The 53,717-nt window shown below is 41.8% G+C and overlaps 6 protein-coding genes across 6 annotated transcripts; 2 read left to right on the forward strand and 4 right to left on the reverse strand.

Moving 5' to 3' along the window:
* Positions 1-422: 422 nt before the first annotated feature.
* On the reverse strand, positions 423-4,648 carry LOC129598188 (uncharacterized). The gene is made up of 3 exons (XM_055496005.1): positions 4,253-4,648; positions 3,755-4,184; positions 423-992 (listed from the first exon to the last, which is right to left on the reverse strand). The coding sequence occupies exons 1-3, from the start codon at positions 4,380-4,382 to the stop codon at positions 602-604; spliced, it is 951 nt and encodes a 316-aa protein (XP_055351980.1). The 5' UTR covers positions 4,383-4,648; the 3' UTR covers positions 423-601.
* Positions 4,649-14,298: 9,650 nt separating this feature from the next.
* LOC129588545 (P2X purinoceptor 4-like) lies at positions 14,299-18,262 on the reverse strand. Its single transcript, XM_055482863.1, has 11 exons — positions 18,224-18,262; positions 17,965-18,026; positions 17,759-17,851; positions 17,367-17,580; positions 16,715-16,896; positions 16,544-16,624; positions 15,772-15,907; positions 15,559-15,689; positions 14,954-15,113; positions 14,781-14,888; positions 14,299-14,725 (listed from the first exon to the last, which is right to left on the reverse strand). The coding sequence occupies exons 1-11, from the start codon at positions 18,224-18,226 to the stop codon at positions 14,468-14,470; spliced, it is 1,428 nt and encodes a 475-aa protein (XP_055338838.1). The 5' UTR covers positions 18,227-18,262; the 3' UTR covers positions 14,299-14,467.
* A 4,173-nt stretch (positions 18,263-22,435) lies between these two features.
* LOC129588627 (P2X purinoceptor 4-like) lies at positions 22,436-29,519 on the reverse strand. The gene is made up of 11 exons (XM_055482982.1): positions 29,265-29,519; positions 29,047-29,139; positions 28,279-28,429; positions 27,117-27,188; positions 26,313-26,488; positions 25,371-25,451; positions 25,144-25,285; positions 23,871-24,001; positions 23,626-23,785; positions 22,935-23,030; positions 22,436-22,860 (listed from the first exon to the last, which is right to left on the reverse strand). Exons 1-11 carry the CDS (start codon positions 29,345-29,347, stop codon positions 22,675-22,677), a joined length of 1,371 nt encoding a protein of 456 aa, XP_055338957.1. The 5' UTR covers positions 29,348-29,519; the 3' UTR covers positions 22,436-22,674.
* Positions 29,520-30,081: 562 nt separating this feature from the next.
* Positions 30,082-35,753, reverse strand: LOC129581436 (atrial natriuretic peptide receptor 1-like). The gene is made up of 21 exons (XM_055472501.1): positions 35,492-35,753; positions 35,083-35,140; positions 34,710-35,026; positions 34,596-34,639; positions 34,496-34,534; positions 34,346-34,426; positions 34,116-34,259; positions 33,993-34,043; positions 33,704-33,880; positions 33,498-33,630; positions 33,357-33,441; positions 33,194-33,281; positions 32,938-33,009; positions 32,696-32,854; positions 32,435-32,605; positions 31,798-32,378; positions 31,005-31,224; positions 30,707-30,851; positions 30,577-30,625; positions 30,370-30,511; positions 30,082-30,135 (listed from the first exon to the last, which is right to left on the reverse strand). Exons 1-21 carry the CDS (start codon positions 35,751-35,753, stop codon positions 30,082-30,084), a joined length of 3,072 nt encoding a protein of 1,023 aa, XP_055328476.1.
* Positions 35,754-37,570: 1,817 nt separating this feature from the next.
* On the forward strand, positions 37,571-43,281 carry LOC129597654 (uncharacterized). Its single transcript, XM_055495329.1, has 14 exons — positions 37,571-37,777; positions 38,489-38,701; positions 38,764-39,012; positions 39,191-39,379; positions 39,447-39,530; positions 39,619-39,669; positions 39,839-39,979; positions 40,107-40,370; positions 40,450-40,690; positions 41,241-41,641; positions 41,863-42,291; positions 42,352-42,717; positions 42,783-42,947; positions 43,011-43,281. Exons 1-14 carry the CDS (start codon positions 37,604-37,606, stop codon positions 43,158-43,160), a joined length of 3,117 nt encoding a protein of 1,038 aa, XP_055351304.1. The 5' UTR covers positions 37,571-37,603; the 3' UTR covers positions 43,161-43,281.
* A 1,596-nt stretch (positions 43,282-44,877) lies between these two features.
* Positions 44,878-50,373, forward strand: LOC129580636 (uncharacterized). Its single transcript, XM_055471254.1, has 6 exons — positions 44,878-45,132; positions 45,291-45,479; positions 46,146-46,430; positions 46,898-47,050; positions 48,569-48,845; positions 49,699-50,373. The coding sequence occupies exons 1-6, from the start codon at positions 44,989-44,991 to the stop codon at positions 50,097-50,099; spliced, it is 1,449 nt and encodes a 482-aa protein (XP_055327229.1). The 5' UTR covers positions 44,878-44,988; the 3' UTR covers positions 50,100-50,373.
* Positions 50,374-53,717: the final 3,344 nt, after the last annotated feature.

Genomic DNA, 53,717 nt, shown 5'->3' on the forward strand with positions numbered 1-53,717 from the left:
GGAAACCGATCGTATGTTTGGATTATCGTGTTCCGATTGGCTCACTAGTTTCTGCTCCGATAGATTCTATCTAAAACATTTCCTGCCCTATGCTTCGCATTCGAACTCCTATACACACCTGAATGTTGCGAAATACCGATTCGATGATTTCCCAAAGATTCGACGGAAATATTCTCTGAGACTAGGTCGCAACTGGCAATTTTGCAGGCTTGACCGAATCTCGGAAGGCGATTTAGAAAAAGTGCAGCGAACTGAATAAAGCAAGTAATGATTTTCATGACCGTACTGTAACTGCGCGAGTTTAACGGACAGAAAATTCGCCTCGACGACCGCAGAATTTAATGGTCGTTACGCTGCCGCGGACACGGTGCACGCCCGTCATTTCGAGAAATGGAAGACCAGCCGGGATCATGACTCATGTTTATTCATTAGTGTAAAAGACCTGATCATGACAAGCATAGGTACCCACTGCAGACATCTGTTGATGCTCGCGAATATTAACAAAGAGGAACTAAGATTTAAAGGAGGGATTTACCCTACAAAAAGGTAGAAATTACTCATGAATCATGATGGTGGAGCCGCTAGTCCCGCTACTGTATAATTATGCGGCATGAAGGTATGCCGACTGTACAACCCACTCGTCAAAGATGTCATTGATCTTGAACCAGCACTGATAGCGCCCTGCGTCTTGACTCTGGACGGACTCGAGGGACAACGTGGAGTGGCACAAACAGTCCTCTGGCACGTTGCTGGTAACGTTGATTCCCGATTTCATGCGTACATCATGCTGGAATGCCGGTACTCCCGGAGCGAAGATTAGGCCTTGGTCGTTTCTCCACATAAATCGAGTTTCGAAAGCCATGCGCTCGGATGGCATGGTGTTGAACTTGACGGCACATCGAAATTCGGCTTTCTCGCCTACCTTGGCCGTGACATTCATCATGGGCGGGTTGAAGACCTCCTGGGGCAGCAGACGCGGACTAATCAGGTACCTGTAATACAGTTGCACAAGCAGGGTCAGTTTCGACTATTATGTTATTCGACGCACAAGAGCAGATTTTTCAGGCAACCCAATTCGAAAAATAAAAATTCTCAAAGAGAAGCCGATTTTCTTATGTGAATAACAATTTCGCAAAGCCAAACACTGCCAATAAAATAGCGCTGAAACACTTAGACTACTGAATTTATTCAATGCAACGCCAACAGGCAATAATGATTCGAAATTTTTAATGTTTTCAGTACTGCAGTCTGTAGGTGTGTAATTGTAAAGCACTTCGCATAATATCTGCAAACCGGAAGGATCCACTCACTGTAGTGCACTGCAACGGACTAGAAAACTTCGTCCAGTCCGATCCAAACTTAAAAAAATTTATCCGAACCCAGTCCGACTCCGAAGTTAAGAATCGTACTCCGACCAGTCCGATCCGTAAATTTTTTTGCCAATCCGAACCCACTCCGATCCACTCCGAAAAATTTTCCAAACGAATTTTATTACACATCTTTACTGTATATTACAAAAACTTGTTACGGCCATTTTGACGGTAGTAGAGGACTTTAGACTTCACAGTTAGTTTTTTCTTGGGCGTAAAATAGTTTACGTTACGGTTTTATAAAACCATTTTTTGGTAAATTTAAACTTTTTCTTTAACACTACAGTGTACAGTGAAACTCCTCGCCTGATATAAACCGGATCCCACCCTAATCTTTACCCCTTACTAAGCTTCAAGACCATAGTTCTTTAACAAACCTGATAACTTTAATTACCTTAACAAACCTGCAGTTCCACCTTTTAAGCGTTAAGTAACCGAAAGGCCCGAGTGCTTTACCTGCCCTTTTAAGCCTTTGGTCACCGAAGGCAACGCGTGCGGTACCCGCCCTTTTAAGCCTTTGGTCACCGAAAGCCACGCGTGCGGTATTCGCCTTTTTGAGCCATAGGTCACCGAAAGCCACGCGTGCGGTACCCGCCTTATTGAGCCTTTGGTCACCGAAGGCCAGGCGTGTGGTACCCGTCCTGTTAAGCCTTTGGTAACCGAAGGCAACGCGTGTGGTACCCGCCCTGTTAAGCCTTTGGTCACCGAAAGCCACGCGTGCGGTACTCGCCTTTTTGAGCCTTTGGTAACCGAAGGCAACGCGTGTGGTACCCGTCCTGCTAAGCCTTTGGTTACCGAGCGGCACGCGTGCGGTACCCGTCCTGTGAAGCCTTTGGTCACCGAAGGCAACGCGTGCGGTACCCGCCTTTTTGAGCCTTTGGTCACCGAAGGCCACGCGTGTGGTACCCGCCCTGTTAAGTCTTTGGTCACCGAAGGCCACGCGTGCGGTACCCGCCTTTTTGAGCCTTTGGTCACCGAAGGCCACGCGTGCGGTACTCGCCGTTTTGAGCCTTTGGCCACCGAAGGCAACGCGTGTGGTACCCGCTCTTTTAAACCTTTGGTAATCGAAGGTTAGGCATTATTTGTCCACGCTTTTAAGCGTTTTATAACAGAAGAATTTCGGTTTAACCCGTTTCTAGATACAATAACTGTATTCCATTTTCAATAAGACTTACTTAGCATATGAAACCTTTTCACTTTGATTCGTTTAGCAAAGAGCCCACCCGACAAGAACCGCCTTTGCACCTTTATCACCACCACCATTATCACAGAGTCGCTATGTGAGTGAAATTAAAATAAATTATTTTAATTTCACTCACATTTATCAGTATCACAATTATCAGTATCACAATTATCAGTATCACATTTATCAGTATCACAATTTCACTCACAATTATCAGTATCACCCCAATTACTAGAGGTGCAAGTATAAGAAATGGAAAGCCGGTGCATAGTTAACGTTAAATTGTCTGAGCCGTAAAACACATTTTTGAGAGCGTAATCGAAGTACTTATACAAAATATTTGGTGGAAGCGCAACGAGTAACAAATTAATAAAAAAAAAGGTGAAGGAGAATCATCAACGGTTAACAAAAGAGAACCAACAACAGTTAACAACTACCCTAAACAAAAGTAGATACTTTGGTATTGAATATTGTAACGCAAGTGGAAGCCTCGCGCGAAGCTGACGAAGTTTTTTGTTTTCAAAATGTGTAAAATTCAATAAAAATTAATTAATATTATTTATTTATTTACGGATAATTCGGAGTCTTGATTGCATCCGAATCCGATCCGGTCAGATGCACATAAACTCCGAAACCACTCCGAATCCGAATTTTTGAAAGTGGAATCCGTCCAATCCGATCCGAAAGTCGGAGTGGATTCGGAGCGGTTCGGATTTACCAGTCCGTTGCAGGGCTCTAGGATCCAGTCAGCATGCCATCGAATAGCAGTATTTTAACTGATTATATCTGCCTGCTGCTCTGTCAGCCTCTGTGGAATAAGCCAGTCAACATTTGGGTTACTAGAAACTGTCGAATTTTTATACTTGCAAGTTTTTCGCTGACCGATTCCGACTAATATCATATACCGCTGACCGGTGGTTAGCTGATTAGCTTTCCGTCAACGAAATTAATAATCATTCGTTGGCAGCCATGCAGCAAAACATTTCGGTGTTGCGCCGCCTACGAATTCGTGGACACACTAATTTTTGGTCATACTTCTGTCGATTAAAGAGTACCTGTAGACTTTAGTGCAAGGCAGCATTGTGACGATAAGCAATTAGTAAAACGAAAGTTCCAAATTTGGACGTCGGAACATCTCTTTCAACTGAACTCGTAAATTTACTACGCTTACAGAAACAGAAGCAACACAGATGCTACATACCGGTTGGTTACCGTTAGTACTCCGTAAACCCTGTGCAGACATTCGTACGTGCCGGACAAATGGCTCGCGAAGTTATACAGCTGAATGAAGTACGTGGGCAGGAAAGGATCTTCAGCCAGCAAGGCGAGACCGGAATCGAAGACGTTGTTGGGAGGGGAAACATTGCAGCGGCATACATACAACCGCTGCATCACCTCTTCTAATCGGCCACTTTCAGGCGATAGCTGTCGACCGTTGTAGCGGATTAGTGGAAGCTCTACTGTCCGGATGTCGCCGCACGGAAGTGTCACGTTTACTCCTTCCGGCTCCCGCACGACAGTAAACCCGACCGGCAGAATGGACAGATGGGACGGCTGGCCAGAAGTTGGTATCTCCAGATGAACCACTCCGTCCTGGCTGCGCTGCAACGCTTCATCCATCAGCCGCAGCGCTGCAGAAAAGAAAATTATGAAGCCTGTATGTCACGCTGCTACTGAAAATGTGAGAAAAATACCGCACCATTGATACTCGTAACGGATGCTTGGTTACTGACTGGCCATTGGGGAACCGACCAAGCACTGACATGGAAGTGAAAAGGATCGATCTCGGCACTAAGCGCTATGAACAGTAAGCGGTAAATGCAATGCATTATGATAAAGAATTTAACCACATCCAGGAAGGCTGCAGTGAAGTTAAAAGTTACTTTAGTTTTCGATTAAAAAGCATTTATCCAGAAACATGCCGGGGCACACTGACTGAGTGCGGCACCAGCTACTGTTTTTTACTTGTCGGCACCTATTGAAAAGTAGATAAAGTCGAACAGCAATCAGTTGAATCAAATATACCGTGCTCAAAGCGCATTTTATACCATAGTAATCAGATCGAAAAGTTCTGGAGCAGAGTTTATACCGTGGTGACAAGATCGAACATGAGTAAGATTAGCCCCGATACGCTGTGATAGTGGATAAAGTAGCAAGGGAAGGCTGCATGCAACACAGTTAAGTTATTTAACTCAGATTGGAATTCGACAGCTGTTTACTCTGCGTTGCGTAGCAAATGGCCGGCGCAAAAGACACCGCCGTTTGCTATTGTTTTACTCCTGTCTTGTATAAAGTGGTACAAAGGCATACCTGACAGAAATTGCCAGAATGTGCTTATTGAGTTATAATTAATTCCATTCACTGGCGTACCGTATGATTATACTACATTGGACTGACTCGGAATTGTTAATGAACTTTACAAAATTAAACCAGCGCTGCCGCTCTGGGCATGACAGTTCTATGTATTATGAAACTTTGCCATCCTTGTCCATGGACGTTGGCGACTCGCCGGATGCTGTAAAGTTATAATTATGAGATCCCGCTGCACTATGCCGGTTTCTATCTTGTCAAGAAGACAACTGATTGGCAGACACAAAATACACCAAGTAAGTACAGTACATGTATATCCTTTACAAGCTATGTTTAACTCATATAATTTATAGAAGCACCGGAAGAACGAATTCTTTAATAAATTATATCAGCACTGACCACGGACGAACTAGTTGATAGTGTAATTACTTAGTTAATAAAATTATTTAGTTAATAAGAGTTAATTTAGCTGACCATCGTAGGATATAAAGGGAAAGTTACTGCGATTTGTTTTTCTGAACACTTCAATGAAAGTTTGGAACACCCTCTGACCTTTGTATTTACTACTGGGCTGGAAATTTCTAGTCTACCGTATTTTCCATGAATTACTGCAGAAAGTGTTAGTGTGCCATTGATTGTCTTTCATCGTCCAAATATTATTAAAACTTCTGCTATCTCATTGCATCGTAATGGAATTTTGGTGAAATTGCTCTTAATTGCCTAACTGCAATGAATAGCTTTTAAAACTTTTATTAATATTTTTAATCGGTTTTTGATTCCCCATACTCTGCAGATAAGTTATAGTCATATTTTTCCGTAAACAGTGTTTCGATATTTTGTTATCATTTTCTCCAGTCTTTTTTTAAATGCCTACGTCTTTGGTATCACTCGGATAATATGGTAAGTCAAAGCTAGCCCTAATAAGCAATTTCGAATCGCGACATTTGGCTTGTAATATTTTTTGTCTATCCCATTTTTTTTTAATTTTCTAAAGTTTCACAGTTTGCCGCTTTTGTTTTAATCTATACGCTTAAATTCGATCTACATTATGCCGTCGGCAATAAGAATGTACAGCCTCGCCGGTTACTAGTACCAAAACTGAAAATTCGCATAACAAAAAGCCGAAAAAACCCGGCATACCAGGAGGAAAGTCGTATGTCGCCGGATTGGGGGTCCGGTGATATCTGCAGAATGCTTTTCTTCTGTTGTTGTCTCGTCAGAATCTTTGCGACTCTCCGTACATGCGATCTGCATCGGCTTCTTCTACAAAACGCAAAAATACGTGGCACAAGAAAGGGAGGCAGGGAGAGCCTCCGCCGTGACTCTCCTCCGGTTCCCACGGTCTCAGGACCACACTGCTTACTCAAATCTCATTTAGATTTGCTCAGGTCAGATGTACACTAATGATACATTATTTGGCTATTCTTTAAACCAAAACCCGTGTGATTCTAAAATCAATGGAATTTTTAAACAAGTTTAATGACGACAGAGTCCGTTGTCGCTAGGCGAAAAGTTACTTGCTTATCGCCGAAGCTGTTAGTTTACAAACTCATGTGTCTCGTAAACTATAGTTTGCGCTTTGGCAGAAATCAATTGAACTTACAGAGTAAGTACAGTAAAAATAATGTGCATTCAGACAAAATACGTGAGGATAAAGAATCAGGGCAGAAAAATCTACAATAAATTTTTGAAAAATTAAACATTTGGCGGGAACACTCACTGTACATTTCATTTGTTAGCGGGACAATATTATCCGCCATGTGGAAAATGTATAAAATTAAACAGTACGGATCAGTCGATGGGTGATAAAAATTGCAACATTTTCTGCTATTTCAGCGACTGGAAGCAACAACAAAAAAATGCTGAACCGAGTACAAAAGACAGTGTCCGCAAACGGTATTGTATGGAGTGAAAGGTTGTGAACGGTGTGGCCACCATATAATCTTTAGTCCGTGGTTGTAATGCTCAGTACCGCATTTCACTTTCCGCAAAGGTTGAGTGTCGTAATAAAGTTTTTCTTATCAAGTCACAAAACATTTAAACTATTTACCGTATGTTTCATTTGAAATTTTAATTGTTAGTTTACAGATAGATGATCCTTTTACGAATTTATTTATTTTGCATCATCTACATGTTTATGATGCTATCGATGCGAAGCAAAATAATTTACCCATGTCTAAATTAAGTTACGTACTATATATTAACTACCAAGGACGCGCAAAACACTACTAGGTAGTGTGTAACAAAAGAACGTCAAGGTGTTTACAAGGCATGGACAATAAGCAGGTTGCGGTATCAACGAAGGGGTACGATTGACGATAGAATTAACGACGCAGTACAATTAATGAACGTTTAAACGGCAGTACCCGTCGTTTTTAACGAAACGAAGGGGGTATCGTTTCGTTAATAACGACGTTGAAATTCAGTAATGAACGACTGGGCCCACATAGACCATTGAGCACGAGACTGCGTAGGCGAGACAATCTACCCAGTGAATTTCGGCCTGGGCATTCAATCCTGAGTTGCCCACTCGACTCGAATTTTCGAAAATCGTACAAGTCTCGACGCTTGCACTGCTGTCATTTATTTTTTTGCCAGCTACACTGAAAAGAAAATAATTTGCTTTTTCGTAAATGTAAAAATTATTGCAAAAACTAATACTTTACTGTTGCAGAATGTGCTATAGCACCTCTGTAGCCTGTGCTGTGCATATTCACCACCTTTCAAGTGCAACAGCGAGTCACGCATTCCAGAATGGAACGACAGTTCTTTATAACGTTTGCGCGAAAACTCAGATCGCATTTCCTTCTAACGTATTTGTACCACATAAAAACTTTGCATTTTGTTGTTTTTACGCTGGTAAACGAAATTGTTTTGATACTGGTACAAAATATTGAGCGGAGACTCTCTGATTCAATTATAGTTCCTCACATTTATAGCAGGAGCAGTAAATTTTTTAGTTTATAACGCAACCTCCTATTCCAATCAACGGCACATTAAATTAACAACGCTAAAATCGTCGTTAATTTTGCCGTTAATCGCAAGGCCGTGCAAAACGCAACCTACTTAATGACCAATCATAACTGCACGAGAACTTTGTTTTGATTTTCTATGAACGACCGTTACCCGGAAAACTTTCTTCTAGTGCAAAACACTACTGAGTAGGCAAAACGAAAGGCAATAAGTTGCAAAAAGAACCTCAAGGTGTTTACATTGCATGGAAAATGGTGACCTGCACGGATCTTAATTACACGAGAAGTTTGTTTTGACTTTTTATGAACGACCATTACTCGGAAAACCTTGCATCTAGTGCAAACAATGCCATAACTGTTTTTCTGTTATTCGAAAGGAGAATGACACAGCATATGCCTAAACCACGGTCGGAACTGTTGATGCACGTTAGGTTGTTAGTTGTCGTGTCGAACTGTTGTGAATGGCAACCGCACGCCTGGGGCATGCTGGGCCTATTCCGCGTTGGAATCAGTTGTATATATAAAGATAACTGAAGCGCTTAGTGTTGTATCAATCAACTTGAAAGAGCACTGCTTTGTATTTGCTCGATTGCCATTTAACTCATTCATCTTCCGCAACAATGCTGTCCGCCAAGTTCTGCCTGGTTTTGCTCGTCTGCACGGTACGGTTTTACTTGATTGTAACTTTGGATTTCTTAACACTTCGTAATACACCGCTGCTGATTTCCGCTACGTTCTGAAACATTTATTAAATTTTAACCGCTATTATTATCAAATCATTACCGATTTTGAACTGTTTCTGAATCGCGTGCCGACTGGATAATTTTCACCTTTTCGCTTTTTCATTTGAAATTTTCTAAATTTAATTTTTTTTAGTGCTCCATTTTTTCTAACCTGTATAACTGTGCAGATTCTTAACGACAGATCTCCGGAATAATAATTAAGGCTGAAGTAATAAAAATCCAGAACCGTTAGCAATGTATGGTAAAGCGTCCCTGTGTTGCAGATGGTGGCCGCGACGGTGTCGGCCGGAAAGGGCCAACAGGGCGCCGCGTGCACGAGCGTCACCGACTGCGATCACAAGAACGGCTTTTTTTGTAAAATCGACTCCTTCGACCACAACGGTAAAAACAGGAAAGGCCACTGCGAGGTACAGCTGGACCATCGCCCACCTCATTAGCAGTCCCCATACCGAACATTCCCCGATAATTCTAAGGAAAGCCCTATGGTGCCTGGATTAACTACTGGAGCATCGCTGTGCTGATATAAATCAGACCGCTTTCATTGTACAAACTTACGCTCAACACATAACCGTATTTTCCGGTATATTTTCCTTGCAATGGATTTGCTGGAATAAACTGACGAATAAAAGTGTACGCCCTATTAAACTGAAGCAAACATATAACACCGTTATAAAATTATTTTCACCAACATACGGATTATGTTATCACTTCATGCATATAGAGAGCGCAAAATGTTAAATTACAGTAGCTTGAGCAAGCAAGCAAAAACACCTGAGAGACTACGATTAAAGTGTGGTTCGTCCAGATACATGCCGGGGCACACTGAGAGGCAGCATCGTTAGTTTTCCGCAATGATGACCTTAACAAAGCCCGCCTTCTTGCTCAGTCTAAACCAGAAGCTGGCATCTGGTTAAACGCGTTGCCCTCCGCTCATAGTGGCAACCTCGTGGACGACGACACTCTTAAAATCTCAGTTGGCCTGAGATTGGGAGTGGCGATATGCGAACCGCACGAATGTTTGAAGTGTCATAAGCACGTTGATAAGTACGGACACCACGGTCTTTCGTGCGCATTTTCCGCAGGTAGACACCCGCGACATGGCGAACTGAACAGCATTGTGTGCCGCTCTCTAGTGTCAGCTGGAATCCCTGCGAAGCTAGAGCCCCGCGGAACGTCACATACTTCCGAACGACGCCCTGACGGCTGCACAACCTTTGCCTGGCAGAGAGGGATGTGTTTAGCGTGGGATGTCACTTGCGTGGATACTGTTGCGCCTTCCCACATTAAATCTACGGCGGCAAACGCAGGCGCAGCTGCATTGGAAGCGGAAGAAAAAAAGGCGCAGCTGTATGCGTACTTGTTCGGCAGGTATATCTTTGCTCCGATAGCTTTTGAAACAATGGGCCCTTGGGGACCGGCCGCCATCGCCATCATCAAAGAATTGGGCAAACGACTAGAACAGCAGACAGGGGAGAAGCGTTCCCATGAATTTCTACGTCAAAGACTGTCGTTGGCGATTCAGCGGGGGAACGCGGCCTCAGTTCTGGGAACAATGGAAGGAGCAGAAAAGTTAAACGAAGTTTTAATGTTGTAAAATTGTGATGTTTTTTTATTATGTAACAATACGATGTACCACAGGTGAATAAAGAGAAGTATCGTTAGTTAATGTTTGATACTTGTAGACGGCTTTCGAACACTAGATAAAGTGATGCAGTCATCAGCCAAATTAAGTAGACCATGATCAAAGCGCATTTTATTTCATAGTAACCAGATCGACATGTGCTAGAGCGAATATATTATACCGTGGTAACAAGATCGAATAGAGAAAGATGAACCCTGATACGCTGCAGTAGTGGGTACTGGGTAATTAAGCCAGCGATGGCTGAGATGCAATTAATTGAATTACCTCTGATTGGAATCCAACAGCGGTTTCCTCTAGCGGCTTGCCGGCGCAAAAGATACCGGCATTTGCTATTGTTTTACTCCCCTGTTGAAGAAAGTGATACAAATTCAACAGTGGGTTAGCGTTTGCAAACTTCATCTATTTACACGAAATCTATACATACAAACACGTGACGTCACGGCTGAACCCACGAGGCAGCGATTCGCTTCCGCGCAAATTTCAGTTTTCATTTTAATTCTTGATAACACATGTATCAATAAAAGAAAACCAATACTAGCAAGCGAAAAAGCTACACTTTATAACATCCAGATGTCATTAAGCTTTCCGCTTCACCAATTGTGCCCATAATTGACGCCGCATTGCCTCGCTGCATCTCCAATGAGAGACGCTGTCGGAGAAATTCGTGCGAGCGTTTTTCTCCGGTGTGGTCCCGCAGGCGCTTTGCTAGATCCTTGGTGAAGGCGATAGCCGACGGACCCCACGCCCCCATTGTTTCGAAAGCTATTGGGGCGAAGATGTATCGACCATTCAGATACGAATAAAACCTGGATTTCTTTTCTTCTGCTTGGATAGCCGCCGCTCCCGCATTTGTCGAAGTACACTTAACATGGGAAGCAGCAACAGTATCGACGCATGTGACATCCCATGCTAAGCACATTCCCCTTTTCCACGCGAAAGTTGTACAGCCGTCCGGACGTCGTTCACTCGTGTGAAAGGTGCCGCGTGGTTCAAGTTAGCCGGAATACCAGCCGCGGCGAAGGCGCGGCAACAGTGCTGTTGAGAGCACCGTGACGCGGGTGCCTACCGGCCGAGAAAGGGCATGATAGGCCGCGCAAATTAGATGTATGCGTGTATGAAGGCGGTGTCAAAAAATTAATCCACGTAAGGCCCTTTGCGGTAACTCATATAACGCGGTCGTAACACGACTTGACATCAAACGCACTTGAAGATATATCAGGAAGATGATTTTGCTGCACTATAGCGTTAGCAGAAAAGTTTTTTGAATCACAGTAAATTAGTTATGAATTTTCGAAATAAAAAATTTCAAGATGAAATTTGCTGAGTACTGTTCATCAAAAAGATTTGTGAAAACGCTTTTCGGTGCGGAAACACTGTAAAAACTTTTCACACATTGAAAATTCCAATACCTTTGCTATTTTATTAATTTATAGCGGAAAAAAACCATCCGGGCCGGTAAGGAAACCTATCTAGTATGTTTTTATTGTACACAAGTTTCTTACATTCATGATAGCGCCATAGTCTGATAGAGGAGACTGCATGCTCTGCAATGAGCTCCAAACCCCAGAATGATTAGCCGCTGGGAACCCTTTAAGCGATTTCGAAGCGCGACATCCGGTCTTCTCGCTTGTAGCTCTATTTTCAGAATTCCATTTTTTTAAATTTCTAAGCTTTTCCAATATGCCGCTTTTTGACGTTTTGACTTGATAAACTCTTCCGTATAACATCGGTAAAAGAATATATACTGACTTGCTATGCGGAAGTTGCACCGCGACAACCGCACTAGATGACCAAACCTACTCAATCGGTAGAGTGGGAATATGCTCTGGACTCCGTAAGTGGTACTACTGCCTACTCCGCTAGGTCCGAGCGGATTGCTGTGCCTAACAAAAGTTACCGAAACCGAAACACTCAGGAACTTCCCAAATGTTTAATCACCAAACTGAACGAACGAACAAACAGAACAGAACAGAACGAGATATGAACTTCCTTCTAACCTAGAGTCACACGACCTTTCAGCTAGAAACAAGCTCACAGATTTAGTTGAAGTTAGAAACTTCAGACGGATTAGTTTAACCAGAATCATGGATGGAATTAGCGATCAAATGCGTAAGATGAGAACAGCAAGTCATACGTAACGGAACAGACAACACGTACGTAATACGCGGAACTACGCATAGCGCGTTAATACTCTCGCCTGTTAAAAAAATTCACGTAACAAAAAGCCGAAAAAGGCTTGCCAACCCTGAGAGAAGACGTGTGGTTCCCGTGATATTTGCATAATACTTTTTTCTGTTGTGTCGTCAAAGTCTCTGCGACTCTTCGGACATGCGAATTTTTGCATAATGGCTCCTTCTGCAAGACGCTGAGAAGCTGCGCGTAGGAAAAGGGGGGAAGTAAGACCCTCCGACCAATTCTGCTACATATATAACTAATATTTATGTAAAAGTTTATGCTCACTTCTGATTTGGTTTTTTTGTTTAGATATTCATTTTGTGTGCAGTTCATGTATTTTACAGCATTTGCTTGTTTACGGTTCTTTGTTACGCAGCAGAAAAAATTCATTACGCCTAAAACAGGTTGTATGATACATTATCAATCCGCACGAACACCAAAGCGCAAAACACTACTGAGTAACACAAAAAGAAGGCAAATGTGTTTACCGCAGTTTACATAAACACGTTGCGATGCGGCGTATAGGTCGCATGGAAAAATGGTAAACATTGCACGGCAGATTTTTATTGCACGATAAATTGATTATTAATTTTTCTGAACGACCATTACCTGGAAAACCGTACATCTAGTGCAAACAAAATGTCTTAAATGTTTTTGTGTTATTTGAAATGAGAATGACACAGCATGTGCCTCAACCACGGTCGAAACTGTTGTTGCACGTTGTTGCTTGCTGTGCCGAATTGTTGTGAATGGCTAGCGCACGCCCGGGGCATGCTGGTCTATTCCGCGTTGAATAAGTTGCATATATAAAGATGACCGAAGCGCTTAGTATTTTATCAATTAACTTGATACAATCATTCTTAGTATTTACTCGATTGTCGTTTAACTCCTTCACCTTCCTCGACAATGTTGTCCGCCAAGTTCTGCCTGGTTTTGCTCGTCTGCACGGTACGGTTTTACATGTCAGTGTGTGTTTAACCTTTAACATTGAACTTGTTATAATTTCGTATTACGCCGCTGCTGATTTCCGTTACGTTCAGAAATATTTATTAAATATTACCCGCTAATAATCTCGAACCGTTGACAATTTTGAACCGTTTTTTAATCGCGGTCCGACTGGATCATTTCCACTTTTTCGCGTTTTCATTTGAAATTTTAAAAATTTAATGTTCTTAATACTCCAGTTTTCTAAACTGTATAACTGTACAGAATGATTATTAACGGCAGATCTCAGGAATAATAATTAAAGCTGCAGTAATATAAATACAGACCAGTCACGAATGCAATGTACGGTAAGCGTTCCTGTGTTGCAGATGGTGGCCGCGACGGTGTCGGCCGGAAAGGGCCAACAGGGCGCCGCGTGCACGAGCGTCACCGACTGCGACCACAAGAACGGCTTTTTCTGTAAAATCGACTCCTTCGACCACAACGGTAAAAACAGGAAAGGCCACTGCGAGGTGCAGCTGGACCATCGCCCACCTCATTAGCAGCCCCACTAGGAACATTCCCCGATTATTCCAATGAAAGCCCTATTGTGCTTTGATCAGCTACCGGTGCATCGCTCTGCTGATGTAAATCAGACCGCTTTCATTGTACAAACTTATGCTGATCAAGTAACCGCTGTTTTCCGATAAATTCTTATGCAGTCGATTTGTTGGAATACGCTGACCAATAAAGTGGACTTCAGCTGTTAAAGCCGAACCAAACGTAACATTGCAAAAAAATTACTTTTCACCAAGATACGGAAACCTGTCATCACTTATACCCTATAGAAAGCACGACTACCTAAATAAATCAGCTTAAGCAAGTAAAAAAAAAACTGGGATTGCGGCTTGTTATCCGTCGCCACGATTCTGTTAATTTAATTGCACTAATTTTCCCAAATTTTATCTGTTTTCGAAAAGAACGTAACCGTAATCCAAAATGGTGCTCGCAAAATCTGCAACAGACATTCCAAAACATTATAATATGTATCATACAAAATCTATTTTGAAATATTTAGAAATAATAATACAATTATCCAGTGTAATATTACGTTATCAACAGTTTCATACAGGAGACGCGGTATCATTTTATATCCAGCGCTGCCGCCGATCATCCGGCGTCCAACGCACTATATGATTACGGGGTAGCGACCCTGCCGAGCGACTCAGCGGACGGTGATCCCCCAGGTCAAAGGTCACCACCCTTTGTTGCGGCAAGGACGAGGTGGAGCGGCGTAACGCGGAGGGATGTATTCGGTGGTCGTCCATGTAGGAGAAACTCGTCTCCCGTAGACTACTGCTCGTGCCGTAGCGACGGGACAAAAGGGGCGTGACCACCGTCGATGGCTACAAATGACCCCGTTTTCACATTGCTGAACAGGTTTGTAGTAACCACGCTTACAGCAGCAGATTCGTCATCCTCGATCAGCGATTCCGAACGATTCCGCTCAAATTCTTTGTGCTTTTTCGCCACAAAATTGATTAGGATGAAATCACAGATCATGCTGGCCTGCAAAAAATTAAGGCGCCTTTGTATCGATTGTTTAAGATATAACGGATTTTATAATTCCTTACAATTTCCAACAGGCCGAGCGTGGCGCCCAGTGTGTAGACGGTTTTCACGAAGGAGAATTTGCCGGCTTGGCCATGTACGTTGAAGACCAGCAGAATGCCGTACAGTTTGATGAGATCACGCCGCATTATGCCGGTTTTATCTTGCCAGTAATACGACTGTCTGCAGCGTAAAGAAGATGAATCATTAGTACTTATACTGCTTTAAAGAGACTGGGAAAAAGCCAAATTACCAATTTTTTATGCCCAGGAAAAGCTAAATTAGATTTACAAACTTTGACAAAAAATTAAGAGCGATTATTAAGAAAAGCAAAAAAAAATAATTAACCGCTTAACTGAATTAAAAACAGCAAAAACCAAACGAATACGTAAATTAAAAGAATTAAAAGCAGCACTTATTTACAAATATTTAATAACGAAGAATAAGCGAAATTGTTATATTAGAAATCCATTACCACTTGTAGCACTTGACCTGCAAGCTGAACCTGTTAACTAAAATAAGAAAAATTTAAAAACGAACAAACACTAGCGTAAACACGTAGGTATTTAACTGAAATTTATATTATGAATAATTCTAACAATCTTTTTATAAAACCTCTAAAATATACCGGAAATTCCATCCCGGTGCTATTAGATCGCTAGCATTATCCAGCCGATGGAAGGAATACACCGGCAGACACTGGTCCAAATCATAGTCCAGATCGCAGTCCCAGTCGATGCGGATGGAAATAATCCCGCCCTGCCAGTACGCGTAATTAAAAAGAATTCTCCGCTTCATTTAAGCCGCCCGGCCGTAATCGGCCGTTTGTCGGCCTGCATACCAGCACGGCCATCTGGGAATGGCTCTCATTAGCCAGGGCAATAATATCCGCCATGTAGAAAATGGGACAGTACGGATCCGTCTGCGGGTGGTAGCGACAGTTTAGCTCGCTCAGGTTCTGCGGCACGATGTTCTGCCTAAGAAAACGCCGAACCGGCACGCGCGCGATCATTTATAATTTGTTGTGCTTGGCGGACATTGGCATTTGGTAGGGTAAAATTACCTAACTCCATGTAGATTCATATTAGCGTGCCGAAAAGCAGAAACTCTATTCTCACAAATTGATGCAAAGATTCAGTTATTCATAGAAAAAAAGATAAAATTCGAATAAAAATGGCGCAGCAAATAAAACGTGACTGCACTTGAAATTAAAACTTCATTTGTAGCGTACAATAATAAAAATTATTTTTGTTTGATATAGTTAATTTTGTATAAGCAACTTATTGCTTTTGTCTTACAGTTTAATATATTTTGTAGGTATCACATTTAAATTTTGTTCCTTATCTTAATTTATTTATTTCGTAGTGCTCATTTTTGTATATAAAAAGTAATTATTTATATTGTTATTTTAAATGTTTAAATTTAATTAAAAAATAATAAATTGAAACTATTTATGCTGCTTAGCTGAGGAAAATAATTATTTTAAGAATTCAGTTTTATCAGTCCGGTTTGACTGTCGAGAATCAAATGCCTGTTTGGCGGCTGTCATGAACCCAATTCGGCCTGTCACAACAGCTAATTTTACCCGTCAAGTAGCGGATTCTCTATCTCACCGTTGCACTTGGAATTTCGGAAAGACGATATAGTTGCGGATGCTGACCGTGACGCTCTCGAAGCCGTTGATGCGGGAGTGACTGGGAAAAACAGCGCAACGGAGTTCGTGTCAACATTCCCGGCATACCACGTCCCACTTATATTATTACAGGCGTAACAGTTTAGCGTACTGGTAATGGACATCGCGTTCCGTCGGACACCAGCCGTGCACTTCGCAGGTGGAGTTCTCCCGGTCTAGGATGTCGAAGACGCAGCGTCCGGTGCGGATCCCGTTCCCATACATGGTCGGCATGTCCGGCACGCATTCCTCGTCGTCATCGCACAGACTGCCCGGCGTTTCCACGTTCGGATCCTGAAATTATTATGTCCGCGTCAAACAGTAACCTGATATTGTATTCGTTGCTAATTCTTGGTTGCGCAACATTCCCGCTTTATGGATAGTTTTAAATAAAATTAAATAGTAGTTTTACAGAAACTGATGCTTTGGCTGCAACGTTTTATGAATAATTTGTCTACAAAAAAATAATTTATCGGTCGCATTATCTAATGTTTTTATGGATAACTGCATGGAAAACAATAAGCGGCAACTATTTCTTAATAATAATCATGCAAACAGTTAGAACGAAAGCTTCAGATTCATTAACAATTTTGCGTGTTGTTTTTGATAAGGAAAAAAATAGATTTTTCAAAATATTTTACTAACTTGTGAAGACATTTGTCGCTGTAACCTGCTTATGTTGCAGCTGAAACTGATATCGGATTCAACTTAAGCGCAAAGCAGAGGGCTGTTACAGTTAACTGTTATACATCTTCCTGACTCACCTCTGGACAATTCCCATGCGTCTGATTGGGTGTAAAAACGTAATTAGTCGGGACAAATACGGCGCGTGATGACTGCGGACTAAACCCGATATCGCTGCTGTCCCACATTTTATTGGCGAAATTCTCGGCTTGCAAGAAGCCTTTGGTTTTGCTGACCACACTGCTCACGGCGTCGTCCGTGTCCTGATAGGATTTCGTAAACACCACCACGTAGCTGATAACAGTTAACAGAATAAGATTAGCCAGATGCCTTAATATTAAAATGAATATAAACAGAAATACAAAATTTACGTAAAATAGCTAAAAAAACTTGTACTAATAACTATAAAAAATATACTGATAAAATTTCTTATTATTAAATAATGAATTTTAATAGTGTAGTTTTAAACTACCAGATCAGATACACGGCGATTGCGGCTTGCGACAACCGGTACATTGTCCCGAGCCATGGACAGCGTAACGTTATAACGCGCGGGGAGTTATATCTGTAATAAGAATGCCAAAAATAATTACGTGTTTGGAGAACTAAAATAAACAATCGTAAAATCAAAATAAAAAATGCGAGTCCTAAATACAGCAGAAAGAAGGTAAATCAAACCTGGTGAAAAACGAGAATCTCCGCTCGTTATCGTCATACTCCAGCATCGTGGCGGCATATTCCTGTATATCCATGCAGATAAGTAATTATACGATGAAAAAAGCCTTACCCAGACCGGCAAATGATTTACCCAGCTCACGCTGGAAACACGGAGACAAATTGGTCGGGCAGTTTGCCCGCTAACAGACATTAACAGACCTTGAGTGATGTGCGCTGGTGTTTTACGAGTTGAACGCTGTAATATTGTACGCGCACGTACCATTAGGGATATAGGGCAAACGACGGAAATGCGGCAGTGTTGTCAGGCGTACTCCGGCATATTGATTGCAAGGAGGAACATAGCCAGAGGAAAAAACACTTAAGACGGCTGATAATTGACGCATGTAACCGATATATGCAGCGCAATAAAACGCGTTGAGCAATAGACCGCGGTATAATTAGGATTTTGCTGAAGTGGCTACAATTACCGTACAAACATGTCTTCCTTTCCGGTGTTACAGTGCGACGGGATAGCATGGCGGGAATTAATAAAGGTATATTCCTATATCATTATTCGTAACTGTTTTCTCTTTAAACAGGAGATATTAGTCACAATCTGGAAAACATCCAGACACGTAAAATAGGCCTTTGCGGATAAATTAAAGGACGTGTTGCCGATACACAGCACCACATTTATTTTCCCGAGCTTCTGCGCACAAAAGTCTCAATATGTACCGATTCTCATAAAGTTTCGCACATAAGCACGCATAAATACACAGATTACCCTTCATGAAATCCTCGCTAGAGGTTTTTTATAAATTTTTAAATAACTTTTCAGCTCAAAATTAAATAATTTTACAATTCATAACCAGTAATGGAATTCTCGTGCATTTTCGCGAATTGTGTGCTAAGTACAGCCACACCATTTTAAAACGGTTGAAACCAAAGAGGTTTAGAAAACATTATTTATGTAACTCCACGACTCAGTCTTCTTAGGTAAGTTTTTTTTTAAATCTTGCAATACCCTCTTGGAAATATTTTTGCCTTCTGTAAAGATTATCACGTAATTTCTGCAGCAAAATAGTTCAAAATGGGGCGCCGATAGTAAAACGATGGTGAAATGGGCGCCTGTTGTATACCCAGAATTAATACGTTCAGACTGCTAGCACGCACATAGAGCACTCGAAAAGCATTATCCAGTCAAAAGCTTGCTAAGGACTAAGGCTTAAAATGTGAATCGAAAGTGATTTCACTGCACCTGGTTTTCTGCTGGCTTTTCATCTGCTTTGGCAATGAAAATATTATCTGGAGTCGCCTTCTTTGTTTGTGCATTATTCTTGTTCTTTCAGATTCAAGTACGTAAGTAAACGTTGCTGAGTTGTTGAATGTATTTACGCTCCTTGTCCTTATTATCATGTCTAACAGAATTTTCTGCAACGTTTTCGTTTGGTTTTGCTTGGCAGCACCGGTTCACTTTCCTAGTTACCTTCGTTTATTGATTAAGTACTCCCGTGCCAATCAGTTTTAGCTTTCCGTTCCCAACGGACCGAAATCCGTTTACTGCAACCAGCAAAGTATTTGCCGAATGAATCAGTGTGTTAGCACGCTTTTTCCGCATGGCTGGCTTCTTAATTCGGTTTTGATGTGGTTCGCGTCAGTCCTCTGTAAGATGCACTAGGACTCTACCTGTACAATACTCCATGTTATGACTGTAAGGTACAAAAGGGAGCGCTATGATGTTAACATTTAGTCAGTTATGTGTAGCGACTTACCATTAGCAGTACACTTTATATCTCTGTTCAGATCAAAATTTACCATGAGCGATCAAATCTGCTGCAACCGCCGGAATGGACGGTATTTCCTTGTGAACAGGCGGAACTGTAATAAGATAGCAGTAGCGATAGCACCTAAACACAGTAAGCACAGTGGGTAGAAAATAAAATATCTGTGCAAATTCTACAAAGTCAGCATTACTGTTAAAAGTTTGATTACTGTAAGAAAAGCGCTACAGAACAGTCTTTGCGCATTTAGTTTTAAAATTGCAGTAACTGTCGTTTGTGCCGATCCCAACCAATTATGATCGACTTGGTTGTTTTTTTTGACTGCCCTTTTTGTTACAACGCACGGCAGCGCTTTGCAGCAGGAGGGCAGTTAAAACAAAGAAGAGGAAGGTACAAAAACGCAGCCGGTAGGATAGGATGGTTAGGATTTGCATTACAGTCCTGTTAGGATTTGCAGGACTGTAATGGGGTAACGTCCATGATATGTGTAATATTTTATCGCAGGCTGTTCAACGGAACCGCACAATACCGAGAAAACTGCCTACAGGATTGTGGAACGTGACATTTTTCATTAATATCTCCTTCTACAATCTTGTAGGCAGTTTCTTTGTCAGTTCAGAAACGAATCCGAAATCGCTTACACGGATCTGTAAGCGATATACAGCCCTATCGCGGCAAGTGTGGACACTTTTTTTGAAAAATCACTAAAGGGTAGCCGTAGACAAATTTATAATTATTTGATTTTCATATCGTTGCTGCTTGCGTCTAGCATGTTTTGCATTTTGGTTTGCCCTGCTGAGAGCGTTTTTGAAATCACAGCGATATAAAAATGAAAACCGACCGGATTAAAAATGTGGCTTGACCTGACCCATTGGCCGTGGCTGCCATCTTCCGACTCAAAAATTTGTTTAAAAATTTCATTGATGTCGCACAGCAAAAATAATAAGTTTGGGCTGTTCCGCAACCAATGCTCTTGCGATATGTGCAGGACATCCATCGAATTCCATGAAACCTGCGTGACCTTTGCAAATTTACCTCAGGCACCGTCAAAGTCGAGGGCGACCTCCTTTACGCCTTCGCCGGACAGCCGCCGAATGTCGCAAGCAACCGTTCTTGATAAAATCTCATTCAGAAGATGTTGAGAAGCATTTTTAAACTTTTCGTTTACACAGTAACCCCGAGGCATCTTGTTCCAGCAAGTTTAAGCAAAAGTCTTAGCTTTTTTAGTCACCGCTTTAATGGTTTTTTCTTCCATTCGCCCGGCGCTTATACCTCCTCGCCTGTGCTCATGATATTTGTCAACACTCCAAAATAAACTAGCGTCACCCACATCTGATTCATGGAAGTTATCAGCTCGACGTCCCCAGATCCATGTGCTAGGCAACCGCACTTCTCGGTATGTCGTTTTTAACATAAAAGCCTATGGGAGAACCACTTTGTTCCGAGATCAGCGCAAGCACTGGTCATGTAAGACGTTTCTGACACGCGTAACGGACACCTTGTGGATCATTCAATAACTTTCAAAAACCCCACGCAAAGATCCTAAGTGGTGGTACTTCTCGAGGGGCATTCATAAGCATAAAACAAACGACCGCTACCCCCTCCCCTAAAACACCGCTCGTCTCGCTACTGGCACATCAAAAGACTTTGATTTTAATTTTTTTTTGATCCGCAATAAAAAACTACGCTAGAATAGTGCAAAACATAAAACAAAACGACGTACGAAAATATTTCTTAATTTATTTTATGCAACTGTCCACACTTGGCGCGTTAGAGCTGTATGCCGTAAGGGAAGCGACCCGGTACATAATACCAAATTCGTCAACTTTCCGCACTTTCTACATGGAAAGTTGTAAGCGCACATATGCCTAAAGATCGGTTTAACGAAAAACGGTTCCAGCCTTTTTGTCAAATGTTATCATGAATATTTAAACTTTCAAATTAATTTTAAATTTTGGAAAAAGGATGCAGCTTAGCAATTCGATCTAAAAACGATCTTCATACTTGCGAGCATTTATGTGCGCACCGAAGCGTCGGACTCTCAATCGCACCGCACTGGAGCATAGTAATAATATTTCCTACTGATTCACGAATTATACTACACTTTATCGAATGAAAACGATTTTGCTCTACTAATACTTATAGGCAAAGACGTTGTTCCTCAGGTAATATTACATCAAAAACTAACAGAAAAAAATTCAATCATTTGAAAGTCGATTTGTACTGGGGACGTAACACTAACGCCATTATACCGAAGTAACGTTCAGTATTCTGTGTTTCGCCAAAATAGACCGCTTTAGTTGTCGTTCTTCCAAATACCAGATACGTGTACTTACAAAAACGTGGTACTTCTGAATTTCTCTGCGTTGCAGGCATTTTCGTTCTGTTGTTTATAGTGCTCTTTACGATAAGAGAAGATGAAGTCGATTAACCGTTCGCGACAAGCGAGAATTCGTGGTACATAAGCAGTAAACTATCGAAGAAGACCACTCGAAGTTGGTCGATGATTTGACCCGTATTCCATACGAAAAATTACGAAAATTGTTTTTTTTTTATCTCTGACATTCATATGTTTTTCGTTGTCGTTTTGCTGTGAGGTACAGTGGAGTCCAGTCCAGTGATCGTAGGTAATTTATCGAAGAAAAGTGAAGCAAATGAACGTGGCACTGCGGAATAAATGCCACTTCTGCATCCCAATATTTTTATGGCGTTCTGACCTTTGCGACCGTACTCTGTACTTGCGATTGACGGTATAGAAATTAGTCTGTATAATATTGCGCGCACACTACAATACACGAAGACGAGATCCTAAATTTTAACAGGTCTCTTTCGACAACGATATCCATAAACTGTATTGCTACTGTCAAGCTGTAAATATGTTCCTTTTTTGGACATTGGTCTCGACAACACATCATGCTTCGTTAAGATTCGTGACAGTGGATTCGTTAACTTAAACATCATCCATCGTAACCAGCGGTGGTCCGTGCCCGTGTACCGGCGAAAACGGCGCACTGCTTCGGGGTGACCCCAGAGAGTGCGGGAGAACCGTTAAGAGGAAGTCGCTGTTGCTGCGCGACCGCGATGCACTATTGCTCATCACGCCGAGGTCCGTGGATTTTGTGCGCGAGTGCGGAGTCTATGACAATCAAAAGTCAACGGTCAATAGCGGCTATAAAAGCGTGGTTTTTTTGTTGCGCCACGGGTGCTCACCTTGGATAAGTGGTCTAGTTTGGTGAACTTTTGTTCGATAAGTTCGTCGTTTGAGCGGAGACAGTTGAGCAGAACGAACTCGCACACCACGGATGCCTGTCCGAAGGGAACGTTTTATAAATATGTACTGGGCAAATTTACATCGCTTTAGCTAGGAGGGATTACTTGCTTTCCACTTATCGATTTTAAAGAAAGAACGTATGAACAGGTTTTCCTGAATTTTTTATATTAAAGCCATTTATTCTATCAAAATTCAATTAAGAGTTTTATATTATATCATGAAGTTTTCCAAAATGAATCAATTTACATAAAAACCTTCTAGCTTTGATCTATCTGAGAAACTTCTCACAAATTATAAAGTCATGGTTTATATGTGGATGCGGTACAAAAACAAATGCAGCTTTATTTATTCAATAGAAACGCTTTAACTAAATTATCCTAAAACATTAATTTTTTCCTTAAAAGTTTTATGTAACTTTGGAAAATATTTTTGGTGTAGTTATAAGTTGGATTTTTTTAAAAAGAAGTAATAAATAGGAGCTAGCCAGAAATCTGCTTCATACGAAGGATAAAACTGTAAGCATTGGCAAGTACACGAATTTACTACTGAAGTATACACACTGTTGGCGCAGTAAGATTAAAAACGCATGAAATTAAATTTCATTGTGTAAGTTGAGTTAGTTCTGCTTACAATTCCCAGCAAGCCCAGCCCGGATCCCAGGTTCATGGCAAAATTCACCGGGGAAAATTTGTAGGCGCGCCCGTTGACATTGAAGACGAAGCGGATGCCCCACAATTTCACCAAATCCCGGCGCTGTATACCGCTGGCATCATAATAATAATACGCATGCCTGCAACAGCATTTATATTTCCAGCCGAGTTTGTAAATGTAACCGGAAACTACAGCACATGTCTGTATACATCGGATTAAATTACCGAAAATTCCATCCTTTGGCCACTTTGTCGTCTTTATTGTCCAGACGGCGGAAGGAGTAGTGCGGCACACAGTACTCCTCATCATAATCAAAATCACAGTTCCATGAGATATCAAACCCGATTATTCCGCCCTGGTGGAAAAAAGCGAAAAAGCGGATCATCAGTCAGTGTAGCCATGATCAGGCGGTTTTTTACACCCGGCATAAACAGTCATCGGAAGCGCATTAAGCAGATAAATTGCCTCGGCACACTCCACATCATCGCGCTGATATCGCGGCCGTAATTGGTTTGTATCGATCGCTTGTGGGATGCCTTTTAACGGCCTAAATGCCGGCATCCGCTACGTCAATATTTGACGTAATGGATAATTAAATACCTCCCCGCTTAAATAGGATCACGGTTTAAACAGTTCAAAAAGGAAGTAAAAAGACATAAATAATCACGTTAAGAAACCAAAGGCAAAACAGACTGATTTCTTTAAAATACCACGATGTGCTTTTATTTTCATTTTAAAATGTTTTATTAAAAAAATAAATATGTTAGTTAATAATTAATTTCACCTTAAAACCTTCTTTTGTGCTCTGATTTTATTTTGATATTTATCTGTATTCGATATAGTTTTATTTAAACAGAAGAAACATTAGTTACCTCAAACTGATTTAGTAAAGTTGCTTATATAACAAAACTAATTCAGCGCGCGCTTTCGTCCAAATTGAACTATATAATATAGGATGTGTTGAAACAAATAATTATAGAAATTTAAACAGGTACACCCTCATAATTCTAAAGACGTGGTTAGAAGAGAAACGATTGCCGATTTGAATGAAACGTTCTGTCGGCACAACTGGGAAAATGAATTAATTTTCAAAGCAAATACTTAATTATAAAATAAAATTATTAATGGTCTAAAGTTGTGTTATGAAGGACAAATCAAATGCAAGACAGATTAAGGTGGTTAGAGATGATATTTCATTTCCGTTTTTAATTTATATTAATGTATTATTTGCTTTATAAATCTTTTTTTGTCTCACAAATTTTTAAACACATTTTATATTTTCAATACAAGTAACTTCAAAAATGTAACGGTAAAATTGTTCAGCAGTTACAATGTCTGTTACATGACAAAATGTGTGCGTATTTAAATTCGAAAATAAATAAATTATTATCTTGCAAAAAGGGGTTCTCAACGCCGACGTATTGTCTGTCAGATTCTCTGGAAAAAACACAATACCACTTCCGCATGGCTGCCTATATTATGATGCGGCTCACTCACCCGCACCGCAATCTCCGATAAGCTGACATTGGCTTGCTGGACGATCTTGGCCACACTGAACACCGGGCACAGCGGATCGGTATGGGGATCATACCGGCACGACTGCAGATATGTCTGGTTGATGGAATCCAGGATATTCCGCCTGCTCGTCAAGCAAACCCCAACATAATAACAGTTGCCACAGTGAAACCAGATAGCCTGTAATCCGGACGGTTCACAGCACCGACCTTTTCTTATCGAACTTGGGGAAAGCCACGTGATTCTTGACGAGGACAGTGACCGTCTCGAAGCCGTGCAGAATGGCACTCCTGAGAAATGGGAAATTATTATACAGGGTAAATTGAAATGTCAGATGCCGGGAATGAGGTCACGCCGATCGGGATCGAAATATTGCTGACTATAAATGTCGGGCAACGATTGCGTAACCGGCAATGAATGTTGGGATATTGCACTTTGTCGTTCATCGAACAATTTGGTTATACAGTATGACGATGATGCGCAAGAAATTGCTCAGTGCTTTAACTATTAGTTCTCAAAATGAAAACAAAAACTTGAAATAAAGTTGTATAGTTATGTACAAATTTTTCACCTTCGTGGTTAGAACGCTTTGCTACACTATCAAGTACGTAATTTTTTAAGTGACACTGACAACCCACTAAAAATTTTCTACTCGCAGAGTGTTCTTATAATTTTTTAAGAATTTTAAGTAAACGTCTTTTGAAAATATTGCTTCTTATGGGGAAATTTTTAACTTTACATAGTTTGAAATGATCGAATTTAGACAAAAAAAGAATTTTCATAAAAATAATGTCACTCCAATCTTTTTAAAAATTGGTTACCTGCAATTCAAATATTTTCATACAAAGTGTAAACGTTCTCTAATGTTCTAAAATAAGTTTAGCATTTGAAGAAGATAGTTTTTAAAGAAAATTTTTTTAAACTTAAAAGCTTGTCCTCGTTGCATTTCTGGAAAGTTGATTTTCTTTGAATATCGGTTTAGTAACTCCTCTGAATATTCTTTAAATATATTTTTAAATGTTGATGGGTATCTGTAGAGAAACCTGTGGAGAAGCACTGATTTGGTTGGCTCTCCGGTTTTTATTACCAAGTAAAATTACACGGATGTGATGATCTGACTATCGTAGTTACAAAGATGAACATCTGCGTACTTGGGCGTTTTATCAATTTCCGTCGGGCACCAGGCGTTAATCTCGCACGTCCTGACGCTGCCCTGCCACACCACACACCGTCCGGTCTTCAGCCCGTTCCCATAGGGCGTCGGCTCATCCACGGCGCAGTCATCGTCGCTGTGACAGAGGATGCCGTCCGCGCCGACATTGGGATCCTGCAATCATATCCGCCCTGATTAACGCGTCTAGACGAATAAACATTTCGTCGCAAGGCGCAAGCCGTAGCAAAACCATCCGGAAATAAACAGAACATGTTGACGCTACAAATTAATCGGTTTTAACAGACCAAAGCCGAACAGCTCCACAATGCTTTAGTGTTCAGAAAAAAGACATAGGAATACCTGGTTCAGCATTGAAAAGCCTGTTAATTTGCAATCCATTTCTCCGTTAAAAAATTTAAAAACGTTTAAATAATTTGCATTTATTTTAATTTTGATTTTATGAAACACTATAAAAAAGAGACGTAAATGTCAAATTTAGAATTCAAAATTTAGCCGGTTTTGAAAGATAAAAAAAATACTACCGAACAAAAAATTTTGATTTACTTAAAAAATGCGAAAAAATGTAATTTAACGTCTCGAACCGAAAAGCGGGTTTTAAAAGGTCACTACTGTACAGCTGACTGACTGAATGTTGTTAAAAAAATAAAATAAAACGAAAACGTTTTGAGAAAATGTCGTTTATATTTGGAATTAAGCAAAGAAATAATTTCCAATTTTTGCGATTGATACATGCAGTATGATGCATATTCAGTTTATTTGCGAACGCATTTATACACATTACCTCTGGGCATTGTCCCTGCGTCTGATTGGCCGTGTACACCAGACTCGTGGCAATGAAAAACGCATCACTTTCCTATCGCAGCAGAAAAACACTCACACCTCAATTGATGGAACGATCCAATTAGCTATCACATAAAAAACCGGCACATCGATCGCGCAGACCATTCGTTCCAGCGAGTTTATTATTATGGATTAAATCAACAAATTAAGGAAGTGGAAATGTTATACTGCTGAAACGGCACATCCTGTCTCCGGCGTTTTTCTATAGACGCCTAACCACAGTCCCAATCAATAGACGCTCGAGCGTCCCTGAGCGCCAAATCCCCCGATGGACGATAAACTTAATGATGGAATATTGTGGCTTAATTCAGCGCGCATCATCTCACCATATGCCCCGCTTGTAGTCCGTCATTTTTTTGTAGAAAGAAACTTTCTCACAATTTCAACGGTCTTTTGTTGTGTGTGGGGGAGGAAAAGTACCCACGTTCGGATAATAGACACTTAGCACTTGCTTTGCGTGACTCCATTAATATCCTATCGATCGTGACGTAGGCATGGTGCAGTTTTGATAATAATTTGATATCGATCACATTAATACACCAGTATATTTAGCTGTAAAGCGAGTACATCAGGGAAAGTGTGCTTCATAAAATAATCCGAAGAAATTGTATTTTTAAAAAAATCATTACAAAGTTCCAAACGGTTGAAAAATGAAATGGCTTCTAAAATAGGGATTTATTTAACGAAGAGATGACGTGCCAAAATTTTCAAGAATTTTATAATGCACTTGTAAGTATTTCTATTTGAAAAAAATTGCAAACAACTGAAGTCGCGCTGAGGAATTAAATTTCCTGAAATTCTAAAGTCGACTTTGCAAGCCTAAATTCAGTTTTGAAATGCTTGAAAAATGCTTGTGTGCTCTGTTTTGGTCAGATATGCCTTCCTTGTACTGTGGCTTTTACAAGAAGGTTTTTAAAATCCCAAAAAAGATCCGAGGAAAGAAATAAACAGCCAATTAGATTTTGATTTATAGAATATAATTAGTAATTCATAATTATATCTGTCATATTCGTAACTTCCGCGGATATTTCTTATCCAAATTTAACGCAGAAGTTATACCTTTAAATCATATCACAATTGTAACAAGGACGATACGCTCTTACCTGTGGCGGGACGACAAAATCCACACCGTCCCAGACTTCCTTGCGGGTGCTGTTGGCACGATACCGGTACATCATGCCCTTGATCTTGGTCACCACGCTGCTCTGCGCCATCTCGAAGTCTTGATAGCCACGCATGTAGCAGAACACGTATCTGTTACAGAATCCACCGTTATAAGCAATAAACTCGGAAGCAAAGAAATGTTTTCTTCCTATACAAACGCTCAGCATTATGCTGAATAAATGCAGCATACTCTGGGAACTGAACGGACGGCCATAATGATGACTGTCGAATGCATAATGAATAAGCCGGCATAAAATATGCAAGTAAGGTTATCTGCCTGGCGTCTTGCATTATTCAGCAAAAACACAGGCATTGCGAAAATATCAATTTATTTTCCCCCGGAAAATAGCTTGAACTTCTTGAAAATAATTTTAGAATAATTAAAGGGTGCTAAAAGAAAACTTCTAAAAAAAATGTCTGCATGTTAAAACATAAATTTCCATCTGTGATTGCGCTCAGCTGAAGATGAATGTCGATCACCGAGAATTTGTCAAAAATTGTAATTTGTCTTTCAAGTAAAAAAACAGTTTTATTCTCTTGAAATTATGTCTAGAATAATTAGAAATTTAAGTGTTCCAAGACATTTCTAGCATTTACACAAATCTTGCCTTGTGTAAATATGACCTCAAATGTGACTGCGCTTAGTAAAGTTGTCTTAAGGCGCTGAAATTTTAATGAAGTAGTCGAAAGAATAGAAAATAACATACCCGATCAAATATCCAACAATACACATCTGGACAATCCGATAGATAACCCCCACCCGGCAGCTGCGGACGGTAACCAGCCGCGGCGTCTCGTACCTGCACCAGAACACGACACAACGGTTGGCCTTATCCTCTTCCATCGCCAATATATATACCAACATACACGGTTTTACACGCACGCAGGCAATATTTGTCAAACTGGCAATTGACAATTGACCTACTCGAATAAGAAGGCATTGCCGCAGTCCCACAAGCGCCGACAGTGCCGGCGTTGCCGGCGATGATGTTCTATTAAATGAGGCATATATATACAGAACGAGCAACCAGCGTCAACAGAGGCAGGTGGAAACAATTCAGTTATTGGGCAAATAATCCCGAGTTTTTATGCTGAGTGGCTTAACGGACGCCCGCGCATCACTCTGCCGTTAATGCTTGGAATAACCGTTGTGATGCGGCTGCTGTCGAATGCGCGACGTGCGAAGTGACTGTTTATCCAGTGTTGATGCGGATATCCGGTGGATGGAGCGGCAGGATGCGTGCTGGATTGTACATGGCACGTTCGGTATGGGCGTCGTTGATTCACACGATACAGGCGTCTGTCTGCATCAGTGTTGCCGTGTAATGGATGCCGGCAATGTGGTGGTAGTGGGCTTATCAATACTTCGTATCGGCAGTGTTGCTGGGAATATGGTTTATTTATGTGTGCATCGAATTTCTCGTCTGTCATTCACATACAACATAATATAAAATATAAATTCTGTTCCGTGAAAATTTCCCGTCATAGAAAGAATTCGCAGATCGGAGAAATCTCAGACGCGTATGTTTACACCCACTTTATCCAGAAACGTAATTTCAGTGCGTTATATCGAGCTATACTCTGCAGCAGCGTTCAGAGAATGATACTAAGAGGATGTAGTCAAGAGCGGCGCTTTTTTTAGTAATCCACGGTAAAGGTGGGATTTCCTGTACAAGTTTTTGAACGATTAGGAAATCAATGCTCTTCAGTAATCGGTGGTGGTCAATAAATCCTGGGCTGAATCAAGGATTGCCCTCGCCACGCTCCAGCCAAAAGGTCTTCATGTTGCCCACGCCCTGCAAAAAGAGGCAGTGCCCGCTGTATCGCCTTTTTTCGACAATATGCCCATAGCGTTTATTTATTATCGCTAAAAAGTGAAAAAATTGTCCTTTGTCCATACAAATAGCGAATGTTTTAGGCTGCAAAAGCCACACAGCTGCTCGTTATGCGACTATGTATGGAAACTGAATATGAGAACGCGCCATAGTTTTGTCGTCTTCAAAAACTACTGCGTGCTGCTTAGTGCCTACCCTCACAAAGGTCATCCCGCGCGGTATAACGCGTAGTGTCGGCCAGTTGCCGGCGTGTCGCGCTGTAGCTCCGCCGATCTGGATCCTCCGCGTCTCGGCACTGTAGGCCAATCTCGACGCCACATTAACGGTGGTACCAAACCTGTATTTCGCTTAATCAATATTGTACATAGTACTGGTATTCGGTGTGCTTGCTGGGCAACGTACAAGCAGTATCGTGGCCTTTTATTGCCGACTACACCGGCCGCACAAGGTCCTGTGTAAAAGGTTATTATCTGGTTTCATCAAGTAAAATAATGATTAAAACGATGAACGGTCGAGTGTTAACAAATGAAACCTGAATGCACGCCGATTTTCAGCTGTAGTCCGCTGCCGTGGTCCAGTCGCGGAATGCACAGGAAGCACTGGCGTAAATCCAACGCTAACCGGCAGATTTCCATGGCATGCCGGTTCCCATTGGCAGTCGGCAGACCGCTCGCCGTCTATTTCGAAACAGTGTACAATGTACAGCATCACGCTGCGCATAAAATCATAATTCAAATACATAATACTGTTGCTGTCCTTTTGCCTTCTTAGAGTTTAGTTGTCTTGAATTTCTATGCTGTAATCAAAGAAAATTAGAAACTATAACGCACCACGTAACAGTCGCTGATCGTTTCCACTTTATACGCGTCGGCATTCTTCAGGCACCCGTCAAACATGGTGAAGATAATGTTCAGCAGATGTACAATGTCGCCGGGCGACACGTTCGCACAGAATTCCGCAAAGCCCCAGACGATGGCGAACGATACCGAAGTCCGCTGGAAGAGCTCAGCCTGCACGGGAAGCCCACAGACCAACTGCTGCACTACAACTCTAACAAAAACCCTTCACATCAGTAATGAAGAGTGATCTTCATTTCCAGTAACCGTTTTTCTGTTTTCCTGGTTCTAGCCTGGTAAGGTCGCATTTGCGGAAAGTTTTAATTTTCGGTCATGTTGTTTATTTTCAACAGTGTTAGTTTACATATTTTTTCGTTTTTGTTTTCTGAAAGTTTTTTTTATTACCTTCAGTTGTCATTTTCTTACTACGTTTTTTTCGTTTTGTTAAGTTTCGGTCGATCAAAAAGCTGAAGTAATATAACTCAGTAATAATGTTGTACGTATCAGATGCATAGAAGGGTGTATTCACTTTTACTTATTTATTTGTCTTCTTTCATTGGTTCATTTTTTTTACTTATTCACATGTTTGTCTTCATTCATTTATTCATTTTTGACGGTTTTAATTTGTTTATTAAACGTTTGAAATTCTTAATTGTATCATGTTATTTATTTTTTTACTAAAGAAATATTTATCAAAAAATACTTAATTGTTTCGTCTCCATTGGTAGAAAAAGCACTAGTACTACCATAAAATTACCCCATTATTAAAAAAATTTATGCTTCCTACTTTGGTAGCATTTCGCGAAGGAGCTCCATACTCAGCGCCTGCTCACGGCGCAGCTCCAGTGTCCGTTCATGCACAATCTGCTCCAACTTCCCGTTGTACGTTTCCATCTTCTTCAGCAGTGTTTCTATCAGTTTTTCATCCTGAACCAGCGTGATATCTCTATACACGGGAACCACTTCGCCGATCCGGGGACGTTCGCTACCGTCGACGCTCTGGCACAGCGTAGCCAGCGCCCTTAGTCTGTCCACCATCACCAACTCGGTCAGCGGCGGTTTCACATTCTGCGGAAAATCTAGCGTCCAGTGAATTAATCCACCGATTGCGTACATATCGTGGTGCGGTAATGCGTGCTTCGTTAACATCCACGAAACGCGACACAGCAACAAGTAATCAACGAGCTCCGGCGCAATAAAGCGGCTGGTCGTAGTTTCGGCCGGGGAGTGCTCGAAATTAGCTGAGTTCTTCGTAATATCGTATAACCCGCATTCTAGCTTGAGCGTAAAATGCCGGTCAATAAAGCAAGCGTTTGGTGATAAGTAACCGTGACGGAGAAATGGCGAGGCATGGATAGCCGACACACCCTATTTTTTAAACAGTTAAATTATAAAAAGGTTATCGATGAAAAGGTTCCTCTTGCCTTCAAAAGGTCGTACAGCAGTGTTAGCCGCAACTCGGTATCGACACTGCTTTTTTCCATGAAGAAAGCCATAGTTCCTCGCGGCATAAATTCCGTCACAAAGATCCATGATGCTTTCCCATCCAAGATACCGATCGTGCGCACCAGGTTCTCAGATTTTACCGATCGCAGCTGCAAAAAAACTTCAGGCCTATAGTCATATTTTAACATTGGACAAAACCTTTTAAGAAACCAAGCATCCGAGCGTTTACTGTATGTAACCTGATGCAAACGCTGTTGTGCAAGCGTATCGCGCGCCACCGGCCGTAAAGCGGGGATTTCTTTGACAGCCACCTGCTGACCTTTGCAAAAATATGCGCGTCGTTGGCTGGACTGCATTGTCATCAGTCCACTGCGTCCGTATTGTTCGTGCTCGGCATTCTGCAAAGAAATCATTGACTGTCAGTGCACTATATAAAACTACTCGTTTGTAGTTTATCTTAACGGCGCCTATTCCAGCGCACCTTTACTACTTCGCTCGCTCCTAGGGGTACGAATTCCAGCGAATTCCACGCAACGATTTTGGAGATGGTGTGCTGCAAGATAGGCAAGCGCTTCGTTCCTCCAGAGTATGATGTGTATGTACATAAGTATTGAGAAATAAGCAAGCAGCAGAAAAGCAGCTTGCAATAAATAAGCTGATAATGAAATGCGCAGATAAGCAGATTGTAATAAATAAACAGATTTCATTTCAGTAGTGGTTATTTATGATTTTCGTACCGTTGCGACGCCGTAGAGTTGACAAGTAACCGCAGCGCTATCCAGATGCCACCAGTTACGATTTAAGAACGCTCGTTTCCGTATCTGCCTACATCAAAAGCGTTTCTACCCCATCGCAACACCGGAGTACAGCGGACTAGAGCATAAAGCATGGAACTGTTACCAAATTCGGATAACGAGTAAAAGTAGTAATCCACCAAGAGCCAGTATGACGAGCATCAGCAGATTGCGTTTGGATTTCACTTCCTCTGCATCGCTACATTGTCAGTAAATTCAGGATAATTACAGATGAACCCTGCTTTACCCAAACAGATGCCGGCATCTCCGGAATATCCACACGCGGGAACATTGCTTGGTGGGCGATTATCCGACATCCGCCACGTAAAGCTGCGATTAGCCACGAGCGCCATCTGCAGACCGTAATGCTTGGACACGACCTAAGCAAACGCGGTAATTTTTCCGAGGAACGGAAGGTGCTAATTTTTCATAAAGTCATAACTGAGTTTTCACCTGAAAGGATTCAGTCGAAGCATTATATGCCTTAGTGCAGTACGGCGTCCGCCGCATTCCATCGTTCCCAATATAGACCGTTGTTCCCGGAAACCGAAATGTTCGGTTGTAGAATTTTGCGGCCATCTGCTTACCCGAATACGCTCCACCGTCATTCGGCATATTTTCCAGGAAAACCTTGTCCGGAATAATATTATGTAATAATTTCTGATACTGTATATGTTTTACTCAACAACCATAGAGAATGGTCTGGACTCCAAGTGATCATTACAGCAAACACAGCTTTTACCTGTGCTAAGGACTTCACCGCGAAATACGCGGCCATCGTCATTGGGTTTGGCTGTTTATGCAAAAAGCATCAATTAGTGATTCTTTCTGTTGAACAGTACACGGATACAAGCTTCCATCATACTTCTTCCTCTGCGTCGTAGAGAGCATTATAGCGCGCAACTCCCCGCTCCCGGATCAGCCGCATGACAGCCAGCATATCCCTGTTCGTGCCGTTTTCACAATCGCCGGTAATTTGCAACAGCGATGGGAATGCATTTCTGGCAATCTACATGCGCCGGAAAGCACAATTAATTAACTATCACTATCCGCGTGATTACAGACAGTTAGCGTTAAGATGATGAGCGCGCATACCATGTCGTAGCCGTCGCCCAGGGTGGGCGTCAAGATGCCCCAACGACGCACGCTCCTGAACGGTTCTCCCATAATATACACCTGATAAAACAGCAAACAAAAGCTACAAGTACAACAGAAGATTGATGCAAGGGTGGACGCATTACTTACGTACTCCGCATTAGTCATTTGCAGACGATCGGCTACAATCTGTAACAAAAAAATAATCTTTTCCCGGAGTCCCCCATAATAACAAGATACGTGACTGTACCAAGAACATTCGGACGATTTTCGCCGGGAATAGTAAGCACACAACTGCAATTAGCAAAATATTATCAAACTGGCGAAACTAAATTAGCGAGCGGACCAAATCGATAGTGCGTACTTCGACTTATGGGTTTAACGCGCAGGAGCATTTCCTCGTAAGGAACCACACCGGTGCTGTTGGCTTGGAGAAACAGGAAATTATACTGATTGGCTTTCCCGGGCGAAATCTGCCGGAGAATGACTTTGAGTTTCTCCTGAAACATGGCTTGTAGCGGATTCAGGACGCCGTTGCTGTCGTGCAGTACCACGATATTGGTCCAACCGAAATGGTCGAACAGCGAAACGAAGGTGGTGCTGAGGGGGACCGCGTCACCTGGCGTGAACGACACTACGGTTGGGTACAGAAGCGGATTGTTGCCGTTCAGTGTCGTTCCCCTAAGAAAACAGAACTGGCAAGCAGGAAACCAGCTTTAGAAACGGATGTTACTTACACTAAGAGAATATTCCATTCACGGGCAAGGATTCGTAATTCGGCGTTTTCCTCGCAACCTATAATCAATGCAGAAAAAGAAAAATTTAAGCATGCCTCAAAATAAATTAAACATAAATTAGAATAAAATAAACAGAAAAGAAGATGAGGAGAAATAAATAAATTGTTCACAAAACTATCGAAGAATATTCAGGAAAATGGTTCTTCAAAATTCTTCCTCAATTATAGAAATAACTATTTTTCGTTGGCAGTGAAAAAACAGAAGACCGAATTTTGGTAAGTGTCAAACAAAATAAAAAATCACGTTTACTGCCTTACTAATAATTTTTGGCGAAAACTGAAAAAAAAAGCCGTTTGGAACTTTTTAAATTGGCCTCTTTTTTCCAAAAATACGACAGCAACAAGCTTACCGCTAAGCGACAAAACCAACGTTCCTTTTCCGCTCCATTTCGTGTAATAATATTCAGGTACCATATACCAGTTCTTAATCAGATCCTCACAGGCCACCAAATCCGTCCGCGTCAACAACACCAGCGTCATGTTAATCCGCCCGTCGGCGTTGACTTCATCGACGGCCACCTGAAAGGCCGGCGCGGTGTATGGAATCCCGGGGAAGAAGTTCCGACTGTTGACCATAAAACTCAATATCGTTATGTTGATAGAAACATCCATGGTGAATGGAACGCTACTTCCGCAGGGACTGCATGTGAACTGCTGCGTTTTTATCGGTCATCGTGAGATTAACAGCTGCGGCAGTATGCTTGCGTGGCAAAGCAGGAACTCCTTCCTGGAAGATAAGCCAGCAGACGCATCACTGTTGTTTCCTTGGATAATTACAGAGCACGCCAGTAAGTCTCAGAAGAGAATAATTAACTAGGGATGAGGGTGCATAAATGTCCCAGATGCCGGCATATGTAGTTAATTGATTACAGGGATTACCTCGGCATTTTCTTAAGTTCCGTTCAGCTGCATTATGCATATAGTGCATTACTGCACGGTACAGCTAAACACACGCATCGTACTCCTCGACTGTACGCAATAACTTAGGTAGCCAGGCTTAGAATAATTATTGTGTTTATTCCTCTCATTTTGTCATGGCTGGATGTTGCGAGCATCGGATTCGCTCCTTAACCGCGTCATATTGTTGTGAAAAGGGACAACAAGCTACCGTGGAAGATGTAGGCGGGCGTTGGAAAAGTTCTATTGAGTTAAGACATGCTGCCCGCTTTCTTGATTCCATGTTCTGCTTAGTCGAGACATCCTACTGTTGTTTGAGGATTGAATGCCATCGTCCCGGTGTTGAATGCGAAACGGAGCTTTGTTTCTCTTTGCCATTCCAAAGAGGATTTCGAATAACATCGCTCACAATATTTTTCATTCAGCTAAAAGTCAACCAGTACTCAGGGAATACAGTGGAAACTATGAGAATATTCTGTACTCCCCTATCAAAGGTTTTACGTGATCAATTTTGTATCCGTATCATTACAAATTTGATTGACGGATTCACATAAAAATGGACTGATTTTATATTGGTTGGTGGTGATGTGGTAAAATGGTCCAGCAGGTGTACACCGTACCGTCTGTAGGTCACTAAGAAATCAACATTCCAAGTGACGTGACGTAATAGGTAAATTTTCCAATTTGGATTTGCGTTGACAATTGATGGTACGGTCAATAGCGCAGTTGCAAGCATATTCAATCTGCTTACACCGCATATATGTACTTCGATATACTTTGCATCACTAACGCTTGTGCTATAATTATGACACTGCAGAAAAGTACTCAATAGCCACATATACTGTATTTTCCTGCAAACAAAAAAGACAAATTTCGACAAGTAAATATTATAACGACTGAGACAGCCTATTCCAGAGCAAAGTACACAGTATCACGGTAAAAAATCAGCACAGTAAAATAATGTTGGAACAAGCACGTGGGAAACGCAACAGCTAATTTTATTCTTCAGTTGCGGTTCACGTAGCAGCGCGCTGGATGCGCTAATAATACAGGTGAGAGCATCATATGTAAAATACTGTATACCGTTCAACGATCCGTGCAACCGGCGTTTGTTTGTCGCTGGCCAGTCACCGTACAAACAGCATGTCAATTTGTTTATTCAATTGTATACGGTTCGTGACGCTTTGTACCCTAAATTATATTTTACTGAATGAGTCCAAAGCATTGAACCGCGCAATCAGTCAAATAACGGGGCGTGTCTAGTTCCAGTGAGGTAAATAATCAGTAATCCATTTAGCTTGAAGCAAAATGTAATTTTGACACAGCCCGGATGAGCCCGGAAAGCGTACATCGTAATTAATGAAAACCGGTTGTCATTGTCCCTAAGAACCGGACATAAGAATGCGTATGCCGTTGTTTCACGCAACAAGCCGTTATATTGCCTGCAGGCGATAACTTTTCAGTATCGTGTAGCGATACATAAGCAGACAGCAGCCGGTATGATCGGCATATTGCAGTGAAAGGTGTGGTAACGTTTATCGTTGATAGTACAGCGTCTGATCGCGATGGCTGACGAGGAAACAGAAAAATTTCTGTCCGAGGACACACCAAAATTTCCCGACGAAACACTGCAATCGACAGAGGGAAAACGGGAAAAATTTCTCCGTGTATGGCGCTACGTGGCGATATGCAGCAGTTTTTTGTCGATTGGCACGTTCATCGTTGGATGTTTTATTGTGGTAAGTACCGCTGAATCTAGTGATCTGTAAAACTCTGAAGATGTACGAGTAATTCCAATAAATTTATCGATAATTTGTTAACGGATCCGCAATAATCTATTTGCAAGTTTTACGAACTCTATCTAAATTCCTGCGGGGTTCCGAGAAAAATACTTTGAAGTGAAATTATTTCTTGTCAGCGTTGCCCACCAAAGATCGACCGTCCAAATCGTTATTCATTCCAATACGGTACCAGTGTGCTGTAACAGCAAAGCTGTAAAAAGGTCGGGTTATAGTACCGAGTACCCGAAACGTTTGGTGCCAACCGACGGGTTTTAACTTTTTTGTACATTTTAAATTTTCTGTTACAACCGATTTTGTTTGCATGAGCAGTTTTTACGGATGTACTGTACTGTATATAAACAAATTATCTAGATGCACAAAAACATCGAAAACGAATCATTTTACGAAGCCACTGGATTAGAGTACAGTACGATGTGTATGGCCTAAGGATACGCATAGACCAATCAATAAATGCTTTTTTCTTTATTAAGTTTGATAAATCTCAAATGAACTTACTGGAAATTTTGTGGATCCTGGTGGAGAAAAGGTTTTTATGTTTTGTTGCGTTTCGTTGTGAAGAAAAAGTTTTTTTGTTATAAACTGCGGTTGTCGGCGCTGAGAGCAGTCTGCGCCAAACCGCCATTCGCCAGCGTAAACTGGTTGTTTCAGATCGAAGTGCAGCAGTTCTACAACATTGCTTACCCGTTGGCGGCGCAGAGTGGATACACGGAGGATCTGTATGTCCGCTTCTTGGACGAATGCAGCCATATCGGATATGCACTGATTGTAGCCGGAGTAGTTAGCGTCTTCTTCGGTGTTGCCAGTTTTGTCGCTTACAAGAAGAAATTGTTGGAAACACACCCGAAGACCTGCACCCTGCTGGTGAGCATATTGCGTTCCCATCCAGCAGATTGTAAAATTGTCACCTTACATGTCGACTTTAGGCAGTCGTCTTCATCGTCGGCGTTCTTGTGGCTGAAGCAGCATGCGGCTTTTTACTCCTACAGAAGATGGATGATAAGCAGCCCTCGCGGGAGTTAGCCGCGTTAAAGGACCACTACGCATACCAACCCACGGAACTGACCGGAGACGACGCGGTGATCATCCTACCGGCACGCTCTAACGCCACTATGGAAGCCATACCAGAGTTTACGCTACGGAAAACCATAATTTTGAATGCTCTTCAAATGATGGTATGCAGGCATAATCCTGGCTAAATGATAAAATCATTCTGTTGTACTCTGTACATGTGTCATGTGGTCATTCAGATATATAAGTCCAGTAAATAATTTTTTTTATATGAACCATGAACCTATCAGAAAATATTGAATTATTAAAGTATTTCGAAATATCAATAGTGTGCGTGTACAGCTGGATTGTTGTGGAACCGAATTCGGCTACGAAGACCTGTACGGTTCGTTGTACTATGGAGATACCTTCCCGTTGTTCCCGCCGCCGGTCTTCTGCTGCCGCTATAAGGATCCGGTTAGCCGCACTCTCGCGGATAGGAACTGCTATTTCGATGCATACCGCAACTCGCAATCGACCAAATTCCAGCACGTACGTCCATGTCTTGTTGCGTTCAGCGTCTCGTTGATGATGTGCAATGCGGGAACTCTGTATACAGGGCTGCGTCAAAGCTGTCACGGAGTACCGACACACCAAATTTCCCATCATGTTAATTGTGATCTTTGGGGTGATCCTTCTGAAGGTAAGGCTAATACATTTCGATTCGGCGCGACTGCTTACCGCCACCGCATCACGACATTCCAGCTTTAAAAAAGTTTTGGTTTGTATAGGTCATCGTGTACACGGTGAAGCTGGCAACCAAGTGGTCACTCTCCGGCAAGGTAAGGATTATTCGACAGGCAAAAACTTTGGAAATAAACTCGCATTACGCCTACAACGCAATGTCTTCTACGCCGACAGTCCTTGAACTCTTTTCTACGTATTAAATATCCGGCGTAGTGGATTGCGTGAACATAAACGCAAGTACACTGTCGCAATGTTTTACTGTAGGCTTGGTACAATGCGCAAAGGGAATGCACGAACGCCGCAAAACGTATTGCGCAGATGAATGTGGACCAGTTGTTGCTCAATACGAAAGACCGCAAGGACACACATGCCGAACTTATGGCACAACTGCAGGAAAAATGCCGAGTACGTAATTTACCGTATTTGCGTTATCTGCGTTTTCGTGTGACTTCTGTTCGGTTTACGGTATTTGAAAGAAATGCTTATTTGACTTTTATTTGACATATTTGCTTATTATTCGGCATTACGACAGGCTCTAACCGATCGCGTGGATTTAATTGTAAAGCACCTAAAGGATCGCGACCCGGAAGAGCTGAGTAATGACTACTCGGAACTCCCGGAAGCCACGCTAGATCTCATCGACCATTCGAAACGCTGTATTGCCCGCATCGCGCAGTTGGACCTTTTCAAGGCACTGCAGTTATTTAATTATCAGTCCTCCGAACAGCTGATCTGTGCTTTGCGGAAGATGCAGAAATGCTGTCAGCGTATTAGCAAGAGTCCGCCCACAGATGGCGTGCGTACTGTTCACTTGATGCTTTCTGTATTGTACGTTTCAAATGCCGATAAAGTTTAATTTTGCTTGCATTCCGTAGGAAGCATTTCCGCCTAAAGACATCGATCGTATTATGAAAGGCGTCCTCTTGTCGTACAATCACTGCCGACAAGCGTCCCTGGAAGCCGCCACACTGACGACATTAGAGCGGCTATCACGCTACGCGGAGGATGTCGTGCAAACAGGTGGCGCTCTGCTGGACAGCTTGAATTCCGCTGCACCGGATTATGGTGCCATGCAGGAAGATGCTCAGAAATTGCAGAAAGTCGCGCAAAGAATTGGTAACGTGCCTGATAACCAATACCCTAATTGCACCTACACTTAAAACACCGAATTTACCCGCATATACAGTAGTGAGTGGTTCGTGTAAGGAATTGGTTTAAAATCAACGCGAGTACAGCACCGTCTTCGCAAAAGGCTCATTTCATATTACTGCTGTTTACAAAGCTGCATAAAATTATTCTTAAAAAAAGGCGATACGATACGTCTTCCTATATATATGAATTATTGGGCAAAAGCTGTTAATTTGGCCAAAGGGCGCAAAGGGGTCGTTCTACCACTTGAAATGATTCAAACTTAGGCTTTAAAAAAGAATCAACACTGTTAGCACCGCCCGACATTTTATGACACATATTGGAAGTGGCCAAAATACCCGCAGCATTGCAATTTTCTTTAACAACAGCCAAGAATAACAACAACAGCAGGTCTTCATACTGCGTTAATCAGATAATACTGCTTCTTACAATGCTGTATTTCAGTTTTTAAGAAGCATCGAATTTCTGGGAGAAATGTTCATTCTGCGTTTTAATGCGATAACCAATTTGTTTGTAGGCAAATACTTCGCTACAAACACCATTATGGGTTGCGATGTCCAGTCCTGTCGTCAGGAAGAATCCCAGACCGTATTGTCCGATAAAATGTTGGACATACGAGAATCTCTGCAGAAGTTTCTGTATCACGCCGCCCAACTAACTGTCAAGCACAGACATAAGGACCCGAAGCGGATGCTAAAACACGGAAAAGCTCTTCCTGCTGTGCAGCAGGACGTCGTGAAGGTTGTTAAAGGACTGTGGGAGGCCTTCCAGAGCAACGTGCCAGGCGTGATGGACCGCAGCGACCTGATGTTCGACGTAAACAGAATGCTTAATAAGGAATGGTCCCGCCTAACTGCCCTGGCGGACCCAGCGCGACCGTTGGCCGAGTTCTCGGTCGTTCTTTTTGACGTCTCACAGGTACAAACCAACAGAACTTCAAGAAAATTTCAGACACCAAAAAAGCTTTTTGTAATCGGAAAGCCTAACAAACCATCAGAAACTAAAAAATTTCACAAAGCGGAAAAACTTAAAAACCTTAAGAACCGTAAGAAGCACTTTGAAGAAACCTAGAGACCTGGGAATAAGAAAACCTAAAAATCTCTTACGAAATTTAAGACGTTTGGTTTTCACTGCTACAGTTCAAAACGGCTCTCGACAACATAGCCGTTGCTGTCACCAAGGACAAGCTGGGGACCACCGGAACGCTGCACACGCTGGGGAAGTACCTCATCGAACTGGACAGCCATCGCCGCTTCCTCCAGTTGGAGACGTGCGGCTGTGCGTCCCTGGCGGTGAAGCCGGAAGATTCACGTCACTTCCTAGACTGTTTGTGGAGAATCCTCGATCAGTCGGCGTTTTTACTGGAGCAGTGCGGCTTGTTCGTCGACGCGTGTCATAAGGGCAGTGATATCAAAACAATTCGTGATGTCATTAGAGAACACACGAAAGTGATGAAAGAAGCGCAGCTGTCCGCTCTACAAGCGCTACATGAGAAACTGTTGCGGAAGAATGGCTACCGGATTATACATAAACCGGCGCAGAGAGAGGATAATGCAGCAAACCAACCAGTAAGAAAACAGCCAAATATTTTTGCGTTTACATGATTCACCTAATATGGGTTCCCATAGCGAACTGCCGCAGAAATATTCGCAAATTCTCCGTGGCACAAGATGATAAAAAAACTACCAAAAGAGGTCTTCAAACCTTACGCCAGAAACGTACGAAGCGCAAGCACTTCCGAAACAGCAAACAACAGCGCCAGAAATTCCATCACTTCGGTTGACGAAAGCGTGATCGATATAGATGAGATCACGATGCCACAGATTCGAGAGGCTTTGACGGAGGTTGACGAGACCTTGCGAAAATTTCGAGCGTCAAACGGTACGAACGTTGCACCTAGTCGAGAGTTCGCCGTTGAGCTGCTGTTGAAGGAGATTGCCACTTTCCGTGGTCATGTAAAGGAAGCGGTCGCCGCCGGGAAATCAGCGAACATGGTAGGGTTTCTTCCAGAACGTCATTAAGGGCAACGCTGCATAATAACGGGTTTTAATGTTTTCAGGATGACGTAGCGTTCTTTGGAGGGACCGGCGCGAGGCGGTTATTAACCGCGTGCCAAGAAGCCGCAGTGAATCCCCACTGGAAACCTGAAGTGCAGAAAGAGATCCTGCGATCCGGAGAGGAAGCCCTGAAGAGCTACCGATCGCTGCTTGTGTATATCGACAAAGTGGGCGATCGCAGTTATTAACTTTTCAAAATAAATGCTTGACATACATGCGTTTTTTTGCAGCGATTCCGGAGTACGGACAACCGCGCAGATTTACAAAAAATTAGTTATTTGCATTTATCACTGGAGCAGATTCTTCAGCGCATCGAAAAAGTTCTGAGAAGCAACAGTACGGATGCCCATCCGAACAGTATCCCTAGAACGCACAAATAAAACTTATGTTTTCATATGTCCGGCCAATAATTAACTTTATGTGTGATATTGTTGACATGTGACAGAGCATCCGCAAAGCGTCGCTTAAGGGACAGTTTTTGCGCATCAGTACAAAAATCAAAACCAGAAAAAAAACACAGAACCGTTAACTTCGTAGCTGATCATTTATCGCACCAATTAGTATGTCAAACTCTGCTGCATTTATCTATCTCTTTTCTGCAACCGGCACATGCGTCCGGGACTCTGGTTTATGATCCGTGAGAACTGCAGCATTAGAAAGGTCATCGTGTGATGTATCCCAGTTAAATTAGTGGTTGCACGGTTCACGGCAAGACCGCAAAGGCTCCATGCGAAAAATGTTACAGTGGCTAAGGGTTCTCGCAGACTTTGCCGCAGTCATCACCAATAAGCAAAGCGAGGCTACAAGACCTTTGTATGAGCTGGATAAGTACCTCACTGAACCAGAATGTCGTCGCCGATTTTTGCAGCTGGAAACGTGCGGCCTAACTGTGGACCTGGCTGATGGAAGTGGCCTGTTGGATGGTTTGCGGAAGATAATCGAGTAGTCTGTGTTGCTGTTGAAGAGCTGTGGCTCGTTCATGGAAGCCTCAAATAAATGACGCAAATGTACGGATGCAAATCCAGCACGCAATCTCATCAAGGAAGGCACGACGGTGATGAAAGTACACCTAACCGCCCTTCAAGTGCTGCACGAGGAACTGCTGCAGAATCATCGCTATCGAGCTATTTCACGACTGGCACCTAACGACACGAGCGTTGCGAATCAGCCGGTTACAGAATTAATAGTTTAAGTATTTCCATCGGTTGCTAGTTTTCACCAAATAATAATAAAACTCCATGAACATAAATTACGCTATCGTTTCCTTTGATATTCCTGGGGGTTATTTTCAAGCCAACATGTTCAACTAAGTGCAATCCGCTTGCAGGCAGTGCGTATTTTAGATAATACGCATCTGATGAGAAACAAAAACAAGAATTCATCAGTAAAGTTTGATTGTAAGTTTCGTAACAGCAACTCTTAGTCATTGTTGTAATGAGGGTCTCGAATCGAGAATAACTTGTTTCTTTTGCAACTAACATGTAAGATTATGCCGGCACGTTTTCACCAAATAAAGCAAGAGTGGCTCGGATAGTTTAAAAACTGTAGCGATTCTAAAACTACGGAAAATGTTTTTACAGGTTTTCTTGCGATGCACTCAAATAGCCGTTTTTATATAATTTTCTACATTTTTTTACACCGTGCAATATGTAATTACAACGAGCAAATGATTTAGAAGTTCAACAGATTTACGAAATTTTGAAATCATAAGTTCCTGGCCTTTGTAATTTACGAAAAACTTTCAGTCTTTATCCGTCTTGATAGCCGTAATTCATTACGGAGAAAGCATAACAAAATTAGTCTGAAGGACGCAAGCATAATTTGTTTAAAAAAGGATCAAGAACAGAGAAAGCGCGGCCATCCAGCGCCTGGAAACACGATGATAAAACAAATTCACCTATTTGAAGTGGGCATAATATTTGTGTCGTTAGATTACGTAGGCATATTTGAAGTGCAATGTTACAAGAAACTAGCTAGAGACCAGGAAACGGTGAGCAAATTTGGGCAAAACATGCTGATTACCACTCCAGATGCATCCTTATCCAAATTTCGCGTTATACCAAAGGAAGGCGGAAACTTTACATATTTAAGCCAAGTTAAACAGCGGAACCCACTGTCCAAATTAAAGCAGCTGCCTTAAACTATCTCTAATGACTCTGTTTCAAAAACTGTTGATACACTTTATTAGTGCTTTGTTGGTACCGAATCATGTTATCGTTAACAACGCTTCTCACTGTTTTTGGTGTGGTGCCCATCGCTTTGACGGCATCAGTTTGCAGGCAGATTGGTTTCCCTCCTTCCGAATGCCCCGAAAACTCTTCTGACTTGCCAATGATGGACTACGTTTTCGAGGTAATACAAGCATAACACAATGGGGCGAATTGTTATTTCGCTTGTTGGTATTAAACTGCACGTGTTCTGGTTCATATACTAAATAAAAAAGTACTTGACATTGAAATGCGATAATATACTTTTACTTCAAATTCTAGTACGATGTTTGTGCCTTGCAGTGCTGGGGTGATGCTCCTAATGTCACTAAATGGGAGGACCTGTATAAAAAGATAAAGGAAATTGATTCACCAAGTGCAGCAGCAACTATCACAGACTGCAGCAGTTACCAGAACGTTACCGTAATCACCAAAAGAGTAATGAAATCTGGAAGTGCGGACATTGTGCCGGTGTACCACTTAGAATATTCTGTAAGTTTACCAAATTATATTTAACAAGCCGGGTGAGTGATCGAGCATTTAAATTGTAAAGGTGCAGGTACAGCGATATATGCGCTTAGATTGATGTCCACTGCACTTGTTGAAGGTGAATTTTTAATGCACAGCAAACCGCGGTACACCGCTTATATCGTCACTTACTATACCGGCTTTTATCTAGCCATCATCCGTCAGGCGAATAGTGTTATTCCTATCATAATCTCATTCGTGCACCTACGGCCAGCCATGGCAGATGCATATTGCGTCGTTAAAAGTGTGGCATATCGTGCCGTAGTATAAATTCTGGCGTAGATCGTGGATTTATTTTTAAATTTTGCTGCATTTAGGTATGCTCAGTTTCTACATTGACTTGTACACTGTACAGTGCTGTCGCGCGTTATTTCAACCGCAGTACATTTTGCGTCTAACATGAATTTTCTACTGCTGCTGCTTTTGTACTTGCATAGGTTACTATGTGATCGTCCCGTCTACTGCATTAAATTTTGTGATTCGGTGTAATCGGTTTTGCTTACTGCAGTCGTAAGTGCATAAATCACTTAGCATCACCAACCTATGCGGCATGGAGAATTCTAATGAAACGCTGAATATGGTTTAGAGATATTGTAGCAGAATTATTATATTATCGTCCTGGTTTCATAGTGCTTGCGACCCTGGGTGCCAGTGTTTGGAGCGCGAGGAACGTTCCCTGAACACTGCACACGTAAGCGGCTGGCCGTTCAGTGTACCCCTGAAGGCGGTTGCTCCTGCTGTCTGAACGACTACAGAGAAGCCTACTGCCAGTATGATACGTACCGTCTGAGCCGATTCTGGGAGTCCTGTACAGCAGTAGATACAACCAACAACGGCTTGCCGCCGCCCAGCTGGATAGCGGGTGCTACACACTCTGATGGTGATCCTTATCGGCCCTTCCAATACGCGCTTGAAGTAAGTGGCGGTAATTACATTTCAAGCGTTGCATTTTTAAGGCTGCACATCAAACCATTTTAAGATTAAACCCATCTTAAAGGATTCGAAACGAAGGATTTATTTTCTGCAGAGTTAGTGTACTTTACATATGGGGGATTATTTGTGGGGAAATTGATCACTTTAAGCTCCAGCTCAACCACAATGGAATAATTGTTGAAAATAACAATAATATTATGTCAGTCGTAAGTGATTTTTATTTAATTTTCTGTCAATGGCAGAAACATTATCCGGAAAAGAAAACTCAGTTTTTACTTTCGAATTTCGTTTCATGTCAAATCAGTTCGTTTAGAAATGATTTAAAAAATTTAGTTTTCTAACAGTTCTATTCAAAGTTTCAAACTACAACATTATCGTCTCCCGTGAATCCCTGACAGTAGTGCGCCAGTTAAGCTTTTTTACCATTTTTTTTACCATTTTCTTTACAGTGTCCAGGACTTGCTTGGCCACCGCACGCCTTATTTGAAGATTTTCACAAGATATCTGACGCACAGTGCAGTCGGCTGATCTTCAATGCAACCAGTGATGGATTCTCCCAATCGGGTGATCCGATCAATGCCAGGTTCCGAGTTCATTACACGGTAAGTTCAACTTAAGTCGGTCATTTGGATGTTCCTATGTATGTACAGGAGTGAGCGAGTTTTTTTCCGAGCAGTCATTGAAAAGGTGACTCAGTAACCAGCCTACCGTCAACGGATCTCTCTTAATTTTATCATGCAATTGGTGTGACTGATTTCCATGAGCATAAACAATTTTTGTATTCGATCCGCTGATTGGACATACTGTATTTTGGATGATGTAAGAAAGTCGGCCTCGGGACATGCTATCAGCATCTTAGACATGCGTTGCAACTTACCATTTCTTTGAAAGATTTTAACATTTTTCGATGGGCTTCGAGATGAAGAAAAAAAAAGGAAGTGGCGGCTTTTATTTCAGATTTGTCTCGTAAATCGTAGTGTCTATTTTTTCGGAGGCGTAGCGCTGTACAGTGCGTACTTCTTAAAGCAAGATACTGTACGTACGTATATATATATGTAAGACTAGTCTTAACATATATATTGCCTTTAGGCATGGATTCAGGTCGTTTCCTATCTTGAAAACTGTTAAGGCCGGCTCAAATTCTGACCGTAGCTGAGTATGATACCTGCTGCCTCACCACACCAGGTAGCTACATGCAGTGTCCACGCCGACAAATACGGTTCGCAAAACCACCTCATGAGGTGGAGCTGCTGCACCGTAACCAGATCTAGTTGGACTTCGAGAGTAGCCCTAAAAATGTGTAAACTTGCAATTCTGTAACACAAGACAGGCAAAAACGTAGTTCTGTTAATGTTAACACTGGACAGACAGAAATGAAATTCTGTGTTCTGTACAGAAACGCTAATGCAAGGGAGATGCATGTTATGTGGAAGAAGGCAGGGCAATGGGATTGGACATAGCTGCCTTGCTGAAACTGTGGCAAAAAAAGAGTTGAGATTTGTAAAAGAGTTAAAAATTTGCAAAAAATACTCACGCCTCCGGAAGTGTCCCGACGTTTACGAGGGTCGCCACCCTCGTGTTTTCTACAAAATCTCGAGAGAGCAGATACCTGTTAGCTTATATTACAGAGTAGGTGCACGCTTAGTGTTTAATCTTATTGCTGATGTTAATTCGCCGTGTCTCGACAGGCGGGTTTCCCTGCACAAAACGTTTTCTCAGGCTAGTGAACGAGTCAATTAATCCGAATAATCGAAATATGAAATGTAAATAAAAATAAAAGAAATTGTACTATACGCTACTGTGTACTATACCATATTATATCAAATGTACTACACTATGTGAAGTAGTCAATAACAACAATAAATAAATAAGCTTATCAATTGGCAAGTTACGGGTAGCATGACTTCTTTACTAAAAAAAATAAAGCGTTTTGGTATCGCTACCGTATCATTGCGGATTGTTCAGTCGTTCGAATTTTGCTCACGGAGCACAGCGATCCTCGTAGTAATTTCGCGTCATGAATCGAGCTATTTAAGAAGTACTGCGACACACTTGCTGGTATCATAATATTGTGGCTTAAAGCTGAAGTGATCACGTTTTTCCTTGTTTTTGTCATTCAGTGTCGCCGGCCCTGGTCGTATTGCTACGAACCACCGCGTGGGCCGGACTGCGTACCGGGAAATGGTTGCATGTGTTGCAAGACGTTATACAGCGAAGTGATGTGCCAATACGATATGTTCTCTCTGAGCCGATTCTGGAAGGCTTGCACACATCTGTATGCTGAAATGACCAATATGGAGCTTATCGAGATCGAGAACTCTCCAACAGCCGAGTCTTCTCGGTGGAAGTACGATTTGGATATGGAAGATGGTTATGGTGACTCAACTCACGTTTCGCGTAAGATAAATTTTCTTTTCTTGGATTAATTTATGTAATTCAAGGCATAAATAATTATTGCCTGTTGTCATATCATACTGCAGCGGAGCCGAATGATTTGTTGTTTATACAAAGCGTTACGCTTGAGGAAGTCACAGAAACACCGTTGTTTACAATCGTTTTTCTGAGTAGACATCTATTTAAAAAACTAATTCTGCCGGGTTACGAAAATAATTTCTGGCTTAACTAAAAACTGTATTACGTTGGTCAATTGCCTGTACAAGCTTGTCCGGTAGTTTCCTACGTAAAGGTACAGCTAGCGCGAAGTTTGCGCTTATTACGGTGGCCACTTCACTATGTTTATCAAATTTCCTAAATGCGCTCCGCAGTCAGATTGTCGTTTACTGCACCGACCATTTTCTAGCCACCTTCCGTCAGGCAGTCACTATTCTTCTCATACAGTTAAATGGAGTGTACCCAGCCACCTGCCAGCCAAATGCAAGTTACGTGTTTAAACAGTGTGGCGTGGCGCGCCGTAGTGTGAAGTTTGGCGTAACACGCAAATTTATGTAATTCACTGTATTGATTCGTCAGAAATTACCGGACAAGCTTGTACAGTGCGGAATGTTCTTTGAACATTGCACTATGAAAGGAAAAGGAATGTGATTATGTGAAGGTCAACCAGTCGGTCCGCACTAGAAGAATTCGATAATACTAATAAAAGTAGCAATCAACGGACAGGGTACAACTGGGACACATTCGCTGCGCAAATCACCGGCTCTTGGATCGCACAGAGAAGCGCATGCTTGCGCGCTATATGTGAAAACGATTCGTCTACTAGTTCAGTTCTACTTTGCATGTCTTTGTTTGACAGAACACCCGTATTTGGACCATGGTAATCCCAATGTGGCCATTCATCCGTGCTGCGAGCCGCCGCTGATGTTGACAGTCAAAAGGGCGGAGGGCCTGCAAAGGGTCGTCTGTGGAACCCGTCCCGAAGTGATTCTTCCGTTTAAATTAATGTGGAAGGACTGGCCACATGTCCACGTCGAATACAGGGGTGCTACTCCCGGCTGGACGGGGCCGGTCTATGGCGTCTTTGACAGATTAAATGTTTTTACGAAATACACACTGCTCCGAGGGATAACCGTACTGGACAAGTGCTTGAACAGAACAGACCATGCCGCCGCTGTTACCATGGATCAGTGTGACCGGTGTAAAAATCTAGAGGAAGTAAAGAACCTGTGGGACTCTGGATACACCGTGATGGTGTAGTAACTTATGCAGAAGTTCAACCAGGCATATAGCAATCGATTCTGCCCACGATAAACTCCAGCGCTGGACAGAAGCTACCTTTCATTAAAAAAAGTTGAAGAAAAAAGAATGCCATCCGGTAGAGAAAGATATTTTTTATTCACTTGAAAATTCCCTATGCATGTATGTGATCGCAAAGTGTGGCATGCTTTTTCAATGAATATGGAAATCTGCAATCTTTTTATCGAGTTTTTGAGCTATTTTTTTCCGCAGTGATCACATTTGTTTGAAGTCGAGCTTTTGGTCATACAGAACTGCAAAGTAAACAAAGTGAATTTTTTGCCCGCACTTATCCTTTCTCATCAGCGGATTCTGCTGGCTTTACTGCGATTTTGCTACCTTATGCATTATGCAACAAAAACCATGAAAACCATAGCCATCTTCTCATGTGCAAAGCGGTACAATTTAACGGAGAATTACAGAGAAATCTCGTCTTGGTTCCTGCTTCTTAAATCTTGCCGAATGCCGTAAACAGTACTAGTACTGTACTCCAGCTCCGATATTTTATTCGAAGAAGCCTCATGCACTGCGCGAATTTTCTGCATGTTTGCTATTTTACATTTTCACTTCCGGCCATTCAGGGAACGGGTCGAGTCACCGTCGATTGTTTCGCATCAATTTCAGGCATTTCGTTTATTTATTATTTGATGATTACAGGGGTACGGTCTGAACATCGTGTCGTGTAGGATGTGGCTGGACGGCAGGGACTACAGATTCGCAATCAGTTCTTCACTGAAATACAGTCAAACCGACGGAAAATATCTTTTAATATATATTCCGGTGATGCGCTAGCAGAACCGCTACCGTATAATGTTCATTGACTTTCGATACAAAGTACGAGTATGATCTCTATTATGAACGTATGTAATTACGAGTAACAGATGATTCGGCAGTTTATAAACCAGTAATTAGACGGTCTTTACAGTTCTGGGAGAGAGACTACAGACTTCATAGCCGCAAAATAAAAAAAGACATAAATAACTATTTATAAAAACTACAAACACAAAGTTTTAAGAAAAAGAACCCACTGCCACAAGAAAGTGTGGGCAGCAACGGCCCGAAAATGCGATGATTAAGCAAATAAACCAACGTGAAGTGGACATACTGTTCGTGTCAGTTGTTTACATGAGAAAATTTGAAGTGCAAAGTTACAAGAAACCGGCCAGAAAGCTGGAAAAAATGAGCGGAATTTAGGCAAATCATGCTGATTACCTCTTGAAAGGCTCCCAATTCCAGATTCTCGGTACGCCTATTGCAGCCAAAGTGACTGTACCTGTATTTAAGCCAAGCCCAACGCAAACGCTGTACAAATTCAACATTGCCCGTTATTATTTTCACACAATGTTGATACGTTCTAGCATTTTGCCATGGTAGCCAATCATGTTATCGTTGACAATTCTTGTTGTTGTTTTCGGTATCGTACCCAACGCTTTAACATCTACAGTTTGCAGTAAAAAGGATTCTAAAAATTGTACCGCTAATCAATCTGACTTGCCAGAGTTCCCGCTGATGGAATATTCTTATAAGGTAATACTTTCATCAGAAGATGGGGAAAGCTTTCATTTAGTTTGTTGCGGAGTCTGTTGTTGTTGATAGTAAATAATATAATTTATGCATTAAAATAATGATTATAATTAACTTTAGCTGGAATCATAATAATTACCATGCTTGTACCTTACAGTGCCGAGCGATCCCAGTAAATGGAAATTTCAGTTTGAAAAGTTTAAGGAATTGATTGATAAAGACTGCAGTAAGCCAAACGTTACCGTTATCACCACCAAAACAACGGATTCGGAAAGTGCGACTAACGTGACGAAGTACCAGTTAAATTACGCTGTAAGTGACAGTAAATCCCCCTACATTAGGCTGGGGTTGTCAGTACACGTTACTACAATCACGCAGTTTTGCCGAAGAATTGTCACCATGATAATGTAATATGATCAAGTGATAGAATGATTTCCCATTGCCCGAAAATACGTTTTTAAGTGCCAAAATTTACTGTGCTTTAATTATGCCGCATAACTTGTACTCGTGGAAACTCTCCTTCATTTTTAAATCAGGCGACCGTTGTATGGGGAAAATTTCTAAGCAGGGCCTTCAGCATTTTGGCCATTACGGTGCGCTACGCCGCTTCCACCACTTGTCATTTTGATTTTTCACTTATCATAAACGTTTTTACTGAGTATAACATTTATATTTTATAGAAACAGTAAAATAAAAAATTATAAAATAAATTATTTAAACATAGCAAAAATTAAAGGATTTATTCATTCAAAATAAATCATTTAATTAAAAATAATAAAAATAAAATGAATTTCACTGCTTTTAAAATTTATCATTTAAATCATTTCATCATTTCATTGCATTTCTTTTGTCGCGTTTGTTTTTCATGTTGTAATTCTGTGTTTACTATGCGTAATACGTAGAACAACGCATAATGCAACAAACGTGTAATTAGGCTTTCTCAGTTCCACAGAAAATAATAACAGTAAAGCGGTTAGCTGTCTAATGGTTACCTGTGCTCGCTGCCTTCTTGTTTTGCCCAGCCGCCCTTGATCACAGAATGGTATCTGGTTTTCAGATTCCGGCTGTGCTGTATCGTAATTGAAATATTGCTCTGCTTCTTTCGTCCTAGCGGTCGGGCACTATCTAAACAATCGAATCTGTGATCCGGTGCTTTCTCAATTCTGCATAACGTGAATTTTTAATCAAAACTGCATAATAACCTTGCATCCTTTACCAAACTATACAGCTGGAACCGAAATAAAAAGCTGTTCAATTTTATCAAGTGAAGTTTTATTTTATCAAGTGAAATTATAACAGCATCGTTCTTACATTTAGCTCAAACGTTCTTTATGCGATCGTATGTAGTGTAATCGCCCCGTCGTACCGCGGGTCTCTGAGGAATGGTGCACGCGAGAGCCGGTGGCCGTTTTATGCACCCCCGAACGACACTGCTCTTGCTGCAAGAACATCTACAGAGAAGCCTACTGCCAGTATCATACGTACGCTTTGGACCGTTTCTGGGACTTGTGTATGATCAAAGATGAAACCCACAACGGCACCCCGTCAGGCCCGACACCTAGCTGGATAGCTTCTGCTACGAATTCTAGCGGGGATCCTTATCGCCAGTTCGAATACGCGCTTGAAGGTGGTGGTTGTACAGTAACTTCTAGTCAAATTTCGAAAGTTTCGCATCTATTCTCTGCTCTTTTTCAATACTGCCTACACCATTTTAATTTGGCATTCAATTTCTTCTGCATAGTGTCCGGGCTCTTCCCTCCCATCGGATGCAGTTTTTAAAGAGTTTTTAAAGGTAACTACCGGACGATGCAGTATCAGCAACATCAAGCAAGTCGGCGATACTCCAGCTGCTCGCAAGTTTCAAGCTCGTTACCCGGTTAGTCCAAAATTTTGCTTCGTTATTCGGATATCTGTCAGTACAAATACAAGAAAGACTGCAGTTTTGCCAGAGCGGTCTTTGAACAGTTGGCACCATTATTCAGGACAAACTCTGAAGGGATTCGTTTAAAATTTTTTTCATGTATATGGTGTAGCTGCTTTCGATTACACAAACAC

Source organism: Paramacrobiotus metropolitanus, unplaced genomic scaffold, assembly GCF_019649055.1.
Source record: "Paramacrobiotus metropolitanus isolate TYO unplaced genomic scaffold, Prichtersi_v1.0 Parri_scaffold0000001, whole genome shotgun sequence".
NCBI classification, from domain to species: Eukaryota; Metazoa; Tardigrada; class Eutardigrada; order Parachela; family Macrobiotidae; genus Paramacrobiotus; species Paramacrobiotus metropolitanus.

Bases quoted from the DNA above. Each gene is read 5' to 3' on its own strand.
- LOC129581436 (XM_055472501.1), bottom strand. From the start codon at position 35,753: ATGGATGTTTCTATCAACATAACGATATTGAGTTTTATGGTCAACAGT. The intron at 35,141-35,491 runs GTAAGCTTGTTG...CATTGATTATAG, and splicing joins GTTGGTTTTGTCGCTTAGCG to GTTGCGAGGAAAACGCCGAA. The intron at 32,606-32,695 runs GTTACATACAGT...GTTTTTTTGCAG, and splicing joins CACAACAGCGTTTGCATCAG to CTGCGATCGGTAAAATCTGA.
- LOC129597654 (XM_055495329.1), top strand. From the start codon at position 37,604: ATGGCTGACGAGGAAACAGAAAAATTTCTGTCCGAGGACACACCAAAA. The intron at 39,380-39,446 runs GTACGTCCATGT...CTCTGTATACAG, and splicing joins AATCGACCAAATTCCAGCAC to GGCTGCGTCAAAGCTGTCAC. The intron at 41,642-41,862 runs GTACAAACCAAC...TCACTGCTACAG, and splicing joins TTCTTTTTGACGTCTCACAG to TTCAAAACGGCTCTCGACAA.
- LOC129598188 (XM_055496005.1), bottom strand. From the start codon at position 4,382: ATGCATTGCATTTACCGCTTACTGTTCATAGCGCTTAGTGCCGAGATC. The intron at 4,185-4,252 runs GTGCGGTATTTT...TCTTTTCTGCAG, and splicing joins ATCCGTTACGAGTATCAATG to CGCTGCGGCTGATGGATGAA. The intron at 993-3,754 runs GTATGTAGCATC...ACTGTATTACAG, and splicing joins GTACTAACGGTAACCAACCG to GTACCTGATTAGTCCGCGTC.
- LOC129588545 (XM_055482863.1), bottom strand. The intron at 16,625-16,714 runs GTACGCTAAACT...TGTTTTTCCCAG, and splicing joins GAACGCGATGTCCATTACCA to TCACTCCCGCATCAACGGCT. The intron at 15,690-15,771 runs GTATGCAGGCCG...GCGTACTGGCAG, and splicing joins ATTCCCAGATGGCCGTGCTG to GGCGGGATTATTTCCATCCG.
- LOC129580636 (XM_055471254.1), top strand. From the start codon at position 44,989: ATGTTATCGTTAACAACGCTTCTCACTGTTTTTGGTGTGGTGCCCATC. The intron at 45,133-45,290 runs GTAATACAAGCA...TGTGCCTTGCAG, and splicing joins TGATGGACTACGTTTTCGAG to TGCTGGGGTGATGCTCCTAA. The intron at 46,431-46,897 runs GTAAGTGGCGGT...TTTTCTTTACAG, and splicing joins CCTTCCAATACGCGCTTGAA to TGTCCAGGACTTGCTTGGCC.
- LOC129588627 (XM_055482982.1), bottom strand. From the start codon at position 29,347: ATGCCTCATTTAATAGAACATCATCGCCGGCAACGCCGGCACTGTCGG. The intron at 25,452-26,312 runs GTACGCAGATGT...CCCATTTCTCAG, and splicing joins GAAATTGATAAAACGCCCAA to GAGTGCCATTCTGCACGGCT. The intron at 23,786-23,870 runs GTAATTTAATCC...ATGCTGTTGCAG, and splicing joins GCCAAAGGATGGAATTTTCG to GCATGCGTATTATTATTATG.